We start from the raw sequence: 72,089 nt of genomic DNA, 5'->3' as shown, positions 1-72,089 counted from the left end.
GCACTCGGCTAGAAATAGCCACACGAAATTATTATTATCTATCAAGCTTAAGTTACATTGAGCTGTATTTTAAAAATTATTTGTTATAAAGTATTATTTAAACATGTCTCTATCAGACTTATTAAATTACATTCTCAGAATAATTATTTTCACGAAACTTCCTTCAATATTTTACTGAATATCACGTGAAATTAACTCTTAGCATCTGACGCCTCAAAAAAATTACATTTACAAACTTTACAACTACGAGAAACTTTGCCCGCACGTTTGAAACAATACGCATGTGTTCATTGGTGTCGGGTACCTTAACCTTGCCTCAACTTAATTTTATAATAAAATTCACTAAAGATTTAACTTTCCGTAAATTAAATAATCTTAAACAACGTTGATGATAACCTGGGCCCAACATGATGAACACGTCGCCAGGTCAAAACCACATTTCAAATATATCATAAATCAATGAAAATCACTATAGCACTCACTCAACATTCACGCAAGGATACACGAATATTATTTGCATTATTTACATGCGAATTCTATACTTTAAATATTAGCTTTTGATTATTACCATCTGAACATGGAATATCAAGATGACGGTATCGGTCAAAAATCCAATTACGACCCTCACAGAAATGTGATAAACGTCTGAGTGATCACTTAGTCAGAAATAATGGAGTTCTCGCAACGTTGGTCATAATAATGTCAGCGGTTTAATATTTGGAAGAATTGTCGACTACAAACACGCACATAATACAGGTCAAACGCTAACACCTCGAATTCGTGGTTCATGAGTCACGAAAATTTATTACTATTTTAAATCTACACATATCAATGACCACGTGCTCCACATTTGAAGAAGTTATGGTTCACTAGACATATACTCTCCAAATAAATTCAATGAATTCAATAAATGCAATAAATTCAGTAAATGGAATAAATGCAGTAAATGATCCGTCAGGATTACGTCGTATTCCAGGCTCATATTCCACATAATTGAGCACACATCAATATTTTACAATGAGATCAAGTAACATTTAAACTCATGACCCTTAATTTCAGTTTACCGCGAGTTGGAATTATTATTATTATTATTATTATTATTATTATTATTATTATTATTATTATTATTATTATTATTATTATTATTATTATTATTATTATTATTATTATTGAAGTCCAACGAAATAAGTGAGATAAAATTTACACTGAAATCCAACGTAATTAATGTGCCGTAAATTTGTCCCATACGGCTTCCATATTTGAAAATATTTTCAAAGTGAATTATCACATGTCGGTGAGGACAATTATTTTTAAATAACCCTGAACTATTAGTTGGGACACTTAGAGTGATAATAGAAGACACACACAGTCTAACTACTCTAATAGAATCCAATAACTCACTCACTCACAAAGTGACAAATCTACCATTACCCATATAAAATATGAATGGAAATATCATCTAATTATGCAAAACTAATAGAAATACTACCACTAATGAATAATGAAGCATTATTTCTACAAGGATGAACAGGGAAAACATTATAAATTGGTGCTTAGTTGTCTGATGAAAGTGGATCTCCGCCGATGTTCTGGAATTGCTCGATCACATGTTGCTGGTCATCTGCTTCCGTCGTTATCTCCCCATGTTAGATATTGCCTACATTTTAGTTCACCAGAATATCAGCCAAGTTCAGATCAAAAATACTGCACGTTTCCTCTTCAGGTAGTAGATGAAACATCTTGATGTAATTCGATGAACACGTTGCGCTCCTCTTCTTTCTTGGTAAGGTGAAGGCTGAAACTGACACAAAATTTTGGTATGTGTTCCACACACAAGCACGTCGAGTTTTATAGAAGAACAGTATATAACATAGCCTTCAAAAATCTGCTTGACTCGTTGAATATTATACTGTTATAATCAGTACATCGCAGAGTCCAAATGTCGCAGTAAGAATACAAGAGTATAAGAGAGTGTAAGAGAGCGTTTCATTATTATAAGCTTTCATTAGGGTGGATGTGCCTCCATACCGTCTCGTAATTGGACGTCGTTCTGACACCTGATAGGTTACTACACTTCTCGAAATTACACTTACCAGAATATTCCATACGCGCTATGCACCTTGCCTTGGCCTTGGAAGTTCCCACTACGTCACATGATACAGCTGACTGGTCGATTGAAAAATCAATACTTCGCTCCCGGCTAGTATAAACCGGTTCTATGCATGCGAACACGTCTTCATAACACAGGACTTGGAATATATCACTCCCAATAAAGAAATAGCCTCTTGTTTTAACACACAATAAAATGTTCATTGTAGGCCAAATTTGAAGGGGACAATATGTACAAAACGGGCAGCACGCAAAAAAACGAAGGCAAAAATCTTCTATAAACATTGGTCGTAAACCCAGTTATCTTCGGAGTTAACGTCCGATACCACTGCTATCAAGGACCACCTCTTTGATTTACTCTTCACAGCATGTGTTCGATGCGACCGCCATCCAGTACAATGCAGCCTTCCCTCCTACGTCGTATGGAACGGCGCATTGCATGACAGGCAGTGAACACGCGTTCTCGTGGTGTACACGTCCCCAAAGCCAAAAGTGTGAATGGTTAAGGACGGGCGAACGGGAAGGCCAAAGTATTGGCCCTCCCCGACCAATCCAGCCCTCACGGAAGACCCGCGTTAGGTTTTGCCTAACCCTACTATGAAAATGAGCTGGTGCCCCATCATGCATGTACAACACGCTAGTAGGTTTACGACCAATGTTTAAATAGGAATTTATTCCAGTGTTTTGTTGCATACGACCCTCGGTAAATTATCGGAACAGCGTGATCATTGATGGTAGTGAACCATAACTCCGAAGATACTGGGGTTGCGACCAATGTTTATAGGACCTTTATTTCCTTCATTTGTTGCGTACTGCCTACTCTGTAAATATTAAACCTTTCCCAAGGACATCATGTATAAACATGGATGTTAAGAGAGGAGATGAATAAGATCGATGCAACTGAAATGTTTGGCTGGAAATGTTAAGAACTCCATGGACCGATCACCGCACAAATATGTAACTCCATCCTAAAAGAGCTTAAAATTGAATGGAGAATATCAGGTCAGGATCGACTCCGTCAGCTGAAATACTTCGGTCTTGTAATCAGCAGAAGACCAGAAAATGTGGAGAATTTGATCATTCAGGAAAAAACGAAAGGGCAGAGACCACGAGGAAGAGTCCGAATACGGTGGATTAGCCAGATGATCAGCACATGTGGAAGAAGAGCGCATGATTTACGTAATAAAGCATGTCTCTGATAAGGAATCAAGGAGAAAAATGATCTATGACATCACAATGACCATCACACCTCTTGCAAGAGGTCAGGATTGAAGATTTGTTGATGATTTGCTTACGTCGCTTCGACACAGATAGGTCTTATGGCGACGATGAGATATGGAAGGGCTAAGAGTGGTAAAGAAGCGGCCGTAGACTTAATTAAGGTACAGACCCAGCATTTGCCTGGTGTGAAAATGGGAAAACCACGGAAAACTATCTTCAGGACTGCCGACAGTGGGGTTCGAACCCACTATCTCCCGAATATATGATGAAAGCTAAGTGACAAAACCCGTGCAGCCGCTTGTTCGGTCAGGATTGAAGAGAGATGTTTGTATAAACAATTAACAAATATTATCAATATTCATGATGGATTTGGTAAGCTGTGTCTCTGTTGTCTTGTAGCAAAATAATCAGCAACATTTTACAATAAATGCTCTCTCTCTATTATTATTAAGGTAAGGTAAGAGTTATTCTGCCCGAAGGCAGGTCCGAACCTCCACAGAAGTGTTCCTGAGCCGGAGTTTACGTGCGGTAGGGTGGCCAGTTCCTTTCCGCTCCTCCATTCCCTTACCCCCACCAACAGCGCGTGGCAACCCATCCAACTCCTGACCACGTCCAATGTTGCTTAACTTCGGAGATCTCACAGGATCCTGTGTTTGAACATGGCTACGGGTTGGCTATTATTATTATTATTATTATTATTATTATTATTATTATTATTATTATTATTATTATTATTATTATTATTATTATGTGACAATACAGGCTGAGTGCGAGGTGGCCTGCAATAATATCAACGAGAGATGATAACTGCGGTGCAGTGGCAACAATGTGGTCGGAGCCAGGAGTGAGCAAAACAATAGCGCCGGCGAATTGTTGAGGCTTGCGATAAGGAAGCTTTTGGAAGCTGACTAACAATTGACCCGGTGGCCACAAACTACTAGAATCTTCGGAGAGCCTACAGTCATTCCCGAGTGAGTCAGTCTTGAGTACTTCAATCGCGAGCGAATGTTCGTGACACGTCTGTCATCGGAAGTGAACCCGTCAGCCGTCTACGCAGAGTTCAACGAGTCTTGTCAGTTGTGAACTATTCTGGAACAACACTGCACTGTGAGAAGCCGTGTGGAGAACAGGAGTTCAATGTACCGATATAGTGTGTGATCGCCGAGAGTGAGTGCAAAGGAGAATCGTGTCGAGTGGAAAATGCACATGAGAGTGAAACCGTATTTAAGTGTAATGAGCAGTGCAATAAATTTAATGGATAACAAAGCACGCTACAACTCTGCGTAGCAATCTGTTTGTTTTAATGACTCTGATAATCCGCCAAAATTACAACCAGAATGAGCTCAAGCTGGCTGGTTTGTTTCCGGCTCAGCCTGATGGTATTTTGCTCAAATAAGTCAGCCTCGTTTACTGTAAGTGGATATCCGAAACGTTAATTCTTACTAACAGCCATTAAGAAAGCCCAAAACAATGAGTATTGAGGAGGAAGATGGGAAAATCATAGGTGATGATGAAGTGATTGCGAAGGGATGGATAGAATATATACATAATAATTGTATAAAGGATACAACAGTAACTACATATTAGAAAGAGATGATAAAGTAGAACAGGATAACTTGGGAGCACCTATTATGAAAGAAGAATTTGAGATGACTCTTCAGGACATTAAAAATTTAAAAAACTCCTTGGGATTGATGAAATACCTGGAGAACTATTAAAACAATCAGAAGATAAGTTAAAACGTTATATTTACAAATTAGTATGTAATATTTAAAGGACTGGAGAGTTAGCCGGTGACTTTACAAAGAATATAATAATACCATTACCAAAAAATCTAATGCAAGATCTTTTATATTTTGCCTCAGTGAAACCTTAGAACGTTCTCCTACATATTCCTCGTCCATCTTGGTTTATATGCTACTTTTGATTGTTCTCCTCTTCCTTGTTTTAGCTTCCACCACGAGTTTGTTTCCGATTTTAACGTGTGGAGCGTCCAAAACACGGAACACTCAGACTGCATTGCACTCTGCTTGGATCGCTAGATGATCTAGTACATTTTTTCCTGCATTTCCGATATGAAACGCTATAACAACATCGTGATCACCCAGTTTTGGTGTTTTATACGCTGCAAAGATATTTTATGCACACACTTCGAAATCAAACTCTTAAAAGATTAATTTATTTTTTGAGTATTTCCAACCAAGCACATTTTCAGTAAATCAGGATGTCAGGTTTCTTTAAATTGGCTGGATCTTGAGCATTAGGTCTTGAGGAATTCCATAATGTTTATAGATTTCCTTATTTCTGTTGTCTCCAAGTGGTACAGGAACTAGAACGGGGTCCACTCAGCCCCGGAAGATCAACTGAGTAGAGGCGATTCCATTCCACCTCAGTCCTCGAAGTGGTTTTCTATTGTCTCCCAGTTCTTCTCCAAGTAAATGCCGAGATGGTACCTAACTTAAGGCCATGGTCGCCTTTCTTATCCCATCATTGGCATAAGACTTACCTGTGTCGGTGTGACGTAAAGCAAGTTGTAGATACATTATGAATTTATGTTCAATTTGCACAATTAATAATAATGCTATTTGTTTTACGTCCCACTAACTACTCTTTTACGGTTTTCGGAGACGCCAATTTGCACAATAAACAATACAGATATTGTTAGGGTTTCCTTCCCTCTCTCTCTCTCTCTCGGAATCAGAAATTGGGAGGTGGTCATGGCGTTCCAAGGAGGAGGGGGCGTTGAGAAATGAAAATTTAGGACATTTGGAATGCAATGTTGATTTAAACAAAAAGCTTCGGTGTGTTATAAACATATCAATGAACATAAAACTCTTGAAAAACTAAACTTGTAATGTTTACGAAAATTGGGGAACGTACTTCCTTTACGTAGAATAAGACTTAACAAATCCTCAGCCAATCAGGGTGGAACGTAATATGATAACCTCCGAACCAAGATCATTCACCATCCTATAAAGTAAATCACAGTATAAACGACACATATTTACGTTACCCGCGATAATCGGAGGCGAGTTCTCTTCGAAGTCCAGTTACCTGTAATCCATGTTTTATCTCCATTTGCTCATGATAATTCCACGTACTGTTATCTGGTTCACACGTGACACACTATTTGTTTTTACGAATGTTTCAATTATTATTGAAATTGATGTGGTGCGTTCATTGTGGATTGGTAGCAGATAAGCAATGACAGTTTTGAAATTATAGCTTTAATGGTGATGAGAAATGTATCGCAGTGCTGTATCTCTCTGCAGCGCTGTTAATGAATATCATTTATTGTGAGAGTGCCTCGGTGTAGATTTCAAGTAACCGTGCCTCACAAACAAAGCCTACAATATTAATGTGAAATCAGATGGCATTTATTGTATGTATAATAATATAAAATGAATATACTTAATATAATAATAATAATAATAATAATAATAATAATAATAATAATAATAATAATAATAATAATAATAATGTTATTTGCTTTACGTCCCACTAACAACTTTTACGGTTTTCGGAGACGCCGAGCTGCCGGAATTTAGTCCAGCAGGAGGTATTTTACATTCCAGTAAACCTACCTACTCGAGGCTGACGTATTTTAGTACCTTTAAATACCACCGGACTGAGTCAGGATCAATCCTGCCAAGTTGGGTCAGAAAGGCAGCACCTCAACCGTCTGAGATACTCAGGCCGGCAGTTTTATACATCATACTAACACATGGAAAGTTTTTTGGCCACCCAAGGTTGAAGAAATAATAGGATTTGTTTGCAGGAATCCATGGCCTTAATTAAGGTACAGCATCGGCGTTTGCCAGGTGTGAAAATGAGAAACTACGGAGAAGTATCTTCAGGGCTGCCGACGGTAGGATTTGAATCCACCATCTCCCGAATGCAAGTTCAGAGCTATGCGACACAACCGTGCAGCCAACTCGGTTCGGCAATTTAATATACAGTATATAATAAGGAATTCAAACCATGAAGAAACATATAAAAGACATGGTTAGCTACGAAGTTTGGGTTCTTCTAGAGTGTCTGAAGATGTCTATTTTTTACTTGTTTTTGAATCAGTAGGCAGAAAATAATTGAATAATACTATTTGCTTTGCGTCTCACTAACTAACGTTTTACGGTTTTCAGAGACGCAGAGGTGCCAGAATTTAGTCCCGCAGGAGTTCTTTTACGTGCCAGTAGATCTACCGACACGAGGCTGACGTATTTGAGCGCCTTCAAATACCACCGGACTGAGCAAATAATTCGTTCAAGCGCCTGCCTTAATGGAGCAGTCGATTCATCGTTTTCTTCTCTACTCTTCCCAAGATAACGGATTCGACTTCAGTCAAGGCCGGTAGCATTTGGAACTATAAGATCCTTATTATGTGGCAACTCCACGTCAACGACTTTAAGCAGTTGAAGAACTTCCATAAGTCAAAATTCATTAACTCAGTCATGTTTATTATCTTCTAACTTAAGCCCGCGGCTTCGCGCGCGTGGAAATTCATTTTGTGGCCATTTATAGAAGTAATGATCATTGGAAACTGTATTAAAATGCTGAGAAGAGACACGTTATTACAATAGGTTTTCATAATGCATATAAGACACAGCGCGTTAATTAAAGTGCATTCATTTTCAATGTCGACACATATAAATAGTCGGTACGTCTACACCAACCATAAGTGACATAAAATGAAAAGCTATCCTTCTAGAAGGAGAAGAAAAAGAAGAAGTGAATTGGCTAGAAAAGTGGAGGATAACCCACAAAAATCAAAATCAAATTTTACTACTGGTCTTGAGATTAATTACAAAGTTCAATAATTAGCAAGGAAGGGTCAATGTTAGAAGAACGATTCAAAGTAAATCAATGAAAAATTTGTTATATCTTGTACGAAGTAAATAAGTAACAATGAAATAAAACAATGAGCCTTTGATAGTATGTACAGTCGAACATCGATATATCGAACCTCCATAACTCAAATTTTCAGTATCTCGAAATGAATTAAATTTCCCGGCCATTTGTCCTATTCTTCACGTGTATTTATTTTTCTGTTACTCGAAATTCGGTTACACGAATTTCTCGATTTCTCGAAGCAAACATTTCCTCCTTTGAAACAAAACACACTCTGTAACTCGAATTTTGTGCAACATTAACTGTGCAATGCGGCATTTGTGGTTTGTGAGGAACAGTTAACAAATAGAGAAAGGGTTACAGTGGTGCTGGGAGCTAATATGACGGGAACCGAAAAACTAAAACTTCTACATACATACACGTACATTATCATTAAAGACTGTTATTCCTTTCAGCGTTCAGTCTGCAAGCCTCTGTGAATTTACTAAACGTCGCCACAATCCTCGATTTGCAACTAGTGCTGTGGCCTCATTTAGTTCTGTACCTCTTATCTTTAAATCGTGAGAAACAGAGTCTAACCATCGTCGTCTTGGTCTCCCTCTACTTCTTTACCCTCCATAGCAGAGTCCATTATTCTCCTGGGTAACCTATCCTCCTCCATTCGCCTCATATTACCCCACCACTGAAGTAGGTTTATGCGTACAGCTTCATCCATCGAGTTCATTCCTGATTTAGCTTTTATCTCCTAATTCTGAGTACCCTCCTACCATTGTTCCCACCTGTTTGTTCCAGCAATCATTTTCGCTACTTTCATGTCTGTTACTTCTAACTTATTAATAACATATCCTGAGCCCACCCAGCTTTCGCTCCCGTAAAGCAAAGTTGGTCTGAAAACAGACCGATGTAAAGATAGTCTCGTCTGGTTGCTGACTTCCTTCTTACAGAATACTGCTGATCGCAACTGTGAGCTGACTGCATTAGCTTTACTACACCTTGATTCAATCTCTCTTACTATATTACCATCCTGAGAGAACTCACAACCTAAATACTTGAAATTATCGACCTGTTCTAGCTTTGTATCACCAATCTGACATTCAATTCTGTTACCTACTGACATTAATTTAGTCTTCGAAAGGCTAATTTTCATACCATACTCATTGCGCCTCTTTTCAAGTTCCAAGATATTAGACTGCGGGCTTTTGGCACAATCTGCCATTAAGACCAAGTCGTCAGCATAGGCCTGACTGCTTACTTCATTTCCATCTAACTGAATCCCTCCCTGCCACTTTATACCTTTCAGCAGATGATCCGTGTAAACTACGAACAGCAAAGGTGAAAGATTACAGCCTTGTCTAACACCTGTAAGTACCCTGAAGCCTAATTGTCAACATAAATGTCTTTGATTGATTTTAATAATCAACCTTTAATTCCATAGTCCCTCAGTCCGAAGATCGGTGAGGCCTCGCTGTCTCTCGGGTGTGAATTAATTACCGGTCACATACGAAAGCAACCCCCGAAGTCGCGGATGACAAGCTCCATTTACGAATCTCGGCTGCGTGGTATTGACGAGAAGTTCCACCGAGAAGGGAAGAAAGGTTAACCATAAAAACAAAAGAGACTAGCGGATTTTTTCCGAAAGTGTTAACGGAGGTATGTTTCGCTACTGTATTTACGATATCCTGTCTTTTGAAAAGTTATTATAATAAGGATTATAATTAAGTTGATCCCGTAAAATAGAGTTTGTTTGTACATTTTTAAATACTGTTGAAAATAGAGTATTCAGTATAAGCTCGTAGATACATATGATTCAATTATGTGTTACACATACTCAAAAACGGTATTCTATAGTTCGAAATTTCGATAACTCGAAATAAAATTTAGTTCGCGAGGTGATTCGAAATATCAAGGTTCCACTGTATTTAGCATTTTGTAAGAATTATGTTTATACATTTTTCTTAATTAAGTGCTGTTTCCCAGTAAAGGGTATAAGAAGGAAAATAAATGGTCATTGTGATTGTGTGTTTAAAATTGTCATTCTACTTTTTACTAGGAAGAATGTTTTAATTATACAAACTTAATTATAGTTCTGGTTTGTAATTACACCAAATTGTTCACTTTGAATGTTACACTAACCAGTGTATCTACTGTATCGCTTTCTGGATACATAACTTACTTCATCCAGTATTTTCGCTGGTTCATTGACTTACACGTGTCTGAAAGGCTGAATTTTCTTAAACACGATAATAATTGAAATCCTAACGAGACTCGAAGCACTAAACTTGTGAGAGGAATTATGAATTTTTGGTGATGTTCAACGCGCCTTTCGATGTCTTCATAAGCAAGGGTTGAGCACGTATCACAAATGACGATCTGTTACATTTACGTATGTAAACAAAAGAATTGTTTTCCTCTTCTTTCACTATATCTCAGTAACAATATTAGAAAATATTCGTCATTTAAGTCTCTCTTCTACTCGAAGATGCAGGATGTCCTTGCTCCCGTTGCCTTTCAGGTAGATGAAACCCCTAATTAGTGGTAGATTTTAGTCTGGCAGGCTGTCTAGCTAACATTCATTAATGTTACAGTTCAAAGTGAGACCATCTCACAGCCTTGTGGTTGAGGAATACAAGCGCGAACATTGTCATCCATGAACTAGAGTGTTTGTACCACTGCACTGATTAAATCTCAAATATGTTCCTCTGTAATGATTTATGTATCCCTCCTTATACTGTGCCTCACCCTATGTGATATCTCCAACCTAGCCTGCCACTAGCCCCAAAGATATCTTTGGAATATTTGGAACGTATATTTCCCGCGATTGACGGGTGAGAAATTTCCCTTAGAACAGGGCACATGCGCAATTTTCTAAAATATTTATTGAAAAGTACACCAACGAAATAGTGCGAAAATATATTACATTATGGTAAGCTGCCTTGTTTTCTACCATTAAAAAATATTAAAAAGTCCCTTTTCGCAAGGCGAGTAAAACGTACCCTGACGTAAGCGGTGGACTGTGACGTCAGGATCCAGTACCGCATGCAGATCTACCAGTCATTGTGCATTATCGCGAATAATTTCAAAATGACACAAGGTTTCAAGCAAGCATAGTCAGACGATCCGCCATGTGTGGATGCCATCATGGTGACATTCTTGAAAAATAGTGACTGTTTTGTGGCTGCAGAAATTCGCGGATTAAAAGCAAACTGGTAAGTCGCATCTTTTATAAACGTGTAATATACCGTAACTCATAGTACCAGGATAACAATGGACATGGATAGAAATCACTTAAATCACCTTTGCCATTTGCTTCTACTGTAGATTAATTCCAATATTGGAGAATAACATTACATTTTCGGGCTTTCACCATTACTACAGTAACAAATCGGATTACAGCACTAACATAAAAATTATAGTACTCTAGTTCTACAACCTATCATTCGTAAAAAAAATACAGAAATACTAGCAAATGTACCCGTGCTTCGCTACGGTATTCTACACTGTATACGAATATCGAAGTAAATTACTGTGCAAGCAGTGAATACTATTTTTTAAATTTCATTTCTCTTAGCGTCATCCGAGAAACAGCATGTAAAGTATGAGTTTCGGAGTTGTGATGATAACGGCAGAGTAGGGAATTTCCATTTAATGGCCAGGCCTATTTCCTACTGCTCGGTCATAATCGATTTGGGGAGTTTTCGTTACAATGCAGGCCCCACTTCCTACTTCTAGACAGATTACAGTTCAGGAACTTTTGTCATAATGTCAGGCACATTCCCTACTGCCAGTCAAAATTGAGTTGTGTTATCATTATAATGATAGACCCCATTTCCTTATACCAGTCAGCTTCCTGCCAGTCACGCTGAGCTGGTGAGTTTCCATTATGATAGCAGGCCACTATGCCTAACGTCAGTCACATTTTTTATGTGTAAATTTGTTTATAATGGGAGGCACCCTTGTACTGCCAAACAGAATCGGGTAAAGGAGTTTTGAAAAAATATTTCACCCTCCCTTGCTTTCTGCCAGTCAAATCGAGAAAGAAATTATTCATTACAATGGTACAGAGGAATTGGAGTAGTCCACTCCTACTGCCAGTCAAAGTCTATGTGAGGAGTACTAATTAAAATAGCAGACGCCCTCCTGCTGACAGTCACAATCTATTTGTAAAGTACTAATTACAATAGCAGACAAACCCTTTCTAAATCTCTATAAATCGACTTCACTTAATAAATATAATTCGATACACGAACGTATGTGCATGTTTTCCTTCATTTACAGAATAAGTGCTGCTAAACGGTGCATCATATTGAAAAACGGATTGTACGATAAGACGCTTCTGGTCTCATTTAGCGGTCTAAATGGCTGGTCCTATGATAGTTACTCATATCTCCCATTATTATTTAGCGTATGGCTTATACAGACAATATCAGTAATATATATACATATTTACAGCTGAGAAACAAATTAATTTGTGCTTCACAATTGAATATCAAGTTCTTCAATACAACGTACAGCTTCTGGAGATACCAGCAGGAAGTCATCTTCATCACCGTGATACGCTCGAATCTTACATTCCCTGACGATATGATAAACAGTCTGGTGTGGAGCTCCGCAGTCACAGTGTGGATTAGGTAGCTCCACTTATGGAGAGCGGCTCTGCACCGGCCATGTCCTGTTCTGATTCTATTCAGAGCAGTCCAGGTCTTGCGTGGTAGGTGGGATCCACTTGGACGTTCGGGACCTGAGAAGAAGGTATGAAGTCGCACATCCGTTGCTGCTTCCCATCTACTTTTCCACTCATAAAGAGATTTAAACTCCTTAGCATCCATGTTAGCAGCATCACGCAGATTTGGATGGCGTGATTTCAGTCTATTAAGATTCAGAAGTGGCAGGTCACTATCCACGGGTAGACTAAAATTTCTTGAGATCTTGTGGAATTCCTTCATAAGGGCATTAGATCGGTGTAGATCAGGTAGCATTATACCAGTCAGCAGTGGAAGCCAATGAACTGGAGTAGATGTGATTGCGCCAGATATGATGCGCATTGTGGTATTAAGCTGGGTGTCAACAAGCCTTGCATGATGACTGTTCATCCAAACAGGTGCACAATACTCAGCACTTGAACACACCAAACCCAGGGCTGAAGATCGCAAAGTGGTTGCTGAAGATCCCCAGGTAGTTCCACACAGTTTATGAAGGATGTTATTTCGAGACTTCAACTTTTGTCCTAAGTTCAAGAGGTGTTGTTTGAAGGATAGTGTACGGTCCAAGATGACACCAAGGTAATTTGTGTTCCAGTTATGACGAAGAATTCTCCCTCTGAAACTAACATTCAGTTTCATGGAAGCAAGACACTTCTGTTTTACTCACACTGGGTTGAAGTCGCCAGATTTTGAAGTAATTTTCCAGTAAAGACAGGTCTTTGGTCAGAATCTCTTCAGTCGTCTCCATTACCTGATCTTGTACAGCTAGAGTCAAGCCGTCGGCGTAGCAGAATTTTCTGGATGAAGTGTCAAAAGGTCAGAGAGATATAAGTTGAACAATAATGGTGAGAGAACTGATCCTTGGGGCAATCCGTTGTTCAGCTTCCTCTCCTTGCTTATCTTGCCTCCAGTGATTACTTGGAACTTCCGATCACTTAACATGTTGTTAAACAGTTGAGCCATCGTTCTGCATGGTATGATACGAAGAAATTTGTAGATAAGGCCTTCACTCCATACAGTGTCAAAGGTAGCAGTAAGATCAACAAATGCTACAGATGTTTTCAGCTTCATTTGATACCCTGCCTCAATGAAGGATGTAAGAGACAATACTTGGTCACAGCAGCTACGTCCTGGTCTGAAGCCTGCCTGTTCAACTGGAATATGCTCTAGGATTGCGCTACTTATTCTGTTTTATATCAACCTTTCAAAAAGTTTGTAGCAGCGGCTAAGAAGGGCGATGGGTCGATAGCTTTCTACCTTGTTGCTGGGTTTGCCAGGTTTCAGAATAGAAATTATCTTAGCCTTCTTGAACTCCAATGGAAGTTGACCAGTCAGCAGGATGTCAGTAAAGAACTCTGCCAACCATTTCTTAGCATATCCTCCCAAATGAATTAGAAATTCTGGATGGATGCCATCGAAACCAGGTGACTTAAAAGGTTTGAGGTCCTTTAGTCCCATGTCAATGTCTAAAACTGTGAAGGGACGTGCATATTCAGATGAGGGAGATGTTGTCTTTTTCAAATCACGAAGCTGTCGTCTAATATGTTTGGTATGTTTCTTGTCGGGAGGCACTCTTGATGTGGTAATGATATGGGAAGCAATTTGGTCAGGTGTTACTCCTGAAGGTTTTCTGCATACAGATCCACTTCCTCCCAATCTCCTCAGAAGGCTCCATGCTTCCCTGCTTGAGTGGGTAAAGTCCATACTTTCAGCTGTGTCTGTCCATTTCTGCCTTCGAGATAAGTCTAAGCTGGTCAAAAGTTCTGTAGCTATCTCTTGGTCGCTACTTTGCTGGAATTGTTGGTACAGTGTTTCACTTTCATCACTCCACCCTGGGATATATTCTTTTCGATATCCTCCTGGCATACACGTTTTAGCTGTTGTAGTTACTGCACCGATGAACCGATGGTAGTACTCATGAGATGGAGGGATCCAACGAATGCACTTATCCAGTTCCCTTGAAAACTTTGCCCAGTCAGATTTCTGGAAGTTCCATCGAGCATGTGGAGTTGATCGTATGACAGGGACCGTGCAACTAATTTGTATTATTACAGGTCTGTGCTGGCTGTGGGGGAAGGCATCTATCACTTTTCTTGTGGCATTGATCGGGAAACTTCGGTCATTGCAGGTAACAAAACATAAGTCAGGATTAGAATCCTTGCCCCAAGCAGTTGACCTGAAAGTACCTTGATCTTTGGCATCGAACACTAGATGAAGATTGTTCACTTCAGCCCATTCTGCAAGCATACTTCCATTCTCATCATTGTCAGAGTATTTCCAAAATTCATGGTGACTATTGAAATCCCCTATATAAATTGCAGGATGTTCTGCAGTTTGTAAGACAAAATCGGGCCAGGGTGTCTTAGGTGGCTTACAAACATTTGTTATAGTGATATCATGCACTTGTATGACAACCGTATGTATATCTTCCTTCACATTAACAGAAATTAGTGAAGCCTCGTTTAGGTTGCTCCGAACATACGTAGCAATGCCATATACCTCGTGATAATTTGCACCAAGAGCAGTATATCCAGGAATTCGACCTCTGCTTCGGAATGCTTCTTCGTTGGAAACATGAGTTTCCTGAATGGCGACAATGTCGATGTTATTGTCCAACAGGAATTTCGATAGATAGTCACACTTTGCCTTGCTAATGCTCTCGACATTCAGTTGTAGGAGTCTGATAGATGGACCAATGTTTCTCGTTAATGAGTTCTGTGAAGAACTGTTTCTCTTAATTCGTCGAAAATATGTCATTTCCAGGAGATCCTGTGGATAGTCTGGCGGCCTGTTTTCGCTGTTGCTCAGTTAGCACCACCCACGAGGCACGTGTAGGGCAATTAGAGGTTAAACCTACGGACGTGAACAACGCTACCTCCCATATCTCCCATACCACCCAAATTTCACCATATCAAAGTTTCTAACTCAACATAACCCATACGGGAGATATTTATGTGTAATGTTGAGTTAGAAATTTTGATAGGGTGCAATTTGGGTGCATTTTAACATTCTACATTATTTTTCTTATACTTATGTGGAAACTAGAATACTGAAATTTTGCTCTCATATGGCCATCGGTCGTCATAATGTGCTTGCCAAAATTGATGATTCTATCTTTCCTATAAGTATGTCAAACTATGAAATATACGTGTAGGAAACACAAAACTTACGTACAATGGAAAAATACAGCCAGATCTAAAGTGTAAGGAAGAGAGAGAGAGAGAAAGAGAGAGAGAGAGAGAGAGAGATACGACAAAATAATCATAGGACTAAATTGTAGATCACGCCAAATTGAACAGAGGTTGTTCAATCCGTTTTGTGATACGACTTACCGTTTAGCCACCAAATACCTCGAAAGGAAGGTCTAAACTGTCATTAAAATGGCCTCCATATTTCGATACATTTCGGGGGTAAAAAATAAAATTTTCAAAACATCTCGTAATTTTTCCGTCGGTTAGACGCTGAAAGCTTTAATTTTGCTAAATTTCAATTTTCTATCTGATCTGGCAGATTGTGCCGCCATCTCGATATGGGGAAGGGAGTTAAATATTAGGACTTTCAGGAAACTGTTAAGCCCATGAAACCTATAAGTTATCGTTTTGGATAAATATAGCCGACTGAGTTCTTATGCAAATTTGAAACTCCCAGCGCAGCCCCATCAGGGAATTTTGAGAATTTTCGATGTTTCTAAGGGTTCCGAAGTCATCAGCTCATCTGGTACCAGGTTTTAAGTTTCTAATTTGCCTGGAAGTGTCTCATTAATTCACATCTATTTTCTTTCTTATACCTTAATTTATATAATGTATGTACGGTACAGTATATATAGATCGCTCCAAACAGACTTCCATTTATTAATATAGATTATATTTCACCCCACTTCCCTAGTGGTTCCAGGAGCATCTTACTCCCACAGTATATTTTTTCAGGTACTTGTAACAATTTTGGTTGATAGCCCCGCTGGAACATACATACGTCCATTATCTCGGTCATTTTGGACATTTTTCACCCTATCTCACCCACTATGAGAAGCCACTTCATGATGGATACAGTACATTTGTATCCATCTCTTGGCACAGGCCTGAGTAAAGTGTAGCTTCCACCGAAGTCCCAGTCTCATCCATGGTTGTGACAATATGGAAGCTGCTGGGGTATGGGTGGTGCTGAGTAATGACATTCAGAGCACGACTAGTGCATCCGAGTGTTATGAAAGGCGTTGTTCATAGGGTCAGTCGTGCTGCAATAGCACTTTCTGACTCAGTGAGGAAAGCAATGGCAAACTACCTCACTCCTCGTCTCGCCTAGTACGCCTCATTTTGGTGTTGTCATTGGTTTTTGCGGTTTCCTTATAACCGCATAACCTTTGGTGGTGCTATTTGAGGATCCAACCAGCCTCTGGGCTGATGACCTAACAGGCATGCCAAATGAGGCTGAACTTCGACTTTAAAAAATCCGGAATGTTACTATTCATTTCAGCGACCCAGAAAACTATGGATTCGACACTATTTTCGATTATTTTCATATCTCACTTCTCCTCCACCCCCCCCCCAATAAAGGAGGATGAACTTTGATTTTAAAATTAGGGAGTGTTACTATTCATCTCCGCGACCCCGAAAACTATGGATTCGACACCCTTTTCGATAATTTCTATACATAATCCCCCTGACCCCCAACCCCTAAGGGTTACCACCACAGTGCTCGTCTCCAGATAGTAAGTCATAAGTGTACCAAGATTGGTTGATATTGCTCCAGTAGTTTAGGAGAAGATGTGTCACATATACGCATGCAAACATACATCCATTTTTATATATGTATACTGCAGTAGTAAGATGGTTGGGGTAGCTAGCCTCCCTCTTCCGAGGCCGTGAAAGAGAAGCATTGAATATCTTTAGTTCATTTCTCTAGACCTATATTGAACAATAAACTGCATTCGTGTTACAGTGCTTGCAGAGAAAATTATGGTGACAGTGCTATAGATTATGCTGAAGTGAAGCGTCAAAGTGGGAAATCCATAATAAAATGCAAAATATGTCTGAGCACAAGGTCAGCTCCAAAAATGATACAGTCGCATTAATTGTGGATAAGGAACAGTGCTGCACAGACAGTGTAGAATGCCATGACTGTGTTGAGTAAACGAACTTATTAAAAACTGCATCTAAGCCTAAAACTTTTAAGTCTTTTGCTAACGAGTAGACCCTTTGTAGAAAAAATATATGATAAGGATAAAGATAAATATAACTTTTTCTAATTTTTCACAAGTCAGACTGAGTGGCTCAGATGGTTGAGGCGCTGGTCTTATAACCCCAACTTGGCAGCTTCGATCCTGGCTCGGTCCAGTGGTATTTGAAGGTGCTCAAATACGTCAGCCGTGTGTCGGTAGATTGGCTGGCACGTAAAAGAACTCCTGCGGGACTAAATTCCGGTACTTCGGCGTCTCCGAAAACCGTAGAAGTAGTTAATGAGTCGTAAAACCAAAAACATTAATTAGTTTTTTACAAGCTGAGCATATCATCCAAGAACAGTGTCTTGGTGACATTTTTGTCGCTCGAGATAGGAAGGTATTTGGGTGCTGCGGTTTTTACCATTCGGTTTATTAATTTGGCGTATATAACCGAAAATTTAGGCTAAATTTGGACAATATTTTAAGCACCAATATCACTATTATTTTTAGTACCAGTATTTTTTTCTCTGCATTGTGCAATCATGTTATTTATTTCATTAAAATTATGGTAAATATTATAATTGAGCATAGTTAACTTATAAGACTGAGACCACCCCAACCGACAAGCATTGGTTTCGATTTTGTAGAGATATAATACATTTGTTAAATTGATGTCGGTTTCTTTCATGATGTACACGCCTACTTTTTATTATATTATAAAGTATTTAGTTGTAGCCTAAACTTGTTTACAAATGTAAGCTTTTCAGTAAAGAAATAAATAACTGTCGCATATCCAGGTAAACTGGCATAATTAGAGCAGTCAGTTCTGTTCATAAATCTTTTGATTTATTACTTTTGACATGGTTCACCCAAAACTTGGTTAGATTTGGAGAATACTTTAATAATTAGTATTAACGTACGCATTGTTTATTACTTTCATATTCTAAGATGTAAGTGAAGTATTTAATTAAAGCATACATTAAAATTTAATGTTTTACTACTAGAACAGCTGACATAGAAAAGTGATTGAAAATTCAAATAAAATCAAATAACTTTAAAATGATCTTCACAGCAATAAACTGTAGACTTTTTCGATATATCACCGACATTTCTCCTGCTCTCCAAAACCCATTCCTTCAAATTTTTATGGCATTTTGGAAAATTTATAAGCTATTTGTTGGGGATCGTATACGATGTATTAGTGTACATCGGAACTATACACCATTTATAAGTTTTCTGCCTTACTGCCTGCACAAGATTAATTTGAAATCCAAAATATAACACTCAGATTATTACACAATATATAAACATCGAATTTAATTATACCAGATATTAACATAAAGTAGAAATACGGTCTCACAGCACACTGTGTGTTGTTTTGTCTGATAATACAGTCCTGTACGATGACGTCAGTCCAATGAGATCGCGTACTTGTGCCACGTAACATTTTCGTAATTTATTTTGAATTTTTATCATACTTGTAGTTATTATTTCAACATTCTGACCACATTTTGAATCCTGCATGAAAATTTGAATCAGATTAGCACATTTTTAAATTGAAACCCCCGGACAGTGCATGTTCCCTATTCTATAACCCTGAGGAGTCCTGTGCTTTCATAATTGTGGATGTGACAGCTATAACGCAACGAACTGAAGTCACTGCAAGAGTAGGTCTGTTCAAATGAGCACCGTAGAGTGAGATGCGGAGCAAAATAACAGCAAACGCGTACGGTATATAGGACGCCAGGGTATTAGTACAAGGGGACTGAATAAGTTGTGAACTCAGCAGTATACTGAAGCGAGTTTAATAATAATATAGGATATAACACCGCGTAGTAATGAAAGACAAATAACTTCTTCGACATTAATTTTTTTTAATTTCTAGTTATGTTGAAATTCATTTATAATACTAACAATATTACCGCGGAAGAAATAAACGCACCAAATTCGGTGTATAGGCGTCGTGCTGCCACTGTTCAGTGGAAACTTACCAACATTTCCTACCTACATAGTGCTTAGTATACACAAGTGCTGAGTACAAGGCACGGCAATCTGGGGTATTCCATTACATAACAAGGAACATGTCAACCGCTGTTATAGTAAGATAACTACCACGTCACCGAACTCGATAGCTGCAGTCGCTTAAGTACGGGCAGTATCCAGTATTCGGGAGATAGTAGGTTCGAACCCCACTGTCGGCAGTCCTGAAAATGGTTTTCCGTGGTTTCCCATTTTCACACCAGGCAAATGCTGGGGATGTACCTTAATTAAGGCCACGGCCGCTTCCTTCCCACTCCTAGCCCTTTCCTGTCCCGTCGTCGCCGTAAGACCTATCTGTGTCGGTGCGACGTAAAACAACTAGCAAAAAAAACTACCACGTCAGGTTTAAAAATCCATTGGACACCCTGTGCTTCTTATTGACTGCCAGATTATTACAGCTACTTGCTGCCCGGAGCGGCAATATCTCTCCTCGAGCTTAAAGGTGTAGAGAAATTCTTGTGCGAGGCACGTATCCCCGTATATTTTCAGCTTAGTGCCCCGTGATAACACAAGCCATTTGCAGAGCTATTTTCTAAGTTGGAATAGCACATGGTAGTAAAGAAGTTGGACACTACTTTTATCACTAGAAAGAATAATAACAATGACGATAAATATAAATTAAAGAATGCTGTGTGGCCCCCAGAGAGGCCTGGTGCAGGTCTTTAGAGTTAACGCCCTATAGTTGACTTACGCGTCTGTGGAGATGGAGCCCTAATAATGATGAATTTTAATGATGGGGACGGCAAACGCCCAGCCCCGCGGCCATCAGAATTAAACAATTCAGGTTAAAATCGCCGAGCTGGCTGGGAATCGAACCCAGAACCTCGTGGACCAAAGAACAGCACGCTAACATTTTAGCCATGGAGCTAGATAAAAATAATAGTAATTATTATTATTATTATTATTATTATTATTATTATTATTATTATTATTATTATTATTATTATTCCGAGCAAGTTGCCTGGCGGTTAGGGTAGCTCAGCTGTGAGCTTGCATTTGGGAGATAGTAGGTTCGAACGCCATTGTCGGCTGCCCTGAAGATGGTTTTCCATGGTTTCCCATTTTCACACCAAGCAAATGCAGGGACTGTACATTAATTAAGGCCATGGCTGATTCCTTCTCATGCCTAGTCATAAGACCTTAACTGTGTCGATGCGACGTAAAGCAAATTGTAAAATAATAATAATAATAATAATAATAATAATAATAATAATTGTACCGGGCGGTACACCTCTACACCGTTTATTTAAAAGTTGCGCCAGTTGAAACTCCTCTTCTGGAGGAAGGTTGAACTTTATCTATTCTATTAATTCTCTTCTTTCTCAGAAGATGTCACCACATGGAAAATTTTGAGTTTTTGAACTGTGTCACTTTTGATGTGTTTTTGTTTCGCTTGAAGTAAGAAGTGTGAACTTTCTCTTCTAGAGGACACTACTGAAGATCAACAATAGTGCGACCTAGTGCGAAATCAAAGAACTATTTTGTTGGAGAAATTTTTATTTCAAGAGTTTGTTCTTTGTTAAATTTCTTTCTGTCATGGTTTAAGTTGGCTGTATACCCCTCTTTTTCCCCTTATTTTGGATCTAGCCAATCCCGAATTTCTTTAATTAATTTTCCACCAATAATGTGTTTCTTTTCCTCTATGTAGGGGTTTCTTTTCCCGAACCAATAAAAACTTTGAGGGAGGGTGTTTTATTTCCCCTAACGCCTAGAATCTTCCGCGAGAGGTTATAAACTGCTGATTTTGGGGTCTCCGGGCCACTTTTGTTCCATCTCTCAGTGTGTAAAGTACATAGCAGGAGGCGGGAATCGCCTCTTTCTTCTCCAGCTGTTCAACTTCAGGTAATGGCCTCTTAATAACATCTTTTCTAGCTAGAGTTGGCAGTTTAACTCTCGCGGCGGGTTCTAGGTCTTCCACCATGTAACTTTCCTTTAAGATGTAAAAGCTACTGGTATCTATTCTATCTTTCAAACTACATATCGGGATAGAGAGTGCTTAACCCTCTCGAGCTCCCACTCACATTGTTTTGAGGTGAACTTATTTTTCGCAACCTATTCTTCAGTAATGTAATGTAAGTTTGTGTTTTCTTAAGTCACCTCAGTAGTATGGGATTAGCCCTTGCATCAGCGGCCTAAGAGCCAACGTAGGTCTGAGAAACAAGTGTATTAAGGAGTGCAAGTTCGCCTCCTCTCAAATTGTGATTTTAGAGGTCACGTAATTAACCTTCTTTTCATTTATTAGACCTCTGTAGATTGGGTATTTCACCCCTGTGTTTTGGTCCGTTGAGGACAACTTGAAGGTGGAGTTTGGTGTAGCCTTTGAGAGGCTTAAATTTTGAGAGCCTGGGGCTCTTTTGAAAATCGAGTGTCATATGCCTCGTGGAGGCTTTTTAGTGTAATGTGGAGCAAGAGCTCCGAGGTATGAATGGGGTTTTCTGCCCCTCTGTGGAAACTAGTGTCTTTGAGGGAAAACTGGGTAGATTGCCCAAGCATTGTGTTTTCGGGGCTCGAAACCCAAATCCTGTAAATATTGTGACTCCCCGTTGATTTGCTACATTGTACCTGCCATGCTTGTTATATCTTTGTTTTGGAAAAGAAAATATAACCTTGTTAAATTTTAAAATTAATTTCTCTTTAGTAGCTTGAGATCCATTCACCACCCAGCACCTTCTTTCACGTCTCCTACCACAAAATCACGGTAACAAGTGGTAGCAGAGCGTGGTTGAATGGGTCTCAATTTAGCCCCTTTTGACGGCTAAACATTGCTTTGATTCGAACTCTAACAATTTTCTCAGTTGCTGGAATTTTTTGAGTTTTTCAAAATTGTTCTGTCACCATGCCTGGCCCTCGCGATGTTCTCCTCCTTAACTATTTGCGCAAAGAGGAGTTGATCTACGAATTAACTATTAGAAACGTGCAATCTGGAGGCACGGTTGCTATCGACACTAACAAGCTTAGAGAGTCCCTTGATTTGCCCATTTCCATCCCCAATTTGGGAGAAAAAGAAATTGATGACTCTCTTTCCACGATTGTCGAGAATATTACTGGGCTAGCTTCTGTAGTTAGTTTTTTTGATGAAAATGATCCGTCTCCGAATCAAATTAAGCGTGTGCAAGGCAGGCTGCATCACTTTGCAAATAGAGTTAATGATCTGTTGTCTCTAAAGGTGAATGACGTTCAGAGGAAGGACGCTAATACGCTCCTCGAAACTATTTCTGAATTGTCTAATAAGGTCACTCAATTGCTAACCGGCGAAGTTCCTCCCAAAACTGATCCACCCGCCACGGTGAATGTAGGTAACGAGGAAGAGCCTCCTCAGGGAGAAGTCAATAGGAAAACTATTACTGCTCAAACTATCTCTGCCCCATTAGACAGCGGGTCTGAACGCCGTGCATCATTGAGTAACATCCGTTCTGAATTAACTTCTTTGCCATTGAAACCTTTACCTACTATGTCACCTGGGTTTAGCAGCTTGCCTCATCCATTGGCAATGTTGCTAAGAGGTATCTCTAAGTTTTCTGTCAACACCACTAGTGAAGTTATTTCATTTTTAAGATTTTTAGTGGAATTTCAGGATCATGCCCTTGTGTTTTCTCTTTCCCCTTGTCAGATTTTGCAAATCATCTATCCCTATGCAATTGGTATTCTTTCGGATAAAATAGTAAGAGCCATAGCTGAACAGTCATCTATCGAAGATTTCCATGCACATTTGCTTGCAAATTTTATTCCCGCCCGCGCCAGGTCATCCCTGATTCAGAAGTACTATTATCGAGTACAGCGCTTGGACGAAAACTTGGCAGATTTCATCCAAGATATCAAATTCTACACTAGGGTGTTTGCTCTTCATTTTCCTGAAGATCAGATTGTACAGGCTATTGTAGAGGGAATTTCACCTCCCTATAGGTCATATTTGTGTTTCGCGGCGTGCCCGCAAACTTTCTCTGAACTTGAAGCATTGGCCGTTTCAGCGGAAGGAGTTAGATACGCCGATTCTTTGCGTGTCGCGAAAGAACCCCCGCCTTCCTTTAGTAACACTCGGCCTCCACCTCGCCGACCAGTCAATCCCCGTAAATGTTATGCTTGCGGGTCGCCCGACCATCTACGCAATAAATGTCCATTGGTCAAAACTAGTAGGGCAAGTAATGGAGCTGGTTCGTCACAAGGCTGCTTTAAATGTGGGGCTTTCTCACATATCGCCAAGAATTGCCCAAACTCAAATAGCACCCCCTCCTGCTCAACTTCTGGTGCAAATTCCAGTTATGCCAATAATAAAAAGTGACTAGTGGCGTCGGCTGAGCCGATGCATCCATCTTCCCTAGACTCAGCCTCTAGTAAACAGGTTGTAAATGCAGAGAACGACCAACCTTCAAATTCATCTTTTGAATGCCCTAAAGAATGTCTTAGGATTGCGGCGGATACCCCCGCACCGGTTCCTTTTCTCAAGATTGAGTTAAATAACGAGCCTATAACTGCTCTCGTAGATTCAGGCAGTGTTTGTTCGATTATTTCGGCTGAATGGTATTCTAAATTGAAATCGGTTTGTAAACTTCCTGACTATGTCTCTTCTCCTATTCAATACGTTTCGGCTAATTCATCTCCATTAGAAATTCTAGGTTCCTTACATGTCAAAATTCATGTTTTTAAATTTACATGGAAAATCAAATTGTTTGTGGCCAAGCAATTGTCTTGCCCCATTATATTGGGAGCTGACTTTATTTCCCACACTGGTCTTGTGCTCGATCTCCAGTCTAGGTCGTGCACATTCAAATTTGCTTCTAGTTGTAAAATCCCACTATTAAAGTGTAATTCTGTGTCATGTTCTTCTATTTCGCCTACCCAGGATGAGATGTTGTTAGACCTTAGACATCTACCTGAGGAGCAGGCCGATAGTATTCGCAAACTGTGTCAGTCGTTTCCCGAGGTGTTCTCTGATACTCTTGGTGTTACTGACCTTATTGAATACAAAATTGAGGTCACGGATTCGATTCCTGTCCGTTTTCCTCCTTATAGGCTATCTCCACCTAAAATGAAGGCTCTAAAAGAAATCATCGATCAGATGTTGAAGGACGGTATTATTAGGCCCTCTAAGTCAGCGTATTCTTCGCCTATTTTTCTAGTCCCGAAACCCCAAGGAGGCTTCAGGCCTGTCATTGATTACAGGGCTCTCAATCGGAAGGTGGTGTTGCAATCTGTGCCCCTTCCTGACCTCCATTCTTGTTTTTCATGGTTTCGTAAGGCCAAGTTCTTCACCATCTTGGACTTAAATCAGGCCTATAATCAAATTCCCCTTGCCGAAGAGTCTAAACATCTCACAGCGTTTGCCACGGACTGGAATTTATATGAATACAACCGCGTGCCTTTCGGGCTCCCCACGGGGGCAGCTGTGCTCACTAGGCTACTAGATAGGGTCTTCTCCGACATCAAATTTGAGTACTTATATCACTACTTGGATGATGTCGTCGTATTTTCCGAGACTTTTGAAGAACATCTAGATCATCTGCGAGAAGTTCTGAATCGCCTTCGTAAGGCTGGGTTAACTGTCAAGTTGTCCAAGGTTGCCTTTGCTAAGCCCTCTATGTCATTCCTAGGGCATATTGTGTCACCTGATGGTGTAGCAGTCGATCATTCTAGAACACAGGCCATCCGTGATTTTAAACCTCCTAAGGACATTAAAGGTATCGCCAGGTTCATTGGCATGGTGAATTTCTTCAGGAAGTTCATTCCTAATTTTGCTAATAGAGCGGCGCCCTTAAACCTTCTTCGTAGGAAAGGCATCAAATTCGAGTGGGGACCTTCTCAACAAGCCGCTTTTGAAGATCTGAAATTAGCTCTCTGTAATGCCCCTGTACTTGCTATGCCTGATTTCTCGAAGAAATTCATCGTCCAAACCGACGCATCGTCGTCAGCAGTAGCTGCAGTCCTTCTTCAAGAGACTGAACTAGGGAGGCGACCCATCGCCTATGCGTCTAGGACATTGTCAGCTCAAGAAGCAAAGTACTCCATATATGAGCTTGAAGGTTTGGCAGTCTTATTCGCCTTAGAAAAGTTCCGTCTCTATCTGGAACACGTCAAATTCGATCTGGAGACAGATAATCAAGCCTTAAGCTGGGTCTTAGGTAGGCCGCGTCGTACAGGTCGTATAGCCCGCTGGGCCATCCGTATTTCTGCCTTCCAATTCGATGTACGGCATATCAGAGGTACTGAAAATGTTGTTGCCGATGGACTCAGCCGTATGTTTCATAACGACGTAGAGACCCATGAACCGGTCGACAGTTCATCACCTTCCGAGTCCATACTATCTGGTGTTAATGCCATCTTAACAGATGCTCCCATGCTCTTTAGGGATATTGAGAAATACCAACGTGAAGATCCGACGCTGGCTCCGATAATGGAAACCCTTTCGTCTGGGGAACATGCTGTCCCTTATGTTCTAAGGAATGGTGTTCTATGTTGCCCTTCGAGGCATGATAAGTTGATGAAAGTTGTTGTTCCAGCGGTTCTTGTACCTATGATCTTCAAATACTATCATGAGACCCCATTGGGGGGGCATCTTGGAATCTTTAAAACTCGTGAAAAGATTCGTGAAATGTTCATATGGAAAGGTATGGACGGTGAAATTCGGGAACTTGTAAAAGCTTGTAAATCTTGTTTGATCAGTAAACCCACCATGTCCACTAAAGTAGGCCTTTTGTCTTCTCATCAAGCGTCGCGCCCCATGGAACGCCTGTATATCGATTATGTGGGACCCTTCCCCCAGTCAAAGGGTAATGCCAACAAGTTCATCTTTGTGTGTGTAGATGGTTTTACAAGATTTTCCTGGTTATTTCCGACTAAGCTGGCTACCGCTCAGTCCACCATTACTTGCCTAAATTCTATGTTTGCTTCTTTTGGTCCGTGCCAATACATTGTATCTGATAATGCTAAAGCTTTTACATCCAATCTGTTTCGTAAATTCTGTTTTGACTTGTCCATCTCTCATGTAACTACATCTGCTTATTATCCTCAACCATCTCTGGCTGAACGGGTTAACCGTAATCTCAGGTCCGCACTCATTGCCTATCATCATGAAGATCCTTCCAGGTGGGACACGTCCCTGCATTGGTTAGCTTTTGCTTTGAATTCGGCGGTTCATGAATCTCACAAGTTTACTCCAGCTTCTTTGATGTTCAAGTTTGTTCCCAACTCGCCGATCTCTAACCTCTGGTCTTTGAATGACATTCTACCCGAGACAATAGATCCGGATAACATTAAAGACCTTTGGAAGAAGGCTAAAGCCAATCTTAAAGTGTCTCATGAAAAGGTTAGGGAAAGGTATGATCGTGGACGGAGACCCACCACCTTGAAGGTAGGTGACCAGGTTATGGTCAAAAATTTTGTTCCCGCGGGCAAGCTTGCCCCCAGATTTCATGGGCCTTGTATCATTCTCGATTTTCTTACGCCGGTTACCTTATTGTTAAGTAATCCAGCCACCGAGAGGATATTTAGAGTTCACCTGTCCCAGGTGAAACCGGTGTAAATTCTGTGTTAACTTGCTTCATATTATATAGAAAAGATATGAAGGTTATATTTTTTTTTTTTTTGAGTTTCACTTTTAAGGCATTCTGCCCCTTCTGTAATATTTTGGTTTTAGATGTAAGCCTTTTGTACAACCTGCCCCGATCCGTTAAACTGCCATCCTGTTCTTGCCACGGCCATTACCACGCTCCCGTCTCCTGCTTCACCTTACACTGTGGCTTCATAATAGTAAATGCCATGGATATCTACACGCCGCTGGCCCCTCAACCTCTCCACAAGCCTGTACCCTCAAAGAAGATGATAGTCCAACACAATTCTGCCGCCTAGCTTTAATGTTTCAGCGCCCCCGCAGCCGCGCAGCGCCGTGCAGCGACTGGGGAGGGGGATGGGCCCCCTCCTCTCCAGCGAGGACGACATGTGCACGGCGAGCCGGAGCTCACCTCCCGGCTAAGGCTGATGTGCGGCGCACGACCTGCTACATGCCCGCAGCCTGTATCTGTTCACCGCGGGCGCGGCGTACTTCAACACCTCTGCTCCCCTCATAGTGCGGGCGAGCGGTATCTCAGGGTACTTAAGGGGTCCGAGCGACCTCCCTTGGACGCAAGCTGCAACGGCCGGTCTGGCCATCCTTCTTAATCTACATCAGCTATATGGACAGTCACCATAAGCAATAACTATACTTGGGAATTCAACTACAATATTTGGTGGACATTGCCAAATTTTTCTTCACCTTTAAGTATTAAAAGTTTATCTTCACAAATTCAAATTCTACAAACATAAAGACTTTCATTCACCTGCAACAACAACATTTTGAAACTGAATTAAGAAATCTTGTAAATGCTTCTGCTATCTACCTTCGTATCAACATCATTTCTTGGACTTTGTTTCAAACTGGTTTCATGTGTCACCCCTGGAGGAACTTTTGGGGGGGGAGGTCTGTACCGGGCGGTACACCTCTACACCGTTTATTTAAAAGTTGCGCCAGTTGAAACTCCTCTTCTGGAGGAAGGTTGAACTTTATCTATTCTATTAATTCTCTTCTTTCTCAGAAGATGTCACCACATGGAAAATTTTGAGTTTTTGAACTGTGTCACTTTTGATGTGTTTTTGTTTCGCTTGAAGTAAGAAGTGTGAACTTTCTCTTCTAGAGGACACTACTGAAGATCAACAATAGTGCGACCTAGTGCGAAATCAAAGAACTATTTTGTTGGAGAAATTTTTATTTCAAGAGTTTGTTCTTTGTTAAATTTCTTTCTGTCATGGTTTAAGTTGGCTGTATACCCCTCTTTTTCCCCTTATTTTGGATCTAGCCAATCCCGAATTTCTTTAATTAATTTTCCACCAATAATGTGTTTCTTTTCCTCTATGTAGGGGTTTCTTTTCCCGAACCAATAAAAACTTTGAGGGAGGGTGTTTTATTTCCCCTAACGCCTAGAATCTTCCGCGAGAGGTTATAAACTGCTGATTTTGGGGTCTCCGGGCCACTTTTGTTCCATCTCTCAGTGTGTAAAGTACATAGCAGGAGGCGGGAATCGCCTCTTTCTTCTCCAGCTGTTCAACTTCAGGTAATGGCCTCTTAATAACATCTTTTCTAGCTAGAGTTGGCAGTTTAACTCTCGCGGCGGGTTCTAGGTCTTCCACCATGTAACTTTCCTTTAAGATGTAAAAGCTACTGGTATCTATTCTATCTTTCAAACTACATATCGGGATAGAGAGTGCTTAACCCTCTCGAGCTCCCACTCACATTGTTTTGAGGTGAACTTATTTTTCGCAACCTATTCTTCAGTAATGTAATGTAAGTTTGTGTTTTCTTAAGTCACCTCAGTAGTATGGGATTAGCCCTTGCATCAGCGGCCTAAGAGCCAACGTAGGTCTGAGAAACAAGTGTATTAAGGAGTGCAAGTTCGCCTCCTCTCAAATTGTGATTTTAGAGGTCACGTAATTAACCTTCTTTTCATTTATTAGACCTCTGTAGATTGGGTATTTCACCCCTGTGTTTTGGTCCGTTGAGGACAACTTGAAGGTGGAGTTTGGTGTAGCCTTTGAGAGGCTTAAATTTTGAGAGCCTGGGGCTCTTTTGAAAATCGAGTGTCATATGCCTCGTGGAGGCTTTTTAGTGTAATGTGGAGCAAGAGCTCCGAGGTATGAATGGGGTTTTCTGCCCCTCTGTGGAAACTAGTGTCTTTGAGGGAAAACTGGGTAGATTGCCCAAGCATTGTGTTTTCGGGGCTCGAAACCCAAATCCTGTAAATATTGTGACTCCCCGTTGATTTGCTACATTGTACCTGCCATGCTTGTTATATCTTTGTTTTGGAAAAGAAAATATAACCTTGTTAAATTTTAAAATTAATTTCTCTTTAGTAGCTTGAGATCCATTCACCACCCAGCACCTTCTTTCACGTCTCCTACCACAAAATCACGGTAACAATAATAATAATAGTAATAATAATTTATTCTTCCTGCCCGTTCCCAATTGTTTGGGATGGGCACTTTCTTTGAATTTAGCCCAGTTTTGCAGCCGGATTCCCTTCCTGACAGAATAATTAACTAAATACGGTTAAAATCTACTGTACGGTCGGAAACGAAATCCGGGGCCTTCTGAACGGAAGGGCAGCGTGCTGACCTTTCAGCCTAGGATCCGACTGCAAGCCTCTGTGCATTGATAATGCTCCCCCACGGTCCTCTTTTTGTAAATAGCTCTGAGCCTAGTCTAGCTCCATATCTCTCACCTTGCAATAATTAAAACGTGACTCTGACCGTCGCCGAGTTGGTCTCCCACTAGTTAATTTTTATTCTACCCTCCTGCCATTGTTCACCCCAATTAGTGTATGGTTACAGTGAATGGGACCGACACCAGGACTTCCTGATAAGAGAACTGGAAACGGTACAAATGAAAGCAGAACGATTAGTTCTTGGTGATCTCCGACTTTTTAAAGTTGCTTTACGTTGCAATGACACAGGTAGGCCGTTTGGTGATAATGCGATAGGAAGAGGCTAGGAATGGGAAGGAAGCTGCCGTAGCCTTAGTAAAGGTAAGCCCCAGCATTTTCCTGGTGTGAAATTGGGAAACCACGGAAAACTATCTTGAGGGCTGCCGACATTGGGGTTCGAACCCAGTATCTCCTGAATGCAAGCTCAGAGCTGAGCTACCCTAACCGCCAGGCAACTTGCTCGGAATAATAATAATCATAATAATAATAATAATAATAATAATAATAATAATAATAATAATAATAAACTATTATTTTTATCTAGCTCCATGGCTAAAATGTTAGCGTGCTGTTCCTTGGTCCACGAGGTTCTGGGTTCGATTCCCAGCCCCTATACGCACGGACTGATATCGTTCAACTGTATTATGTTACATTTGTTTTTGATTTATAATCGCTTTGTGCTCTTTCCCCAAGACTGTGTCCATACCTTTCAGCATACTCTCTTGATCTTATGCATACCCAGATGAAAAAAATGAAATGGCGTATGGCTTTTAGTGCCGGGAGTGTCCGAGGGCATGTTCGGCACGCCAGGTGCAGGTCTTTCGATTTGACTCTAGTAGGCGACCTGCGCGTCGTGATGAGGATGAAGTGATGAAGAAGACGATGCATACACCCAGCCCTCGTGCGAGAGAAATTAACCAATGATGGTTAAAATTCCCGACCCTGCCGGGAATCGAACCCGGGACCCCGGTGACCAAAGGCCAGCACGCTAACCATGTAGCCATGGAGCCGGACCATACCCAGATAAAATAATAACACGGCACATCACAATTTGTTGGTTTCCTTCCCAAGAAGCTTCCCTTTCACTTCCTTTACCTTATTTTCGATTTAAATATTAAGAGAAAGCTAACTTACAGTAGACTTTATTATATACTGTACCTCAACTACTACCCATGAGCGTGTGTGTGTGTGTGTGTGTGTGTGTGTGTGTGTGTGTGTGTGTGTGTGTGTGTGTGTGTGTGTGTGTGTGTGTGTGTGTGTGTCCATGTCTAACCCTAGTCCCGTGCCTCTCCAGGGTCGAAAATACTGCCGTTTATCTGTATTGTTTAGCACCCATTGTTTTTTTTTTCACGCTTTCTTTAAAGTTCAAGATAAAAATATACCAAGGAAGAATACATTATTTATGAATTTTTTCATATCTTGGGTGAAAAATCTTTAATATACAGGTAGCCCAACAACGCCGTACTTTCTACTTGTAGGTGACCCTCATGCACTAATGATCAATGTGATGTCCAAGAACTGATTTTCACAGGGGTATTTTCGCCTGTAGGTGTGTTACGTCAGAGTACGAAGAGAGAACAATAGCGCCGCTTGCAGCATGTTCCTCAATGCTCCCCCTCTAATGCGCCCCCTTGCGTTAGTAATCCCAGGTTGAGAACGTCGTGTGGTAGTAGGCTGGTATTTGCTACAGCACCACTACAGTTGCTGTCAAAATACCTACAAAGGTTGATGTGTTCAGCAATGAATAATACACAGACATAATTTTAATCTGTGGAGAATCTGGTCGGAATGCAACCGACGCTTGCAGACCGTGTGTTCAGGAGTTTCCAAATATCCGCCTATACACCGCAGAACAGAGTTGCAATAAAGAGCTAATGGATCGTTCAGGGCACGTACCACATGCTTTTTGGCAGATGAAGTTATTTCCTGGAACAATACAAAACTGAAATATTTAAAGAGACTTTCATATACTTCAGTATTAGATTAGCAATATTGAATATTACCTTCACAAAATACAGATGTCCACATAAAACACCGACAAGGCTTAGTTTGTTATGCGGCATGGCAGACTTATCGGTTTTCAAGAAGGAGCCCCTAGCGGGAAATGCACGGTTTGAGTGCTGGAGAGCGTCGAAGGCTGAGAACGGTTGTGACAATAATTTGTTCCGTTTGGTGTCTTGATACGGAAAGTATGGAACCCTTTAGCCATCAGTGTACTGCGGAGGGACAACTTCAGCCTAATAACAATCCTACGCATGCGCTACATTCTTCCACACAGTCCTTGGTGCGCATCCTACTGCATTACTTGTGTACTGTAGTCTGCCAGTGAGGTAACGTTGTTGACAGCAGTGCGACATGCACCATACAATCACAATCAGCCAGTTCTGCCAATAACTGATGTGGCCTCTTGAAGTCTGAAACTTAGGTAGGTATTTAGGAGTTGCCTCCACTTCCAGTGGTCTTGAGCGATGTTTTGCCAATTAACTCCGACGATTTTGCGGATACCTTTGTCCCAGCTATCCAGTGGCCTTCCTTGCGGTCTCAGTTTATCTCTTGGGCTCCATTCGAGAACAACTTTGGTCCATCTGTCATCCCTTCTTGGGGCCACATGCCCTGCCCATTGCCACTTCAAGGTTGAAATTCTCGTTATGATGTCAACGACATTTGTGACTGCTCTTATCTTTCTATCTGTTCTGGTAAACCCAAGCATAGACCTCTCCATTCTTCTCTGGGCAGTTCTTAGTTTCCGTTAGTGAATTCATTCACTGTCCAGGTCTCGCAGGCATAGGTCATGACAGGGAGAATGCACTGGTCATGAACTTGCTTTTTTAGGTTTACTGACATGTTGGATTTGAAGAAGGTTTAATATCATCCAAATTCCTGGCATCCTAATTTGATTCTTCGTAAAATTTCGTGATTTATATCTCCTTTCGTGTTGATTTTTTGGCCAAGGTAGATGTATTCACCAACATTTTCAACAGTTATTCCCTCTATCACTACGTTTTCTGTACCATACACAGCTGCAGAAGTGACCGACATGGTGCTTGCATACGGCAAGGGGGATTGCAATGGTAGAGCTGCTGCATGATTGTACGCCGAACGTTTTCCAAACAGACGTACCCCACATTATGCCACGTTCGCGGCCATCGAGTGACGACTAAGAGAAGCCGGACAGTTCCACGTAAGTAGTATGAAGAGTATGGTGTATGACACACCTCTAACGTCAGCGGAAGACATTTTTCCTGGAGTCCACGGAGCTATAGTCATTTTTCAATGATAAACGCACGTGTTGGGTCATGGGAGTGAGGTTCAGCACCGCTGATATAACCTCTGCAATGACGTAGGAGGTACAGAGTTCAAACCCCGTTTGTAATGAGCCCGATGTGCTATTCATGTTGGGTTTATTGACGACATACGGAACGCACACCCACCTCACATTTCGATGCACTACAGCGTCCAAGCCGTACGTTTCTGGATATGGGTTCCTTCTTGAAAACGGATCTGTTTGCCTTCCCGTAAAAAATTCTAAGCGTTTTGGGACATCCTGTATAAATTATTGAGTCATTAAACTTTATTTTCAGCATCTTTGGCATGTTTCCAAATACATCTGTTACAGAACATGTGTACTAAAATGACTGTTATTTGTTTCAAATCCGAAATATAGAGAGCGTTGTAGTGCTTCTTTGTCAACCAGAGTTTAGGCATACCATCCATCATAACTGCATGCGGGACACCTACAGGTGGAAAGTGCGGGGCTGGACGACCACCTGGTGTAATCTCCATTTTCCTTCCAAATGTTTGAATACATAATTGTTCCTCGTAGTAATGCTTATATATATAATATGCATGCAAAGTATATAGCTGATACTAACTGGTTGTAATGCTAGAGCCCTGGCATTCTGAACTTAAGTTGGTCGGCTCGATCCCATCTCAGTCCAGTGGTATTTGAATGAAATAGACCAGTCTGGGGTTGGTAGATTTACGGGTACGTAAAAAGGTATATTCCCTTTCTCCATATGCCTCATGTGATCTCACCGATGAATATTCCTCAGTCATCGTTCACACCTGCTTATACCAAAATAAACCCCATGGCGCTACATCCCTTATGGGCCTTGGCAAACCAAGCGACCGCTGTTCACCTCGAAGACCTGCAGATTACGGGGTGATGCAAGGTCGGTGCCACGAATACTCTTGGCTTTCAAAATCAGGGTCGCTATTTCATCGCCAGATAGCCCATCAGTTATCCTAACGTGGACCTCGAACCAGCCCTCAGATCCAGGTAAACATCCCTGACCTCGGAACTGAAGCAAGGTTCTGCGGGTAAGAGGCAAGCTTGCTATGCCTTAGATCTCTGGGCCGGTCTTGATCATACCACCAATTATTATTTATACACTGATTACATTATACTTGCTGAATTATTGTCAGTTTATATTTGAGTGTTTATATCCTCTTGTGGGTGGAGAAGTAGATTGCATCCACGGTATCCCTGCCCCTCGTTAAAGAGGGAACCCTTGAGGCTCTCACCTTCGTATAGTGACCACAGGACCTCTGGTGGAGAATTGCATTGCTTCCTATGTCTTGCGCCAGTCTCCTCACTTTCTTCTTTCTTATCCGAACTCCCTTCGTTAATTGCGGTTCTCATACGATCCGGACCGTATTAGATCCTTCGTGAATGCCCCTCTCCTATTTAGCTGATACCCTCATTATCTCCATTCTAGTTAGTGTTAACAGGAGATGGTTGCCAAGCGGCCTTCCCCTTAAGACAGTAATCACCACCACAACCAGACTATTTTAGCTACTTTGAGGAGATAGGATTATTAAACACAAGGTAATATCAGAGATGCAAATACCCAGAGAACTGATAGTACGGTTACAATGGTTCTCGTACTGTATAAACGTTGTCGAACGTTTAAAGGATTCATGACATCTCAATAAATTCCCTGCCTTCGAGGAGTAGAAATTGAAATGTGCCAACATTATTTGCAATGCTAGAGCGAAGCTTGTCCAAGATTGATAGCTGTTATCACTGCAGATGGTTGGCAATTAATTTCCCTAATACCCTCGATGTCCGAGCGGGCCGACCCATTTCCTCTTGAGTGCTGAAGGTGATGTTATTAGTTTCAACCGAGCGTAAACCTCAAAAGCTCATTGGGAGGAGATTTGTCTTTCTACATGTAAAGGTCGTCTGTATGAGAATAGAACTTTATTTTGGGAAAATGTGAGAAAGACTTGTGTTGGAATAACTTATGACAGTCAGTTACTGTCGCTGTGAGGAACATGTTAGGCGATTTCTATACCTTACTCCACCCCCACCCCGAAACGAGCGAGTACAATTCTCCTTTACAAAGACCTTCACAAAACTGTAGGCCTATAGGTATAGCTGATTCTTAAAACCTAAACCATGATGTATTATCTCATTAAAAGAAACTAGGCATAAGGTGACATAAGATAGCGACATGAAGCGTGACTAACCGTTATTCTTTACTATTATTTGCTTTACGTCGCACCGACACAGATATGTCTTATGGCGACGATGGGATAGGAAAGGCCTAGGAATTGGAAGGAAGCGGCCGTGGCCTTAATTAAAGTACAGCCCCAGCATTTGCCTGGTGTGAAAATGGGAAACCACGGAAAACCATCCTCAGGGCTGCCGACAGTGGGGCTCGAACCCACTATCTCCCGATTACTGGATACTGGCCGCACTGAAGCGACTGCGGCTATCGAGCTCGGTACCATTATTCTTATGCGCTTCTTGGAATCAGATGTACTAACTTACGATCATATTCAGTTTAACAGTGTTTGGTTATTAATTTTCACTATACAGCTACTATAAAAACCATAATATATTATGTTGCTTCATTTGATAAATATAAGTTGTTAGATAGCAAAGTCGTCTCCGATACTATTCGTGATATATTCCCCCTTTAATAAATAGGTGAGATTGGTGAGGAAAATATTTCATATGTTGATCAAAGTAAACTGAGATAATAATTTCAGTTCTGAAGTGAAGATGCCACCCATGATGGAAAGAAGGACACTGTTAAATCATTTACAGCTGTCCGAAGTTTTGACTGAGTTGAAGAAAGAAAATATTCTCGCAATGCATATGAGGTAAAACCTATGCCAAATCAGGAAGTAAACAGCTTTAAGGCACTGTGGTCTGTAATCAGATCGAAAGGTTCTTAGAAAGCAAAAAAAAACTTCCAGAATGAATAGAAGGATTATGTTGCCGGTCACGAGTTTATTGATGGTTTAACCTGTGGTGTGTATAAGCTATACCGTCGCATGCTACAAAAGGAAGGTTATCATAAAGTTCAAACAGATCGAAGACGTTGCTAAAATCACTCATTGTATTCCTGGCGACCCCAGTGACTTATACGAACAGATATTATTGTTGCCTACTTCGAATGGGAACGAAGAGAGTGATTAATGTTTCAAGCTTTTATTACATGAAGATATTCCGATCGTGTGGCCGATTCGTTGGTTGAATGGTAAGCACAGAGGCCTTCGAATCAGAGGGCCCCAGGTTCGATTACCACCTGGGTTGGCGATTTTTAATTTCGTGTGATTAATTCTTCTGGGGCTTGGGGACTGGGTGTTTGTGTTTGTCCCAACAGTCTTCTCTATATTCTCACAACGCAATACATTACCAACCGCCACAGAAACACGCAATACCGATTACATCCCTCCATACGGGGTTGGCGTCAGGAAGGGCATCCGACCGTAAAACAGGGCCACATCCACAAGTGTGACATGGTTCGCACCCGCGCCCACAGGTGTTGGAATAGCGGAAGAGGAAAGAACAAGAACATCTTTTGATCATGTAGACATGTTCTCTTTTTAAACTAAATCCAATAACTTCATTTCAGTATAAGCCAGGTAGATTTGAATAAACACAGTGATACGTTTGTACAATATTGATTTTTGATTTATTTAACACTTTTTCCTATTGAGTTAAAGAAGGAAAGTGTTACCAACATCACTTGCTCCCTTTAATATTGAATATTCCGAAAATGTTTAAAAATAACCGCGTTAGCTCAGGTACTAAGTTTATCCAGATTAACTTTCTAATTGTACGTTTCTACACTTGATTCTCAGTTTAAAAATCAAACACTTTCTTTTTCAGTTTTCAGGTCTTTTACTTTCTAATCTCATCCATTCAAGCGGTAATCGGGTATAGAGTATTAATCATTTCCGGGAACAATACAAAACTGAAATATTTAAAGAGTCTTTCATATACTTCAGTATTAGATTAGCAATATTAGCTTTGGGAAGTCATAAACAGAAACCAAGTCTAAAGCACGTTAAAATTATGGCGGTATGTATGAAACTGAGGAAAGTTCATATATTTTCGTTTTCTCTGAAAGCAAATGAAGGAAAACTGGCAGTATTCTTGATGTTCTCTGCGATTTAAGTACACCTGAACACCTCAAGACAACAGTATACATATAATACCGTAAAGTGCTCGGTATTTATGTGGTAAATGTCATCCTAGCAGACATGAGCAGGCCCTTCATCCCATAGAGAAGAAAACCCTCAGATAGACACTTGTACTGACTCGTCAAGAATACGAAAGCAATGAGCATGTTCGGCAGGTACTTAGCATAGCCTCAATTCCTAAGGAAGTGAAAGAGGCTAGACTACTATTAAAACCAAAATACATTGATATATTGAGTCATTTGCCACTTTTAAACATTAACAGTTAGTGTAAACAGAAAAATTACCTTTGATACTATCCTTGATGTATTCTTCTTTTAATTCAGCGGTAAAAGTAAACAAAAATTAATTAAAATTAACGACAACACTATGGCAAAACTGACTCTCTTCTTCGCCCCAGGGAGGACAACGGCTCCGGAGAGGGGCTATGAAGTGCTGAACAGGTAGCGTCAAAGATAATATGTAAGCTGCTGGGCCAAAATCCTTTCCATGCCTGGAACAGAGTGAACATAACATCCCTCATGGCGGGAAAACACAAGAAAAGAGAGAGTTCATTAATCGCAAAACGTTAGTATTTGAGACCAAATTATTACATACAAGATATGCAAGTGATTTCAAACTTTACCACCATGCACTAAGACTTTCTATAAATAACTTAATGTATCTTCAAAGATATTCATATATTGTGTGTCAAAATTAAGACCTATAGGATAGCATCAGGAGAATCGACTCCGGTTTACAGCTGCAGGTTTACTTTTGATGAGGCTGCATGTTTTAGGAATACTAAAACTCATGACAAATATTATTGTCTGTCAGATCTACTGATGTCTACGCTAAGAATCATATACTTCTTTTATTTACTCGTGTTTCATTACATTCTGTCGTATATTATCTACTCGTGTTCATATAGTCAGCTTCTAAGGTTACCATGAAAATTTACAACTGCTGTTAGTTTGCATTCAGGAGATAGTGGATTCGAACCCTACTATCGGCAGCCCTGTAGAAGGTTTTGCGTGGTTTTCATTTTCACACCAGGCAAATGCTGGTTCTGTACGCTAATTAAGGTCACGGTCACTTCCTTCCACTCCTAGACCTTTCCTACCCCATCGTAGCCATAGGACCGGTGCGGCGTAAAACAATTTGTAAAACTACATAAAAATGTACAACTCAAAAGTTCTATTTCTTAATTTTCAAAATTTCGGACATCAAATGCAGGCTGCCATGAAAGTGCTCGGTATTTATGTGGTAAATGTCATCCTAGCAGACATGAGCAGGCCCTTCATCCCATAGAGAAGAAAATCCTCAGATAGACATTTGTACTGACTCGCCAAGACTTCGAAAACAATGAGCATGTTCGGCAGGTACTTAGCATAGCCTCAATTCCTAAGGAAGTGAAAGAAGCTAGACTACTATTAAAACCAAAATACATTGATATATTGAGTCATTTGCCGCTTTTAAACATTAACAGTTACTGTAAACAGAAAAATTACCTCTGATACTATCCTTGATGTATTAATGTATTAACTGGTTACAAGTAATTATTCACATACATTAAATATAACTGTCACAGGTCACAGTCACGATGACTGCGACCACTCCCGAGAAATACCATGCAGGATCGAGCACGCCAGGAACTGTTTCAGGAAGATGTCCAAAACAATGACAACTGGGCTGTTCGATCCTGTCTCAGTCCGGTGGTATTTGAAGGTGCTCATATACATCAGCCTCATGACGGTAGATTAACTGGCACTTAAAGAAGTCCTGGGGACAAAATTCCTGTACCTCGGCGTCTCCGATAAACCGTAAAAGTAATAACAGGAACGTAAAATCAATAGCATTACTTATATTCTCCTCACTAGTCCATCTTCGAGTGCGATGTCGAGCAGTTCGTTGCCAATGGTGTTGCGCGAGCTGTCTTCTTTACTGTAACTTTACGTTACGTCATCATCCGGTAACGTCATAGGTCCTCCTGGATTTGTAATTATAGCCTATTCTTCTTCTTGTCCTTATTATTATTATTCCTATCATTACTCTTATTATTGTCATATTTTAAACTGTTTGGAATGACTTACAGGATGTGTAATGAATTATATAGTCTAATGTTAATGGAGTTTAAATAATTGTGTTTCGTGGTACGTGATTTAATTTATATAGTGAAGATTGGGAATGTGTTCCTCCTCAGCACTACTGCATGTACAGTGTTCGGCTGTATGGAGTTGAGTCCCAGACTTTAACATGTTAAAATGCGTCCACACTTGTATCATATCACCGTATCTGTATCATGATCAGCCTTATGAAAACAGAGTTCTGTATCAAGATCGTATATCAAATATGAGACAATTATCGGCTCGGGCAATATTCCCACTGAGAGTCGGTCTTTCTCAGTCGCATCAAAGGGAAAATACGTGATACAGATACGAACAGCGTGGACGGAGCGTTTCCCCGATCAGCACTGTGAAGCATCGCCTTGTGTATTGTGCATGTTCAGAGCCTTCACCCATACCTTGTTCACCGTTCTTCCAACTTCGTTCAGTTTTGCATCAATCTTTGTTTGGGTATCTACGGTTTTGAAGAAAAATGTATGCGGAGTGGTCCATGGAAAAAGTTCATTTGATAAGTTTTTATCAACAAAAGACCGTTTTGAGAGGCCCAAAGGATCTGCACCATTGTAATCGGATGAAAAAATGACGCATGGGAAGAAACCACAAATGACGCAGGGAGCCCTATCAATTAGTGCAAAAGGGAAATTGGAGTATCTGCTCGCGGCTCTTAGAAGAGCTGGCAGCAGCCTGTTGTAGCTGGAGATCAATTGCCACTATAGCGGGACCAACACTCAACTGATGGCACAAGACCGATGGGTGAAAAACTGACAGATACGCATAGATGATACGGATACATATCTTAGATAAGTGATACAGATCAGACAGTCTTGTCAAAAGACGGCTGTAACATGATCGTGTATCAGTTCTTGATACAGATACGCTGATCTGATACAAGTGTGGACGCACCTTAATATGTGCAAGAAGCTACAAGCTTTTGAAATGTGTGCATATCGTTGAAATTTTAAAATTCTCTGGATTACTAATCACCGATATGAAAGTCCTGCGTCCTCACGACTATCCAGAAAAGGAAGCTGAAATACTTCAGGCACTTCATACGTAATACTAAATATCGATTTCTACACTTGGTCATCAGGCGAAAATTGAAGGCAGACGGGATATCTCGGGTAAGGGATTTCCAGCAGTGGTTCCAGCTCAGTAGACTATAGGTTCGCTGTCCCAAATAGTTACAGATAAAGTGCAAGTCATGCTGTTGATCGCCATTCCTACAAAACATGACACTTCATGAAGAAGATAAGAACATAATACGCATTACTAATGATTCTACATCGTATAGTGGTTTCAACTTTTTAAACAACATAGTGAACTTGAGAAACATTTTCAATTGAAGGTGGTGGTTGTTTTAGTGGGTGGGGAGGAAATATGATTATTCATCCTGTCCTTTTCCTAATTACCGGGGATCGGCACTTTGTTTACCTTTACCTCAGTTTTATGGCCGGATGACCTTGACACCAATCCAGTTTGGTGAGTTGTAATCACTATTGCGTATTTCTGGGTTAGTTTTTGGTGTGATATGTTGTATTTAAATGAATATATATATTATGTCGAACACTAATATCCTGCCCTGACTTAGAGGAATTAACCTCAAAGTTAAAATCTCCGAACGCCCGAAAATAGAACGTGCGGCCTGAACCGATGATCACTACGCTGCCCATTCATTTAAGGAAACTTGAAGGAATTACATGGAATTTTTCAGAGGGTAAGACATCGTGTTACCGAGATCGATTGCTGCAGTCGGTAAAGTGCGGCCAGTATCCACTATTCGGAAGATAGTGTGCTCGAGCCCCACTGTCGGCAGCCCTGAAGATGGTTTCCCGTGGTTTCCCATTTTCACAGCAGGCAAATGCTGGAGCTGTACCTTAAATAAGGCCACGGCCACTTCCTTTCCACTTCTAGCACTTTCCTGTCCCATTGTCGCCATTAAGACCTATCTGTGTCGGTGCGACGTAAAGCAACTTACAAAAAGAAAAGACATGCAATTAGCTCAACGTTCTGAATACCGTTTGTACAATACCCGTTAATCTTGTCACTGTCTATAGTAACACGTAAAAATGGGGTGAGATATAGAATTGGTGTGTTCACTGGCTTCTAACCCAGGTGACGACAGTTCGAATCGTGCCCAATGTTTTTGGGACATTTGGAATGAAAAGTCACTTCCCTGTGGTCCCGATTCCGCGGAAAACTGGGGGTTTCATGGCTATGATCACGAACTACAAGCTTGTTTGATTTTTTACACGTGAGAAGGTGAACGTAAACTGAAAACTACAGCTGTTGTTTCAACACACAATATTTTTATCAAGTACCTATACGTTAACAAAAGGTGAGTGTCTCATTTCCTTTACAGAAAGGCTACAGAATGTCTAAAGCATGCCCTTTGAACTGTTACCAATGGTATTATGCACGCTGCGTTCCTTGAAGCATGAAATTACTTTCCTGCTATAATACTGCACGTGAAAATCATTCAGTACAACTCTCTAGCAGCTCACAGTGGTACTTATTTCGTTTATTACCCACCGGGGCGAAGATTGTTTCCTTCCGAGTGTATTACGTGGGGCGATCCAGTAGTTTAAATCAGAGGTTTCCAATCTTCTTCATTTTGTATTTTTCTTCACACACTGTAAATCTTTCGTGACATATAATAGTTTGGTAATACCGCCGTAATAACTTTTACCAACACCAAACATTTTTGTCCAATTACTTATGCAAGTATGTGCTATGAACTTACATATGCATATTAGCACTTATAAATAATTATTAAGATTATTTATAATATTCATGAAATTTTTGCGTACTAATGTATTTATTATTGCCATTATTTTCATGCTGTAATATTGTCAATATATCGTTCGATAAGAACATTTTATTTCAGTTAAATATTTTTAATTACGAAAGATATAGTTTTTTCATTAACCTTTTACTTTGAAATTGAAGCGTGGAACTGTATGTCTTCCTAAAGTTCGCAAAGGTAGAGGTAGAAGCACAAAATGCCGTCAAATTAAGAGATGCGGATTAGAAAGAAGGGTGTTTTTCTTATAGCAGAGGGAAATATAGGCCCTAAATTATTTCAAGGAACTATTTGGTTTAACTGTACATTTTTCTCATAAATAAATGTTCCGATCTAATCGATGTGTAGTCACAACTGACCTTTTAGCCAGGCCTGGTTTATTATTTTTTTTTGCTATTTGCTTTACGTCGCACCGACACAGATAATTATTATGGCGACGATGGGATAGGAAAGGCATAGGAACAGGAAGGAAGCGGCCGTGGCCTTAATTAAGGTACAGACCCAGAATTTTCCTGGTGTGAAAATGGGAAACCACGGAAAACCACCTTCAGAGCTGCCGGCAGTGGGGTTCGAACTCACTATCTCCCGATTACTGGATACTGGCCGCACTTAAGCGACTGCAGCTATCGAGCTCGGTGGCCTGGTTTATAGTGTAGAGCCTGTGTTTTATAGAATGAGGTTAGTAGAATTTGAAAGTCCGGGAACGCATTATTGGAATATTTGGAAGTAGACAGTAGGCTATGTGATTACTACAGTATTTAAGGAAATGTCATTCCAAATGCATATCTTCTCCAGTTATCATTAACGCATAATTGTACTCTGTGAAATGTTAACAAGACGCTGATGTCGAGGTTGACCAAAAATGACTTCGTGAACGTATCAGAGTTAAATATCGTCTCCTTACAAATTAATTCACAAAATATTAACATAAATTTATAATGATATGTCAAAAAAAAAATATGAGTGTTTGATAAGAATGTATTGCATACATTTCCCTGGAGCTAAAGCGTTTGTAGGTATACTTGTGCTTTAAGAGAAATTGTGTTATTTCTTGCTAGCCAATTTTTCATGTGAACGGATGAAGACACACAATCCTAACATGAATGGAAGTGTAATACAGCACTTCAGCTAAAGTGAAAAGCCCAAAACGTTATGGTGCTGGATGTATTGATTACTGTGCCACGTGCTTGAGATACGTACTGCTCAGTAAGTGCGGTGGGGTGAAGTAGCAGGTGCTACGGAGAAATAGATTTTCAGACCAAACTACCGATATGTTGGCAACTTCTCTGCTTTACCTGTGCAGCAGAAAGATTTACCCTAAAGGTGACTGCATTACGGAAGTTAGCGTCACAAAATGTGTGACGGAAGTTTTACCCTAGCAATCCCCGTGAGGGTGGGAAGATAGAATAACACCCACCGTATGCCCTGCATACGTACATCGTAAGAGGCGATTAAAAGGGGCTCCAATGGCTCTTAACTTTGGTGCGTTAGTTGGTAACCACGGGACCCTGAGCTGAGACCTGGCATTTCTTCCACTTACTTCTATTAGGGTCTTCACTTTCATTTATCCTATCCGTCCTCCCTTGGCCAACTCTTGTTGTTTTTCGACCCAGACGGCATTAGATTTGCGAATCCTACGGAGTCCTTCATTTTCACGCCTTTTTTGGTCGATGCCTTCATTTTTCGAAGTGTCGGACCCATTCTGTTTCTTCCCTCTGAATAGTGTTAATAGAGGGTGAATGCCCCGCTGTAGGCCTACTTCTTCTTAAAACAGAAATAATCACCTGAATCCTAGCAACCATACAGGCTATCTCTTACGACTGGTGGTCATCTGAAATTAGCAACCATGGCTATGACCGACAGACATATTTATAATCATTTTATTTTCACAAAGGGAAAAGTGGTGTACCTTTACTATTAAATATGTTCCATATACTCACTTTATTGTTCCACCTCCTACCGAGCTCGATAGCTGCAGTCGCTAGAGTGCGGCCAGTATCCATTATTCGGGAGATAGTGGGTTCGAACCCCACTGTCGGCAGCCCTGAAGATGGTTTTCCGTGGTTTCCCATTTTCACACCAAGCGAATGCTGGGGCTTTACCTTAATTAAGGCCACGGCCGCTTCCTTCCCAGTCCTAGCTCTTTCCTGTCCCATCGTCGCCATAAGACCTATCTGTGTCGGCGCGACGTAAAGCCAATACCATAACCTGTTCCGCCTCCTAAAGCTTTCTTGCACCTTCGGTAGCATGAGGTCTGATAATTTCACATGCTACTCTATACCTTCCCTCAAAATCATCCCTACTGTCTGGTAAAGCGAGGTAAATTGTCACCCTCTACCTCCACAGAAATAAAACTATTTCTTTCACTTTTCCCATACATTAACAGCAAATCCACCAATTCATCCTTGCTGTAACGTCCCTGCTCCATTCAGTAAGAAGCAACTTGCAACCCAAACGTTTGCTAATGCTCTAAACAAAGTCAAAACGCCAGCAACCACCTCTCCTCTCCCAGAAAATGCGTTAACCCCTGTCTAGTGAGTCGTACAAAGACTCATTTGCTTCTAATAATTTATTATGATCCTGCAGCATTCGCCTGTAGTTAGACTTCCCGTTGCACACACTAGTGAGAGTAGACTATCCCGCTGTTCAGGTAAAGCAAATTGCATGCCGACACTTCCGAAATTTGAACTCCGAAGCACATTTTACTGAACTTACTGAGCTGTGTATATCTCCCGTACGTGTTTAGCATGGTGGTTGATATCGTGATGCAAACTCTACTTTTGATTGAATTACGAATCACAAGGAAATAGTGTTTCAATTCAAAAATCCTACAAACATTCGAAGCGCAACCATCTTGGTGAGGAGCCAGTGACAATATCTCTCGATTGCATGCATCGCTGCTAATCAACTTCGTACTAGAAATAATATTTGATCAAGTGGAAACATTATCGCACAGACATAGTGGATATATGCGGGCCGGGCTGGGTGGCTCAGACGCTACAGCGCTAGCTTTCTGACATCAAGTTGGAAAATCCGACCCCGGCTCTGTCCGGAGGTACGGTATTTGAAAGTACTGAAATAGCCAGCCTCGTGTCGCCAGTTTCAGCGACACGTAAAGAAATCCAGCGGGACAAATTTCGGGCACCTCGGCGTCCCCGAAATCCATAAAAGTAGTTATTGGGACACTATTATTATTATTATTATTATTATTATTATTATTATTATTATTATTATTATTATTATTATTATTATTATTATTCAAAGGTACTGCCAGCTGTAGGCTACGAGCATACAAGCCACCGGCTAAATCATTTTCTTAACATCCCCGCCAGATCTTTAAACCATCGGCTCCACCTCTGTCGTTTTCCCGCTGATATGTCTGTGGTTTAGTAGGTGTTTCAGAATTTTTCCGCAAATCCGTAACTTTCTTTCTAAAAATAGTGTAGACGTGCATTTCAGCTGTGTTACGCTTACTTTGTCGAGATCCTTTAGCACCTCTATCAGGAAGTGGGGACGGGTTTTCCATTTCCCCTGAAGTTCAAACATTTTGTACATCGAATTTTTCGGGTTCATTCTCTTAAAATTCCCTTATTATTATTATTATTATTATTATTATTATTATTATTATTATTATTATTATTATTATTATTATTTATCGCTGTAATTTACGTCTCGCAATCCATATGTTTTTAGTAAAATTGACTCTTCGTAGATATTGGATAAGATGATTTAATTGAATAATTTTGGAAAACAACGAAAAAAATAGAATCTAGGAGCCGATATTGGTGGTCTTATCACACAGTTGTTGAAGTTCTATTGGTAGAAAGCTGACTCATTCCTGGCTGAAGTGCTTGCATGTGTTTAAATGCTATATCTACGAGCCGTTGGCTTGTAGTAAGAACAACTTGATATAAAATTCAGACAATGTGGCGTCTCTTAACGTCCAATAAATAAATTGGTAAACTATGCTCTTTCCATTGTCATACAGAGTGATACTTGGTATGAATAATGTTGAAATATTTATTTATTTATTTATTTATTTATTTATTTATTTATTTATTTATTTATTTATTTATCTATTTATTTATTTATTTATTTATTTATTTATTTATTTATTTATTTATTTTAAAATAGTTACGGTCTCATGTTTACGTATCCATGATTACATGTCCTCCATTCTCTTAATATTAGCATTTTTCTCTCCTCTGACCAGGGAGGTCGTTATGCTGGTTTGACCTCATCTTCAGATACCCTCCAATCCTTGATTCTTTGTGTGGTAAATCTTATTCAGCTATCCCGCTCAGCCTCAAAACATCAGCTACACCTAAGTGTCATCCAGGTTTGTCTTTGAGATTCCAAACTTGTGTTAGGATCTGTTTCGTCAGCCTGCTGTCAGATATACGGAACACATGACCGAAGAAAGTCAGCCTTCTCTTTTTCCTGATGACGTCTCTTACTTTGCACACCTTGTTATACACTTCTTCATTTTTTTCTGATCTTCCATGTTCCTTACTTTTCACTGTGTCCTAAGTTCTTTCTCTCTATCCTTGGTCCTAGTTTTTCCAGTTATCGTTTTGAGGTTTTATTTCTCAAGCTGACTGTTTCTTATACATACTGTTACGTACCAGCCCCATGGTAGCCCCTTTCGATACTTCCGGGAAGGGGCTGAAGACCTCACATCTCCCAGCCATCTTGTGGGGTGGGGCCGACATTTCGTGTAATGTTCTCGTCGGCCGGTGTACGTGCAGTTTCTTGTAGATTCAACGGGAATGTTCTGCCTCTAAGCGACCTCGCGAAAATTCTGGCCGAAATCGCCCGAGCTATAAAAAGGGAGGCTAGCCGCGGACAGTCAGTCAGAGTTGGACTCGGGGTCAGTGTTGGACTCTGTGTGAGACTCAATGTATTGGGGTTTGGTGGCTGGGCTGAGAGCGACAGAGGTGTTGGCTGCCATTAGTGTCCCACCGAGGTCTGAACCAGGAGCTATTGTTTTGGTGTCGGAGAGACCAGTGAGTAGATGGGCTGGAGACGACGGACCGTAAGTCGTGTACTACCTGAGAGTACTGTGTGCTTGTGTATTTCTGTGTACTGAGTATCGCCGTGAATCAGCGAGGAAACCCGCTATCGTGAGTGCGAGGATAAATGGACCTGTGTTAATGTCCGCTGTTGTAGCGTTCTGCTGTTGAATGCTGTTGATCTGTTCGCTTCATGTCATTGTGTGAATTACTGGACAGTAGTCGCTTCTTTTTTTTGCTATTTGCTTTACATCGCACCGACACAGATAGGTCTTATGGCGACGATCGGACAGGAAAGGCCTACGAGTGGGAAGGAAGAAACCGTGGCCGTAATTAAGGTACAGCCCCAGCATTTGCCTGGTGTGACAATGGGAAAACACGGAAAACAATCTTCAGGGCTGCCGACAGTGGGGTTCGAACCCAATATCTCCTGGATGCAAGCTCACAGCTGCGCGACCCTAATCGCACAGCCAACTCGCCCGGTGGACAGTAGTTGAACCAATGAACAGTCGTCTTGTGTCGAGTGGCCAGTAACCCTGTGTTTAGATCCAGTGGTCTACACACAGCTGCTGTATGAGGTGGCTGGACTTGGGGAAAGTGAATGTAAAGGTTAAGCGTCCGCAGGTACAGAAACGCGCTGGACCACCTGCTGCGCCGTAAGGGGGAGTAATTTGTAAATAGACAGTAATTAGCAAGTGTTGCCATTCATAACCGGTTAAAATTTGGTGTGCTAATATATGTGTGTTTGCATTTATTACTGTAGGTCATCCTGAAATAAATTAGATAATAAAACAGATGAAGTTTGTTTCGTAACAAAGTGATGTCAGAAGTGGGATAGACCTCATGGGTGATACATCATTGTAACCAGCGTGAGTTGGTGGACCAGATACTGCAGGTTTTGAACGCCATCGGGAACATTCCAGAACGTCGGTGTATAGTGAATGCACACTCATGTAAATCTTTGTTCCATCTTGTGTTAATTATTGCATGCCAGTTGAGACCAGAGGCCACACGAAAATGGAGGCTCAGTTAAATGCGCTCTTCGATATGATAGAATAAAATCAAAGGAAGATGGAAGACTATAGAAAGGTGATGAAAGACGGGCAAAAGAAGATAGAAGAAGACAGGAAAAAGACCGGGGGAGCAGTTGGAAGAAGATGGAAGAAAGCCAGGAGAGGATAGTTGAAAGCCAGTAGAGGATTATAAAGGAAATAAAAGACGGTCAGAAGAAGCTGGAAGACGACGATCAAGAGAAGACCGAAGATAGAAGAAAATTGAAGACGGTCAGAAGGAGAAAGAAGGCGTCCATAAGATGATAAAGGTCGGCCGTTAGAAGACTAAGAAGGAGGATGGCCAAACGAAGTCGAAAGACAACTAGGAGGAGGCGAAAAATGGTCAACAAAAACTGGAGAATGACCAGAAAAAGAAGGAAGACTGTCATAAGGTGCTAGAAGACGCCAGAGAAAAGACTGAAGACGACCATAATAAGATGGAGTAAGGCCAGAAAATGTCGAAAGCCTACGGGTGAAGACGGAAGGCGGTCAGAAGGAAATGAAAACATGACCATAATAAGACAGAAGACGGCCAAAAGATACTGGAAGACGGTCATAAGATGCTGGAAAACGGCGAAAAGAAGACTAAAGGCGGCCAGAATAAGATGAAGGATGGCTAGGAGAAGACGGAAGATGGCCAGAAAAAGGAGGAGGACGACCAGAAGAAGACAGGGGACGGCCAGAAGAAGAAGGGTGACGGACAGAGAAACGTCGACGAGAGTCCACGCGAGATAAAACATGCTCCGCAGGTCGTAACTCTCTCCCGTTGACCTTGTCGAGAAGACTGCGAGCACTGTTTCAGGAGGGAGGCCGATCACAAAGTTTCCTGCCGTGTGATAACCGTAGGGTTCGAAGGAAACTGGAGCCGTGACGCCTCGATGGAAATGCAGAGGGACAGAGATCGTCACCTTCCCCTGGTCCCACAGTCTTACCAGTCAGCAGTGCACAAGGCCAAGAGGTCTACTCTAGCGAGGACGCCGTGTGAAAGAGAGCAGCGCATTCTGACTGATCTAGGGTTCGGTCTATCTGAGGACAATCCTGCCCCGACCGACGGGAACTGCCTGGATCTGACAAGGAAACCAGAGGATGTACACGCCGCTGTACGGGAGAGTACGTGCACAGAGAGCGACCGAGTAAATGCGTGGTACGACCGACGAGGGGACATAATCGGAAACCATAAGAACAGCCTAGGATGGCTGCATAACCCCGTAAGGAAGAAAGGCTTGTCTTCCAAGTTCCAGAGGACATGGAAGGACACGTACCATGTCAAGAGGGAATTAAATGACGTCAGGTACCGAGTTTGATGGAGGCCAAGGTGCTACATCTAGACTGACGGGTGCCATATCGAAGAACAGCTGAGAAGGTTACTGATCGGGACTATCAGCTCTCGAATGGGGGAAATTTTACGTGCCAGCCCAGTGGTAGCCCCTTTCGGTACTTCCAGGAAGGGGCTGGTGACTCAGACGACCTGGCGTCTCCCAGCTGGCTTGTGGGATGGCGCCGGCCTTTTCGTGTATTGTTTTCGTCGGCCGGCTTACCTGTAAGTTTCTTGGAGATTCAACGGGGATGTTATGCCTCTAGCCACCTCGTGAACATTCTGAGTGAAATCGACCAAGCTATAAAAAGGGAGGCTAGCCGCGGATAGCCAGTCAGTGCTGGACTCGGGGTTAGTGTTGGACTCCGTGTGAGACCCAGTGTGTTGGGTTCGATGGCTGGGCTTAGGGCTACGGAGGTGTTGGCTGCTGCTAGTGTCCCACCGAGGTCTGAACCAGGAGCAGTTGTTCTGGTGTCGGAGAGACCAGTGAGTAGATGGGCTGGAGACGACAGAGCGGAAGACGTGTACTACTTTAGAGTACTGTGTTCTTGTGTATTTCTGTGGACTAAGGATCGCCGTGACTCAGCGAGGAAACCCGCTATCTGAGTGCGAGGATAAATGGACCCGTGTTAATGTTCGCTGTTGTGAGTATCGTCCTGGTGTTAAATACTGCTGAGCTGATTAGTTCTTCGCTGCATGTGACTATGTGAATTACTGGGCTGTCTGTGGAGTCGAACCAAGGAACAGTCGTCGTATTTCGAGTGGCCCGTAGCCCTGTGTTCTGATCCAGTGGTCTACACACACCTACTGCTTGAGGTGGCTGGATTTGGGGAAAGTGAATATAAGGCATAAATAAAGAATATATATAGTTTCATAAATCATTTTTTTAATCACCGTTATCCGGTCGATTAGATTAGCAGTTTGCTTTTTCCTACCACTGCGAGCGCTAATGTGAGTCAATGCAGAGTTTCACTTAAGCTCTTATAACTACATTCGGTGTGGAGATTTTTCAAAAAATCAAACAAAGTCTGAGGGTATTGAACCGAGGAACACATTACAGAAAGTGTTATGTAAATAAGTTAATTTGGCTAGGATTTGAATATAAACGAGTAAAGAAACAAGCGATTTTAAGTAATATTTCTGGAATTGCATTTAGGCCGAAAGTGATTTTCGAAAAATGTTTTCTTTTAGTTTGGTAGAGCTATCCAATACTCACAATTTGAAACCTTACCGGGCCCTTTAGCTATTCAAATATGAAACTGGTTAAGTTTACGTTTTCCGTAGTGCGAGGACCTCTACTTTTTCTTCTGAGAAATATTTCCAACGTTATATTCTCATAGTTTATTATATTTATTTACCTAAAATTCGTAGGTTATATCCCTATGATGAACATTGAGTTTCTAGAGAACTGTGGATTTTTGTGCCTGAATGTTCTTTATAAACAGTGATTTGTTCAGGGTGACTTAGGTCTGACGATGGCTGGGAAACCATTTCATATCAAAAGCATGATTAGTTTTGTGTGTACCGGGCGAGTTGGCCGTGCGTGTAGAGGCGCGCGGCTGTGAGCTTGCATCCGGGAGATAGTAGGTTCGAATCCCACTATCGGCAGCCCTGAAGATGGTTTTCCGTGGTTTCCCATTTTCACACCAGGCAAATGCTGGGGCTGTACCTTAATTAAGGCCACGGCCGCTTCCTTCCAACTCCTAGGCCTTTCCTATCCCATCGTCGCCATAAGACCTATCTGTGTCGGTGCGACGTAAAGCCCCTAGCAAAAAAAAAAAAAGTTTTGTGTGTATTAAGTTCACAATATTTGAATGTTTTAATAAAATACGAAAAAACACACAATATTCTGCTTGGGTACATTTGTGTCCCGCTTGGTAATCCCTAGTGCTCTTAGTCTTGGTATTCGGAAGGTTAAGAGGTTGACTCGGTTTTACACTGTTAAAACGCATGCAGAAATTATGAGATTGTTCAGCCTACTTTGTAGCCCGATTTATTAGTTTGTATAACTGCTTGTATGTGAAATCCTGGTTTTTATTCCGTACCCGTGTGATGCTCTAGTTAATTTCTCTCTGGGCTGATACTCATTCACAGCAGCTGTGCCACTGTTGCGGGCCAGTTCACATATTATACAGTATACAATGAACTTCCACGAGTTCACACACAGCCTCGTAAAAATATTCATGTGGTTTTAAATACCCGCACTCCAACTCTAAAATTGAATTATTTGTTTCTCTTTGGGGAATCACTGTCAAAGAGCAACAATAGCCACAATGTGTCTCCCAGTGGACTTGATATATATATATTATTATTTTTTTGTTGGTGTCAAGTAGCTGGGAGCCCCGAGGCGACATGAGGCCACTCTACTCATCGGTTTCAGCGGAGACTGCGAAAACTCGCAACAGCACCAGCACGACGATACTCTAGCGGGAGGAAGATCTATCTGTCGTGACGAAACAAGTCCACCACGTCAGAGGTGAAAACCCCCTCTTCACTTCGCTGTTAAAAATCAACTAAACTAGTGCTAGGTGGCAAGGCAGAAGACAATAGATGTTAAAGAGTGTAATGTTGCAAGAAGATGAAGGCAGTTCATGGAGGCAAGGCGATTACAACTTGGTGGGGTGGCTAGGGAACAATGAGTTGGCGGGAGGGCATGACCGGTAGTTGGTGTGAGAGATGAGAGGAAAAAAGGTTTAGAAGAAAATAGAGTAAGGCAGAGTTGTCATGACTTGGTTGCAGAAGAGATGGGGAATAGAGTGATTGAGATGTGGTGGTGGATGACTGGATTGGCGAAGATGCCTGGCGTGCCTGTAGTGAGACCGTATGGCCTTCTTGATGAATGGGCACCCAGGGAATGAGGCCGCATGATTTCCCTCGCAGTTTACACACCTCGCCTGGTCACGAGGCTCCTTACAGTCAGTGTGGCGGTGAGGGCCGCCACACCTATTGCACCTGGTGGAGTTAGTGCACGTCGTAACAGTGTGATGTAGCTGGAGGCAATTGTAGCATTGGATGACCAGGGAGGGGTGGGGGCTGGGGGAAGATTTAGGCGGGGAGACTGGAACGGAGCGCGAGGAAGGCTTCGGAGCAGGTGTCCGGCGTTTCTTCTTTCTTCTGGTCTAGGTGGCAGTGGAGGTTAGAGTTGGTATAGGGTTTGGGTCTTAGTCGGGAGTCGAAGTCTGGATAGTTTGGGAGGGTGGTGATGATGGTGTGAAGGAGGGTGGTGGGGGGTGGGGTTAGTTTGAACTTCCTGGGTGGTGATGGGGACGGCGTCAGTTTGGGTTAGCTTTGGTTCGGTGACGGGGGCTTGAGTGTTGCGGTCGAGGGTGGCAGGTTGGAAGAAGTCAGTGACAGGATTAATGAGCATGGGAGTGGGGATGTCAGCGAACTAAAATGATGGGAATAGACTTGTTTTGGAGGGGGGTGATGATCATATGGTTCTTGTGGGTTTCCTCTATTGTGGCAATGTGCTTACTGATGGTAGGTTTTATGGCTTCGATTATGGATTTGCGCATGAGAGGGATGGGGCCTGGATTGGTGATGGGAATGATGAGGAAGTTGTTTTTGGGGCTACTGGAAAGGGGGAGTTTTTGTGCGAATAGTGGAAGGGATGCTCGAAGGGGGATTCTTCGGCCTCGACAAAGATTTCGGAGCCGTCTTCTTCTTCTTCGCCGGTGACATCTTCCACCGAGTCTTCTTCTTCTTCTTCTTCTTCTTCTTCTTCTTCTTCTTCTTCTTCTTCTTCAACATCGTATACGAACCCAGACAGTTCATCGGCGGGGGAGAAGGGTATGCTTTTACTGATTAACTGGTCTGAAAGAGGGGTGATTATTTTGGGGACGATGGGAAGAATGAAGATGAAATGAGAGTTTTTATCTTCATCAGTTCGATGAATGAATTTGGTGAGGGTAAGAAGAGTAGAGGCAATTTGCTTCCTATGAAAATTTAACTTGGCAGTTGAAAAATCTGAAGGGAGGGGGTGGATAACCAGATAATTGTCGTTTAGGCGGGGAGGGGAATCGGATAATTCAATATTGAGGGGGAGGTTGAAATCAGAAATCATGATATGGGCCCCAGCTGGTCGGTCCACCAGGGTTGTCCATATCCATAATCAGGGAAGAGGAAAAAGAAAAGGAGGAAAGAGAAAAGAGAACAAGAAAGAAAATGGAGATGAGGGGAGGAGGAACTTGGTTAGGTGTCGGGAGGTAGCACTAGTTGGATCAAACTCCGAAGAGGACCAGGGCTAGTGTGCACTCAGAGGGTACCAGTCGTGCCAGGTGTAGTTAAAACGGATCGCGCCGGGACAAGGCACAAACAGGCACACACCGAGTGCAAGACAAAATGCTTTTTCCTTATTGGTTAGCTCTATGCGCCTAGCAGGCTGTCGGCTGGGCTGGGCTGGACGTGTGGACGGTCGAGTAGCTGGTGTGGATATGAGAAACCACAGAAAGATGGTTCCCAGACGGCATCCAAAAGGACGGACCGCGCTGATAACTTCGGCGGGCGACTCTCAGATCGGCAGGCGGCTGAAGGCTGGGGCGAGCCGGGGCTCGCTGTAACGGCAGCTTCGGTGGAGCGCTCCTAGTGGCGAGGTGCGGTACTATAGTGTACCGCGAACAGAGCACCAGACGGTAGATGAAGCCGAGCTGGCGGCTGGACAGGATGCACGCTCGGACTTCGCTCTCTGTGGATGATACTGCCTCAGAGCATCAACTTGGAATGGTGTGTGGGCTGGCTCCAGTGGATTTTGATATCTTCCAATGAAAGCTATACACCAGTGGTTCTGAAACTGCGATTCACGTACCAATCGGGTTACACCTGGGACTTCACATAGGGTACACGAGCAGCCATCAAAGAAAAATGTGGAAAGAAATATGAAGAAAATAAATATAATGTATTTAAGTCCTCATATCTCTGATCGCGCCATCAGGTTTACAACCCTTTTTCAATGACGTATCTATGCATGAGCGGATTTTCATCCAAAGTGTACAAAAAATTAAAATATACTCCCTGACAAAATAAGTTAAGCACCCAGAAGGAGTGGTTGAAAATGAATGAAACTGCATATTCTGAAAGATAATGCCCCTTTTTTGAACTGTTTATAATATGGGATGAAAGAGACAACTTCGCTGGCAGTTACAGGCGGAATGTTGGCGCCAGGTCAGTAGGCTGTCGCACCCCATCTGGTCGCAATACATGTCTTTATACGCTTCGGAATGGTATTAAACAGCCTTTGGATCCTCTCCTGAGGCAAGTTCGTCCACATCCCACACGTGTTCAACGATGGAGAGGTCCGGGGATCTTGCTGGCCACAGGAGGAACTCAACATGCTCTAGGCAGTCCGTAGACATACGTGCAGTGTATAGACGTACATTATCTTGTTGGAACATTTTCGCAGGGTGCTGTTACATAAAGGGCAGGACATGCGGACGTATTTTTGTACCGTCAAAGTCTGCCGAAGCACTATTAGAAGTGACCTGAACGCTTATCCAATGACTCCCCACATTAAGATGCCAGGGATTACGCCTGTGTATCTTTCCACAATATGAGCAGGATCTGCCCTCTGCCCTCGACACGATGGCTATGGCTATCGCGGGTTATGGAGAAGCGGGACTCATCACTGGACATGATACGACGACAGTCCATGCCTCCCGGGCAAGGCACCACTCAAAAACGCAGGCGTTGGTGTTCTGGTGTCAATGGCAACCGACGGCATGGAGCGGTAGGAGTTGTCGAGACACTGTGCGGGAACTCACAGGATGTTGTAAAGTCTCCAGTATATGTTGGCGGATGGCGGGTGTGAGGTTACGGGATCCAGCAATGCTTGGCGCACCATACGACGGCGGTCCTCCCTTGGGGTGGTGTTTCTTGCACGGTGTGATTGGGTGCCATCATGTACCCATCGGGCCACTGTGACATCTGAATGGCCCACGTGCCTGGCAATTGCACGATATGACCAACCAGCCTCATGCATTCCCACAATGCGGCCTCTGTCAAATTCTGTCAGTTGGTGGATAGGCTGTCTAACGTGTCTGCGAGGCATCGTGGGTGCTTCGTACTTTACGTAGTACTCTCTGCACGTCTTGCTTAACGGTCTGACTCACAGCAGTTGACTGGTAACAACCTATCAACAGGATGGTGCACGAATGCACTCTGGTGGGTGTTCTTCACATTAAAGATCCTTGTAAATCTAATCATTTACTCATACATCAATGCTATGAATGTGCGTATACCTAAATGGGATAATATTGGACCACTCCTTCTGGATGCTTAACTTTCCTTTTGTCAGGCAGTGGAAGTATGGACCCCACAGTAAGCTAAATATGGAGTTATACCTCGCTTGAAACTTTCCCCTTGACTACCAAACATCTGCAAACTATGTCACCACCATTCAGACACATTCATCCCATTGAAATGACGATGATCGTATCTCACAATTTCAGTATATTGCAATGAGATATTTCATACCATATCAAATTTAGTGGTTGAGTAGGTTTTTTTTTTGCTAGGAGCTTTACGTCGCACCGACACAGATAGGTCTTATGGCGACGATGGGATAGGAAAGGCCTAGGAGTTGGAAGGAAGTGGCCGTGGCCTTAATTAAGGTACAGCCCCAGCATTTGCCTGGTGTTAAAATGGGAAATCACGGAAAACCATCTTCAGGGCTGCCGATAGTGGGATTCGAACCTACTATCTCCCGGATGCAAGCTCACAGCCGCGCGCCTTACGCGCACGGCCAACTCGCCCGGTTTGAGTAGGTTTGGTCCAATGAGAAAAGAAATAATAATAAAGAAAATGAAACACAGGAACATATTTTAAGAGTTTTAATTAAGACGTTGGAGGTAGTAAATTGGAGGTTCAATTAAATAAAACGTTCTTGAGGTGCAAAATACACTGAACTCTATGTCATAGTAACGTCAAATCTGATCTTTGATTATGGTAGTGTACCGTAGCCAGGGGTCGGCAGGATACGGCTCAGTAGATTAATTAGTATCCTTATTTTTCTTTTGCAGGTAAGAATGTGTGTTGGAAGTGTTGCAGATGAAGTCAAGAACTGTTGGACAATAAGTGAGTACTACTACGTTCTAGTTCATAAGTAAGCGACTGGTAACAAGAAATAGTAGTGATGGTTCCACCTTCTTTATTCTCTGAAAATGCTTCTCAAGATACTTTAATTGAATTATCGAAATAGTTCATTAAAATGAACAAAAATTTTTGGCACTTACAACTCATTAAGGATCTTGGACTGCCAAGAAGATTGCTACCCAGCGAGATGGCCTTCAGTAATTAGGCTCTTACGTAATCAACGTCATGACATTCTCAACCGTAACGCTTGGTTTTCATGAACGAGTCCGGTGTATCTCTTATAAGAGAGATTCTCAGTTAAACCCATAATAGCTGGGCTGAGTGGCTCAGACGGTTGAGGCGCTGGTCTTCTGACTCTAACTTGGCAGGTTCGATCCTGGCTCAGTCCGGTGGTATTTGAAGGTGCTCAAATACGTCAGCCTCGTGTCGGTAGATTTATTGGCACGTAAAATAACTCCTGCGGGACAAAATTCCGGCACCTCGGCGTCTCCGAAAACCGTAAAAGTAGTTAGTGGGACATAAAGCAAATAGCATTATTATTATTATTATACCCATAATAAGTAACTCTATACTTTATTTTAACAATATCTATCGCGCGGTCACATTCTATGTCAAATCGTGTAGCGTGACCCCGACACAGGTAGTCAAATAATAACTGACTGCGCCATCCAGACCAAATTCCCGTTTCAATTACAATTGTAATATGTAGGTTAAATATTAAGAATTGTATCATGTGGAGCGCTAGGCAGACATGGCTATAAGCTGTATGGTCTCAGAAGGTTTCTGAAGCCATTACATACGTACGTGAGCGGGATCACCAGTAATAGAGGCGGCACTGGATGACTTTCCATTATGTAAAGTAATCTCGGAACTGCTGTGCTGTAGCCTACTCCATGCGTTCTTACCTTCCTTTGCTTAAGGAATGACCTCATCAGTTCGTTATTATTATTATTATTATTATTATTATTATTATTATTATTAACAAATACATCGCAATCGGTAATTATCCCTATGGCAATGGTCACGTACAGTAGTGTAATAACAAAGTTAAAACATAAATATCCAACTACTACTACAAACAACATGCCATTCCATGGTGAGAAAATATTAAAAGAAACACTACTAGTTGAATATTCTAAATCCAACATCATATACAAATTCACACACTACTTAAGAATTTCCACTTTAGAGCTCTAAATCCAACATCATATACAAATTCACACACTACTTCAGAATTTCCACTTTAGAGCTTGAGTAAATGGATAAATCACAGAAAAAATGGAGGGTTCATAACTTGCCGTTTCACCTGCCCTAAAGAATGAAAATGCACCGAACTAGCAGCCAAGCAGAGCGCGTGTCTGGTTCTTGCGACGAGAGTCTAGATAGGACAGGTATACTACTATATTACTGTACTATCTTAAATGAGGAACTGCGTAAAATTCGAACTATTTAACTGACGAAAGCATAATCAACTCTTCAATCACAATTAATGACAACATAATTTACAATCTGATGCACTTATGGTGCGAAAAAAAGGCCAAAGGCATACGTTAAAAATTTGAGTGACGATGTTCTAACGGATGAAGTAGTGAGCAGATCCTTCAGTGTACAACACCAATGGACCTAAAATATGAATCATTATGTTAGGATTAGTGATGTTCCGCAGAAATAAATTTGCCACTAAAATTCCCTTGCATCCGGGACATGCTTACCACATAATCATAAAACAATGAACAAAGCTAAAACTCAACCAAAAAGACACAGAAGTTACTTGTCGCACGATTCCACCAAATTGGACGAGCGTTAACTCACATCCGCTGGGTAATCTTCACGGTTACCAGACAATCTAACCATCAATATAAAATCAAATGATACACAAAGATATCACACATTTTGTACACACAAATATAGACAGGCAAAAGAAAAATTTCAGTCATATAAGTAAATTCATCTGGAAACGAAAGGAACGAAATACTGCATGCGATCTTTGAAAATGGGTGTTCACCCCCTGGGATGTGGTAACTATGTAGACGACCTAGCCGGCGGGAGGGTGAGAGAGCTCCCAGACTCACAAAAATGGTAAACAAACCCCGACACTGACCTAGTCTCAGCCGCCTTTCTGATCTCGAAACCAAACATTTGAGCCTTCACACAACTTCTTACGACAAACAAGGAACCAAATTCTTTTTCTAAATATCAGGCTCAGTTACCAGACCGCTTCTTGGGTATAATTCGATTAATCCAAAGTACTATCACGCACTATTTTCTCATGAAACACAGTACTCTACCTATATGGCGCAACCTCACGCCCTCAAGACCCAGGTTCGAGTCTATTTTTTGGCAGTGTGATACTCGATCAGAAATGTTTTACGACATTACTTACAACGTGGTACTAGTCTCCTCAACAGACTTTAATCATAGTGAAAACATGCAGACCGAGCTCGATAGCTGCAGTCGCGTAAGTGCGGCCAGTATCCAGTTTTCGGGAGATAGTAGGTTCGAATCCTACTGTCGGCAGCCCTGAAAATGGTTTTCCGTGGTTTCCCATTTTCACACCAGGAAAATGCCGGGGCTGTACTTTAATTAAGGCCACGGCCACTTCCTTCCCACTCCTAGCCCTTTCCTGTCCCATCATCGCCGTAAGACCTATCTGTGTCGGTGCGACGTAAAACAACTAGCAAAAAACATGCAGATAAATAATGCGCGCTCAGCATGCAGATACTGTGCTACTTTAATCTTTCTATCCTTCGCAATGTCTGAGAATGACAAGCTTTCCTTTGATGATTCTTATTTACAGCAAAAATTTATGTCACCATACATAAGAAATATTCTGACCTAACACTAAAGAAACGGCCTCAAGTTACTCCTAGCTCCCTTATCGCCCGTAAAATATTATAACACGTAGTACAAATCCCTAAGTGAATAGTTATATACTTCAAGAACATCAATGACTTCAAAATCATCTTATCAAATGGCCTGATGAGCTCATACGTCATGATTTTAATCTTACCCTAATTACCAAAGGGTTTAACTAACTAGTATTTACATACACTGACTGACAGAGCAAATGCAACACCAAGAAGGAGTGGTCAGAACTTTATGCCAATTGCAGGGTAGACTGACGTCACTGAGGTATGCTCATGATGTGAAATGCGCCGCTGTGCTGCGCACGTAGCGAACGATAAATGGGACACGGCGTTGGCGAATGGCCCACTTCGTACCGTGATTTCTCAGCCGACAGTCATTGTAGACCGTGTTGTCGTGTGCCACAGGACACGTGTATAGCTAAGAATGCCAGGCCGCCGTCAACGGAGGCATTTCCAGCAGACAGACGACTTTACGAGGGGTATGGTGATCGGGCTGAGAAGGGCAGGTTGGTCGCTTCGTCAAATCGCAGCCGATACCCATAGGGATGTGTCCACGGTGCAGCGCCTGTGGCGAAGATGGTTGGCGCAGGGACATGTGGCACGTGCGAGGGGTCCAGGCGCAGCCCGAGTGACGTCAGCACGCGAGGATCGGCGCATCCGCCGCCAAGCGGTGGCAGCCCCGCACGCCACGTCAACCGCCATTCTTCAGCATGTGCAAGACACCCTGGCTGTTCCAATATCGACCAGAACAATTTCCCGTCGATTGGTTGAAGGAGGCCTGCACTCCCGGCGTCCGCTCAGAAGACTACCATTGACTCCACAACATAGACGTGCACGCCTGGCATGGTGCCGGGCTAGAGCGACTTGGATGAGGGAATGGCGGAACGTCGTGTTCTCCGATGAGTCACTCTTCTGTTCTGTCAGTGATAGTCACCGCAGACGAGTGTGGCGTCGGCGTGGAGAAAGGTCAAATCCGGCAGTAACTGTGGAGCGCCCTACCGCTAGACAACGCGGCATCATGGTTTGGGGCGCTATTGCGTATGATTCCACGTCACCTCTAGTGCGTATTCAAGGCACGTTAAATGCCCACCGCTACGTGCAGCATGTGTTGCGGCCGGTGGCACTCCCGTACCTTCAGGGGCTGCCCAATGCTCTGTTTCAGCAGGATAATGCCCGCCCACACACTGCTCGCATCTCCCAACAGGCTCTACGAGGTGTACAGATGCTTCCGTGGCCAGCGTACTCTCCGGATCTTTCACCAATCGAACACGTGTGGGATCTCATTGGACGCCGTTTGCAAACTCTGCCCCAGCCTCGTACGGACGACCAACTGTGGCAAATGGTTGACAGAGAATGGAGAACCATCCCTCAGGACACCATCCGCACTCTTATTGACTCTGTACCTCGACGTGTTTCTGCGTGCATCGCCGCTCGCGGTGGTCCTACGTCCTACTGAGTCGATGCCGTGCGCATTGTGTAACCTGCATATCGGTTTGAAATAAACATCAATTATTCGTCCGTGCCGTCTCTGTTTTTTCCCCAACTTTCATCCCTTTCGAACCACTCCTTCTTGGTGTTGCATTTGCTCTGTCAGTCAGTATAATTAATTGCTGACTTTCTACGTAATTGTCACTAATCATACCACATGCTAACAACTTTGGTTCACTTAGCTAATTTTTGGCTTCCCTCTTCTCTCTCCATCAAGACTCGGCTGTGCCATTTAGCCAAGCATGAAGAAGACGTTGTCCCTAATCTATCCTTTCGTACTGATGTCTCCAGGTAGGTTCATCACAGGCATCTTCTTGCGGCTCAGCTGTAAGTTCGCGTCTACACGGTCTTGAAACTCTGTTCCCGAATTACTGGAATGAAATACTCAGTTATAATGCCGCACCGCACAATCGTCACACAAACTCCGTTTCTTGCATATCCAGACAGGTTAGAAACGTGCTGAAGTTAAAGACATACTTTCTGTTATCATTAGAAACACGCACGAAGATGTGTACAGACATACTTTATTGTACACGAGTTCGTAGCCTATTTTTATCGATCTAAACGGATATTTTAACTCATCTACACATGTGCGTCCTTCTGAAACACAGGGATAATTTCATTTCGTAGTTTAAATCCTACTACCGATCAACATCGTACCATGAGCCGACCCGTGCCACTTCTGTGAAGAAGTCTATACAAATGGCAAAGTTTATAGTCGATCAGTAATAAATTCATGACCGCACTATGATAAAATCAAATCTGATCTCACATTAAAACTGTTATTCAAATTTCTACAGCTCTGAACAAGTAATCAAAGGTAATCATAGCCTTTGTTCAGATAAAGGTTTATGGCGCAATAATCAAGACAGACAATATACACGCGACACACACCGGTAGCAATCTTACAGTCGAATGAGATGCCTCCCGCCAAATCTTCCAGCTCTTATAGGAATCAAAAAGTGAAGCCACGCCAGGGAAACTCCCGGCAAACATACTTGAGATTGGTATGCAGCTACTTGACTGCTTCCCGCGCTGGTTGTATTAATATGGAATTGTCGAATTTTTCATGTATTAATAGCGTTAGACATACCACCATGTTCACAAAAATCTCAGAGAGGTGAGATATCACTCGATTCTCGTGACGTGGTGAACCTATGTCTTCCCGCTTTAAATACTGTTAAGGTGGCATAGTACTTCCTAAAACAAAATTCCTATCTCTCTTTCCTTCTCCAACGCCTTCTTCTATTTCGCTCATACATGGTCACACCCTTCCTAGGGAACCATCTCCAAGCTCTCGCGTTCTATAATGCTTCGCGCCCATATACTTGGCGTCATGTTGCGCAATATTACAACTGCGTTAAATATCGCATATCGAGTCATGAACAGTACGGTTCAATACTATAGGGCGAGTTTACTGCTAGCTTAACAAGTGATAATGAAGTAAAGTTACTCAACTGCAACGACAACAATAGGAGTACAACAATCAATTGCACTACTGTGGTATCCTAACGACAGTAGAGAGAAAATAACTTCTTCAAAATTCTAATTTGGTTAGATCACTCCGTACAAGAAGTATAGTTGGAATGGCAAATGAAAATAAAAATCCACAGCCTGTTTCCAATCATTTGACCGTGTCAGGAATGGAATGAACGAAGCCCCATCTAGCGGCAAGAATAGAAAGCGTGCCAGCTGCCGAAACCTGCCGCACTCCCCTGGGGATATGATTAATGGCTGACAGATTGAAAGAAATGATACTGGAGTGTGTTGCTGAAATGAAAGATGACAGAGAAAAGCGGAGTAAGCGAAGAAAATACTATCCCGCCTCCACTTCTCGAGCAAATCTCACATGGACTGCCCGGGATTTGAACCACGGAACCCAGCGGTGAGAGGGCGCTGTGTTGCCGCCTGAGCCACGGAGGCTATTTGAAATGCCACATAACAGTCTGTAATTATCGAGTGGTACGGGCCGTATAGCTGTAAGCTTACACCCGAGAGACGGTGGATTCGAAACATACCGTCCTCAGCAATTAAGATTTTCTTCCGTGGTTTCCCATTTTCACACCGAGCAAATACTGGAGTTGTACTTAATTAAGGAAACTACTGGGCGAGTTGGCCATGCGCGTAGAGGCGCGCTGCTGTGAGCTTGCATCCGGGAGATAGTAGATTCGAATCCCACTATCGGCAGCCCTGAAAATGGTTTTCCGTGGTTTCCCATTTTCACACCAGGCAAATGCTGGGGCTGTACCTTAATTAAGGCCACGGCCGCTTCCTTCCAACTCCTTGTCCTTTCCTATCCCATCGTCGCCATAAGACCTATCTGTGTCGGTGCGGCGTAAAGCCCCTAGAAAAAAAAATTAAGGAAACTACCACTTGCTTTCAAATCGTGCCCACTTCCTATGCTATCGGAAAACCTAAATTTGTTAGTATGAGGTTAAGCCCCAAGCAAAAGGAAAACTTGCAGTTTTGACATAAAATACGTTTCTGAACTGTACTCCGGCCGGTGAGTATTACAAAAAATATAAATATTTAAAATCGAAATAATTTATAAAAAGATAGAAAGTTGTGAAAACGTATAAAATGAAATACTTTTATTTTGTCATTTCATATTTGCAACGACTGGTAAGATATGTGTAACCTCCTTGCACCCATAACGCTCAACATTTCTGTGTAAAGGCCGATAATGGCCATGTCATGTTCTTAATGAACTATAGACTTATTTCTCCCGTAATTTTGAACTGATCTTCAAATCCCGTTCCATTCATTGAGAATATAGTACGGGAAACAAGTAAAAGGTTAAAATTAAAATGAATGAATTTATTACGGTGTGACTCCCTGTAGATGGGGAATGCAGACAAAGAATACACCCACGGTATCCCCTGCCTGTCGTAAGAGGTGACTAAAAGGGGCTACCATTAAATTACCTGTCATTAGTACCATTACGTGAGGAACACCATGGGTCGACGTTGCCTGTGATTAGCTCACTAAGTGAGGAAAACCACGGATCTGGGCACTGCATGTGATTAGCACCACAATGTGAGGAATACCATGGGTCTCCGTCACAGATGAGTAGTACCGTTATGTGAGAAATGCCACGGGTCTACCTTACTTGTGGTTAGTACCATTATATGGAAAACACCATGAGTCTACTTACCAGTGATTAGTACCATTATGAGCGGCCAGGGACTGGATTTTGGACCCCTTTGGACAACAAGCGACATCGATATTGCTTTGGCAGCAGTCCCTTGTTCCGTTTATACCATTTTATTGAAGTTATCTTATTTGAAGGTGGGGCATTGCGGGTCGGATCCACAGATTGTTTTTCATAATCATGTTTCATAGTCGTTTTTTTTATTCTAAGCAGTGGATGGAATTTTGAATTTTTATAATCATATCATTGCGCTTCATCACGTACTATTACAGGCCGATGAGCTAGATGTTAGGCCCCTTTAAATAACAATCATCATCATCATTATCATCCATTACATTGTTGAACCTTCTTCTTGCACTGATGATATTCTGCTGATCGCTGCATACTAGTTTTTGGTGTCATTTTGTTCAGAATGTTGTTGTCTTATTAATGGGGGAATAATCGGACTACTCCTGCTTGCACTGTTGTGGTAACGAAAATGTCTTGAAGAGTCGTTTTGTAGAGTATTACAAAGGCTTCGGAACGTTTACCTTTCGAAATTGGACTGACAGTGGAGGACACAGGAGATGTATTTTCTGACCCTACCCACAGGGATTGTCTGACAGTGCAGATATTGTAAATAACTATTTGTGCGGTCTACGCCGGAAGAAGCATTACAAGGTATCCTAACCTTTTACGCAGTTTAGACACCAAGAATTCGATTTTAGTGTATTATATTTTCTTTCCTCATTTCAGGAATTACACGGGGCCATTACGTGTATAAAGGAGATAAAGTTGAGTTTATTACGAACATGGGTAATTTACCTGCTGGCTCGTTGTCTAAAATATCTGTGTGTCCCACGTTCTTCGTCTTGCTCTTCTTCTTCTTCTTCTTCTTCTCCTTCTCTTGGCATTTCTCCTTATTTCTTGGGGTCGGTACTTAATGTGGATTTAATCTAGTTTTACAACAGGATGTCCTTCCTGATGCCAGCTCAATGTGGTCGAATGTATTCACTGGTACGAATCTCTGTGGAAGTTTGATAATGTGATGTGTTGTGTGTAGATGTGTAGTGAGACGAACATAAACCCCCAGTCCCCGAGCCAGACACAATTAAAATCCCCGGCCTGTTCGGTTCCTTGCCTGAATGGTCGGGGATTTTAACTACGTTTGGTTAGTTCGTCTGGCTCGAACCTCTTCACCTACACAAAACATATCACACTACTACCCACCATAGAAACACTCAATAGTGAATACATCCGTCTGTACCGAGCGAGCTGGCCGTATGGTTAGGGTCGTGCAGCTGTGACCTTGCATTTGGGAGATATGGGTTCGAATCCCACCGTCGGCAACCCTGAAGATTGTTTTCCGTGGTTTCCCATTTCCCACCAGGCAAATTGTGGGACTGTACACGTTGAACAAGTAGCAAAATATCCCTCTACATAGGGCTGGCTACAGGAAGAGCATTCGGCATTATTACCCGCGCCAGATAACGGTGGGAGGGAGGGGGTGGAAGCCAGAAAAGAAGAAGGTAAATTTCCCCGGCTCGGCCAGGAATTGATCCCGAGGACCCCTGAATTGAAGGCCACTATGCTCATCATTTAACGTAGACTTTTATTATTAAATCTAGGAAAAATGGCGCTAGGCTGTCACTATTTTAAATCACAGGATTTTGAGGGCTTCGTAGACTTACTTATTAGAAATACAAGACAAATAATTATTATGTATATAATAAATGTGTTATTCTGTACAACTGACCACGAGGTATTCACAACGACAGTTAACCTTCAACTGAACGCGCGAATCAATACAGCACCATCTTATAACAGAGTATGCGTATGACGTCACATATTTGTCTTTTCACGAGAGTTTAATCCTGATGCAAACATGGTATGTCCACGCCTCCACCAAAGAAAGACTTGTGATTTGCTGAGCGTGTTGTACCGACCTCCACCCCGTCAACGTCTCGTGTTCGGACGTACAGGGCTGCGCATCGCATACGACAACAGTGCGAAGATCTGAACTTGTGAATAAACGACTTAGTTTATTGAACACATTCACGATGCACTGCCGATAGTCATTTCTGAGCGGTTTTCCTCTTTTGTGCTTCACTACACGCAATGGTCCTACTTCTTGCTCCATTTCTCTCACTAAGAATATCGACTCACTGACTGCTGGAAGATGCAACACCTTACCTCCACGCTGTACAGCTTGGGGCTTTCCTCACTACGTGAAGACTTCCTGTCTTACACCACGCATTGTGCCTTAATTTCTCGTTATTTAATCACTATTTTATAAAAGAAGCATATACATACTTGTGTATATGACAACCATATTTTAATTTGATTACCTACTCTTCCAAACTCTCTAAATTTAATAAACTTAAAAAAATTAATACGACGTACTCCTTTTCGTCGAGCTCGCATACAGTCGAGTGAGTACGACGGTTGCTTCTCCAACCAACTACGTGTATGTCCACGTGCAAAGACAAGGTGCTCCGCTTATTTGTTTACATCGAGATTAAACTGTCGTGAAAAACGGTATAACACAAATTTTGCCTTACTTTGAAGAGCTATTTCATAAAAATTACTTTCCAGATTTTTCGTTTTCTTTTGTAACAGGCAGCCTCCTCTTGTATCTGTCAACTGAGACATTAAACATAATCGTAAGTTTAATTTTCTCGGCGATATACGCCGGGAAAAAGCCCGATAACCCTCCCACTGATACGATGACAAAATTCTGAATAAAATGACAGCAGAAACAGCTCTGCGGTATCGAAATCGAGTGGACAGTGACCAAGAGAATGTCTTCGCTAAAAGCGTCTTAACATTTTTTGTTTTTTTTTGTTTTTTTGTTTTTGTTGTTTTGTCGATGTACCCGTTTACGGGCCTGGCCGAGGCGGTAAAGGCGTGCTCGGTTCGCCTGGAAGGACGTGGGTTCGAATCCCCGTCAGGAAGTCGTAGCATTTAAGAAACGAGATTTCCACTTCCGGAGGTGCATATGGCCCTGAGGTTCACTCAGCCTACACCAAAAATGAGTACCAGATTAACTCCTGGGGGCAAAGGCGGCCGGGCGTGGAGCTAACCACTCTACTCCATCACGTGCCGAGGTTAACAATGGTGGAAGCCTTTACCTTCCACTCCTCCAAGGGCTTTCATGGCCTGTACGGAGGTGACTTTGCTTTTTTTGCTTTGCTACCCGTTTACGAGGAACGCAAGTCTATGTTAAAGAATTCCCTCTACATAGAGCTGCCTACAGGAAGAGCATGCAGTAGTGTTACCGAAGCCAGATAACGGGATTGGGGGAAGGGGGTCACCCAGGAAAGAAGAGGTTAAAATCTCCGACCCGGCCTGCAATCGATCCTGGAGACCTCTGAACTAAAGGCCACTACGCTTATCATTTAACCTGACCATTTCTTTGCAAGCCAGTGTCCACTCTTTGAGAGATGGTGGGTTCTAACCCCACTGTCGGCAGCCCTGAAGATGGTTTTCCGTGGTTTCCCATTTTCACACCAGGTAAATGCTGGGGATGTACCTTCATTAAGGTCACCTGCACTTTCTTCCTAGCCATTTCGTGTTCCATCGTCGCCATAAGACCATAAGACGTCGGTGCGACGTAAAGCAATATCTAAATAAATAAATATAAATTATCACTGAATCTAGAAAATACCATTCCTCGAGGCTATTTGGACCTAACGTTTCATTCGTACCACCATGAAAAAATATCTTGCCACGTAACAGACACCACTCTGTGATACAGCGAACGTTTCTCTATTTCCAGATTCATTTTGACAGCTTTATGTGGCCTCGTTCGCTGTGTATAATACATTGATCTAGTCTTCGTGCCGTAAATATCGTCCTTTTGAGGTTATATGGGAACGCAACAGGAGATAACATCCCCAAATGGCCAGTACTAACCTGTCCGATGAAGAAAACTTATTGATAAATAAATATCAAGCCGTGTGAAATGCTATCTTCGATTTGGCACACGGCCAAAGTGGTTAGAGCTGCGGAGTGGAAGAATTGTATCGTTCCCCAGTAGAAACGAGATGTTTTCAAGTTAATTAATTCTTTTGTAACGTCAGCAATAATTCTACATCCCTTCACAGATTATATTTTTTTATAGCATCGTTCTTTATTTTTTGGAAAGAACATAAACAATGAAATGCTTTGTCAAATAGATACAATAGAGAAATGTATTTAAACCACACACAGTTTTCTAAAGATTTATCATGGCCGATTACGGATTTTTTTTTTTTTTTTTTTTTTAGTTCTCACTTCCTATACTGAAGGTTATATGTTTGAATTTTGGCACGATCGAACAGCATTTACGAGTGATGAAATGTTAAAAATATGCTGGTATGCCGGGCTGAGAGGCTCAGAATGTTAAGGCGCTGATTTTCTGACACCAACTTCGCAGGTTCGATCCTGGCTCAGTCCGGTGGTATTTGAAGGTGCTCAAATACGACAGCCTCATGTCAGTAGATTTTCTGGCACGTAAAAGCATTCTTACGGGACTAAATTCCGGCACCTCGGCATCTCCGAATACTAGTTAGTGGGGCGTAAACACAATAACATTATTATTATACTGGTATATTAGAGAATTACTTTCTAGAACAAAATGTTGGGATTTGTGACAAGACAAGGATGGGTAGCTAGCGTGGTAATACACTGACTCTTTTGCGCCTAAGGTGGTGGGTTCGATTCTGGCGGAGTACGGTGATATTTGATAAGGTTCAAATACGGCACCTGATATTGTTAAAACAGAACTCCTACGGGATGAAGTTTTCAACTCCCAGCGTCTCTGAAAACAGTAAAAATACTTCATCAGACTTCTTTTCTTCTTCCGCTTTTACCATACACTGGTGAGGTCGCGGGAGAGAATTTCCTTTGCACATGTGAACCTGGCCCTCTTCTACGGCCGGATGCCCTCTGACGCCACTGTAGCATCTTTAATGTAGTTGTTCGTAGTGAACCGTGCTAGATGTTTATGAAGAGGAGAGTATCGTGACAGAAACAAACCCTTAGTTCCCGAGTCTTAGGAATTAACCACTCGCAATTCAAATTCGTGATACGGCCAGGTATCGAGCCCGGGCCCCTCCGAACCGAAAGCCTCATCACTGAATATACAAACAAGAAGATGGATTATTATTATTATTATTATTATTATTATTATTATTATTATTGTTACCGTGTTTTGGTGGTAGTTATGCATGAAAGAAGGTGCGGGGTGGTGAACGGGTCTCAAGCTACTAAAGTGAAATTAATTTTAAAATTTAACAAGGTTATATTTTCTTTTCAAAATTAGGTAACAACAAATAGAACAGGTACTTAGTAGCCGAAACACGATTGACAAATACATTTACATAGGTACCCCATTTGGGGCTTCAAAAGTCAGAAACACAATTCTTGAGCAATGAGCCCAACCTTACAATGAACACCATTCAACAAAGGGGCCGAAAACCCCCAAACATGCCAGAAACATCTGCTTCCAATTACATCCAAAAGCCTCCTTGAGGCAGAAACACAATTTTCAAAAAGGGCAACTTCCCCCTAAAATACAAGCCTATCATAGGCCACTCCGAACTCCACCTTTAAGCCGTCCTCAAAGGACATATACACAGGGGCAAAATACCCAACCTACTGAGGTCTGTTAAATAACAAGAAGATTAATACATGACCTCTAAAATAAAATTTGAGAGGAGGCGAACTTGCCCTCCTAATACACTTTGCTTAAGACCTACTTGGCACTAGGCCGTTAATACAAGGGCTAATCCCATACTATAGAGGTGACTTAATAGCAATTTACATTACATTACGGAAGAATTGGTTGAGAAAAATAAGTTCACCTCAAGACGATGTGAGTGGGAGCTCGAGAGGGTTAAGCACTCTCTATCCCGATATGTCGTTTTAAAAGAGAATATCTGAAAAGAGTAGTTACATTTTAGGAAAAGGTTACATGGTTGAACGCTTAGAACCCGCCCCGAAAGTTAAACTGCTGAGCTAGCAAAGAAAGAAGATATTAATCGGCCATTACCTTGTGTTGAACGACTGGAGAAGAAAGAGGCGCTTCCCGCCCCCTGCTATGTACTTAACACACTGAAAGATGGAACAGAAGTGGCCCGGAGACCCGAAAATCAGCAGTTTATATCCTCTCGCGGAAGGTTCTAGGCGTTAGGGGAAAGAAAACACCCTCCCACAAACTCTTTATTGGGTAGGACCCCGCAACAGATTCAAGTTGGGGGAAGATACACCAGATTGGTCAGAAATTAATAGAAGAAATTTGGGATTGGATACATTCATAACAAGGGGAAGAAAGGGGTACATATTGCCAACTTAAACAATGACAGAAAGAAATTTAACAAAGAACAAACTCTTGAAATTAAATTTTCTCCAAAAAAATAGTTCTTTGACTCCGCACTAGGTTGCACTATTGTAGATCTTCAGTAGTGTCCTCTAGAAGAGAAAGTTCACACTTCTTACTTCAAGCGAAACAAAAACACATCAAAAGTGACACAGTTCTAAAACTCCAAAATTTACAGGTAGTGACATCTTCTGAGAAGGTAGAAAATTAATACCGTCAATAAAGTTCAGACTTCCTCCAGCAGAGGAGTTTTAACTGGCGCGCATTTAAATTAGCGGCGTGGAGGTGTACCACCCGGTACAATTATTATTATTATTATTATTATTATTATTATTATTATTATTATTATTATTATTATTATTATTATTACCGTGTTTTGTGGTAGTTAGAGGTGAAAGAAGGTGCGGGGTGGTGAACAGGTCTCAAGCTACGAAAGTAAAATTAATTTAAAATTTAACAAGGTTATATTTTCTTTTCAAACTCAGAAATAACAAGAATGGCAGGTACAGAGTAGCAAGGCAACAAAGAGCAACAATAGTATTTACAGGTTTTGGGCTTCGGGCCCCGAACTTCCAATTCTCGAGCAGTTAGCCCGAATTTACATGTACATAAGGTTTAGCAAAGGGGCAGAAAACCCCAATCATGCCCAGGAGCACTTGCTCCGAATTACACAGTAATACCTCCTAGAGGCACGCAGAAACAAATTGCAAAAGAGCGATCCGCTCTCAAAGTTTAAAGCCTATCACAAGGCCACACCTAACTCTACTTTCAAGCTGTCCTCTAAGGACGTAAGCACAGGGGTAAAATACCCAACCTACTGAGGTCTATTAAGCGATAAAAGGATAATTACATGACCTCTAAAATAACAATTTGAGAGGAGGCGATCTGCACTCCTAATGTATTTGTTTCAAAACCTAATTTGGCTCTAGGCCACTGATGCAAGGGCTAATCCCATACTAAAGAGGTGACTTTAGAAAGAAACAAATTTACATAATGTTAAGGAAGAATAGGTTGAGAAAATAAGTTCACCTCAAAACAATATGAGTGGGAGCTCGAGAGGGTTAAGCACTCTCTATCCCAATATGTAGTTTAAAAGATAGAATAGATACAAGTTTCTTTACATTTTAAGGAAGG

Source organism: Anabrus simplex, chromosome 6 (assembly GCF_040414725.1).
Source record: "Anabrus simplex isolate iqAnaSimp1 chromosome 6, ASM4041472v1, whole genome shotgun sequence".
Lineage (NCBI taxonomy): Eukaryota > Metazoa > Arthropoda > Insecta > Orthoptera > Tettigoniidae > Anabrus > Anabrus simplex.
This window is presented reverse-complemented; position numbering follows the sequence as displayed.